At 37.8% G+C, this 72,089-nt stretch overlaps 4 protein-coding genes across 5 annotated transcripts in view; 3 read left to right on the top strand and 1 right to left on the bottom strand.

Moving 5' to 3' along the window:
- The window catches only part of LOC135157659 (histamine H3 receptor-like), a 4,658-nt gene extending 659 nt beyond the window's left edge, over positions 1 to 3,999 (top strand). The window contains exon 1 of the mRNA XM_064114054.1: positions 1 to 3,999. This exon is cut by the window's left edge and continues 659 nt beyond it. Coding sequence (XP_063970124.1) covers positions 1 to 640 — 640 coding nt within the window. The 3' untranslated portion in view covers positions 641 to 3,999.
- Positions 4,000 to 5,105: 1,106 nt separating this feature from the next.
- Positions 5,106 to 6,440, top strand: LOC129282647 (histamine H3 receptor-like). Its single transcript, XM_054918525.2, has one exon. It carries the CDS (start codon positions 5,106 to 5,108, stop codon positions 6,438 to 6,440), a length of 1,335 nt encoding a protein of 444 aa, XP_054774500.2.
- Positions 6,441 to 23,342: 16,902 nt separating this feature from the next.
- LOC129282580 (uncharacterized) lies at positions 23,343 to 49,070 on the top strand. 2 transcript variants are annotated; one of them, XM_064113856.1, is made up of 16 exons: positions 23,343 to 24,381; positions 26,041 to 27,376; positions 29,557 to 29,576; positions 31,225 to 31,278; positions 31,617 to 31,731; positions 33,044 to 33,251; positions 33,751 to 33,880; positions 37,246 to 37,301; positions 38,756 to 38,867; positions 39,612 to 39,715; positions 41,450 to 41,549; positions 42,663 to 42,816; positions 44,180 to 44,264; positions 44,845 to 45,003; positions 45,870 to 46,038; positions 46,763 to 49,070. In XM_064113856.1, exons 1-16 carry the CDS (start codon positions 24,343 to 24,345, stop codon positions 46,943 to 46,945), a joined length of 3,024 nt encoding a protein of 1,007 aa, XP_063969926.1. In that variant the 5' UTR covers positions 23,343 to 24,342; the 3' UTR covers positions 46,946 to 49,070. The 2 variants fall into 2 exon arrangements, with proteins under 2 accessions (XP_063969926.1, XP_054774439.2); XM_054918464.2 differs by having other exon boundaries at positions 23,379 to 24,381; positions 39,609 to 39,715.
- Positions 49,071 to 52,226: 3,156 nt separating this feature from the next.
- Positions 52,227 to 53,635, bottom strand: LOC129282525 (octopamine receptor-like). The gene has a single exon (XM_054918419.2). The coding sequence runs from the start codon at positions 53,548 to 53,550 to the stop codon at positions 52,327 to 52,329; it is 1,224 nt and encodes a 407-aa protein (XP_054774394.2). The 5' UTR covers positions 53,551 to 53,635; the 3' UTR covers positions 52,227 to 52,326.
- Between the last annotated feature and the right edge of the window lie 18,454 nt (positions 53,636 to 72,089).

Genomic DNA, 72,089 nt, shown 5'->3' with positions numbered 1-72,089 from the left:
ACGGCGCTCGAAAGGTTTCGTCGGAAATAGGATCAACCCAGATATGCTCTCGTATGGCGCCTCGACAACGCGATTTCAGAATACAAGAATAGAGCAAGAATCTACACAAAACCGACAACAAAGCGGACCAAGAAGCACATCATCCGAAGGAGCAACGGAGCAGCTTGAAGGAATTGAATCTTCATTGGACCCAGCTTTAGAGACCAAGCGTTCCAAATGCTGCTGGAAAGAAGATCCCAGTGTTGCCCAAGCTCGGCAGCAGGATCCCAATCCTGAATCAGAAAATAACAATTGGCCTAGTAAGAAGGATAACAAAACTTTAGTGAGGCATCGCAGAGCTGCCCTCGTTCTTACAGTACTTGTCGGTTGTTACACTATCTGCTACCTACCATATAACATAACCAGTGTCGTGTTTTCTATTTGTGGCTTTGAATGTGTGTCTGACCGTGTGTGGGAAACTGTCAGTAATTTTCTTTGGTGTAACTCCACCTTGAATCCTTTTATCTACGCTGCTACAAACGTCCATTTTAGGAGGAATTTTCGCCAATTCTTGGGACTGAATAGATGGAAATTCAATTTCAAACGATTCAAAATAAGTACTAGGAAAGCGGATAACAGTATTGGCAATGCCAATAAGTAGTGCTATGTAACTCGAGATTCAAAATGAGAGAAAGAGATTCAACTTTTACTTGTTTGATTTCCTTTTTTTTTTTTTTGAAGACTCATATCAGTCCGACTGATCAGCAAACCAACACCGAGAACTGGCCCACTTCTTACGCGTGCAAGAGACATGTTCTGTATTTAGTTGAAAGATCTTATGTAAAATCAATGTTGTCTGCCGGTTGCCAGTCGGTTTTATTGCGTGTGGGTGCGTTGTGGTCTCATGGTTCTGACTCTCGCCTTTCAAACAGAGGGTCTTGGGTTCGAATCCTAGCCATGACGTGTTTTCCTTCAGCAAGAAATGTATCCACACTGGGTTACACTCGATCCAGGTGAGGTGAATGGGTACCCGGCAGGATTAATTTCTTGAATGCAAGAGCGCTGAAAGGCACCTCGAGCTAAAACCGGTCGGTAGAGCGGGGGATTGGTATTCCGGTGACCCGGGTTCGATTCTCACTCGGTGCGCTAGTGCCCTTTGGTAAGGCATTAATCCTCAGTACCAGGTCCTTCGGAGAGGACCTTAAGCCGTCGGTCCTCTAGTTGCTTGCTTACAAGCATTCATGCTTTCTTAGCAATCAGGTAAAAAATCACCACCAAGAGAATCCACACAAAATTGAAAGTTGTTTAAATGATGTATATAGGTGACAGTTTGAGCAAAATTAATATGATAGTAATCAATTAGTAGATAGGGCAAAAAAGTTGTAAACTCTATAATAAATACATTGTAATTTCTTTTCTGAAAAAACACGTTTATTTAATGAAACTCCACTTTTCTAAAAAAAAAAAATCATGAAACAATTGTAACCGGGGTAACTTCTCTTTCTGAACTAAGTGACAAGTTTAAGAATGTTTGCCTTGCAATACTCACCGATAATTCAGATAGTGATCCAATCAATCCAGCTTATGCATGTTATTTATTATATGATATCCATCACGGAGAATCAGGCTTGTGTCCCCGTTTAAAATGAAGGGAATACGCTGATTATTCAAAATTAATGCCAACACAAATTGATATATTTCAAAATCATATATATATATTCAATATTCGTTTCGATTTTAATCAATAGCCTACGTTGGATCAACTAGTAACCTTGATAAGAGACTGAGCCGTATTACAAAGTGGGAATACTGTTTCGTGTTATTTTCTGCTATTTCCCTGTCAGGTATAAAATGGCAACAACAGCAATAACAAACTGCTGTGAAAGACGCTGACCCTAAAATCCTGCAAAATGATGCAAAACAGGTTTTAGTAAAGGTGCCTATGAATCACTTGGCCCCTGTAGAGCTTCTTAGACTCTAGGTCAGCTCAATCTCTCACAGTTAGATGTTGGATAAGAGTTGCTTCACCCCCTGCTAGTTATGATTTGAGTAATACATGTGTTTTAATATCTTGAGATGCATAGCCATAGAATGGTATAGCTCTGTCACTCACATACAACTTCGAACAGAAATAACAAATTATTCTTTTATTGCGATCAAAAATAGCAACACAGTCTGAAACATATTGTGTAAAAATCGCCATTATGTTTTATTCATGTTACATGAACTGCTCCAATTTAATACATAATTCACTAATAAAACCGAATCGTTGCTTGCATTCATACTCTACAGCATAAACATGGTAAAAGGCAAATGGGTTTTTACCGGGAAGGACATTTTTTTTTAAACAAAAAATGCGTTTCATCTTTCTGCCCATTTTCATGTCATGACTTTCGTGTGCAGATGTTTGAACACCGTGCATTTTTTAAAGCCGGTGCCCCGTTTTACTTCGTATAAAGGGCAATTAAATGTAAATTCTGATTGAATGTGCAACAAATCATGGCTACTCTTGACACATTGCTTTGATTTGATTGCAGTGGAAATTAATGTGGAAATCGGGCCTGACAAACAGCGAATACAATGGAAATCCAGGCATAACGACTAACCATTTTCCATGAGCAAAGCTGTATCCAAAAAATAGAAATTACATGCACTGCTTTGCTCTTGCTGGCAATGCAAGTGATGGCCCATCCTGCAACGGTAACACGACATTTGCTCGGGGCTTCACTTCGTCTACGATATATAGGATATACATGTAGTGTTAAATCCGGGGTTGAAGTAGATCATTCCATTGGTATGTGGAATTTACAGCGGAACAAAAACCTCCCTCAACGAGATAGTTACTAGAGATTACCTAGTCCTAGATTTTGCTTAAGTAGGCGCCGCGCTCTATAAAGTAAAACAAAGTAAATAAAATGCAGTCTCCAACTTCTGAGCATTTTTGCAGGTGAAATTCTATACTCGAAAGAGGCAAAGCCCCACCTTATAATAACACAAAGCCAGCTATGCTACACGAACTCTCTTCTGTCGGGTAAAGCAGCATTCCCGCGAAAGTACTGACCGCACAGGAACGTTAGCGCTAACAGAGGCCCTGTTAAAACCAGTGTGGCAGCGATGCCCAATGTTACAAATATGTGTTATTTGCACATTGAAATAATTGTTGGGACTTAACAGTCAGGACGATGTGACTAGGCTTACTGCTAACGCTCTGTTAGGCTCGCAACGTTTCTGTCGGACGGCACTGGTTGATTCAATGCCGCCATTGGTTTAGATAACTCATCAATTGCGTGCGCTTTTTTTCAACAACCAAAGCCGGCTGACCTCTTCCAGCTATGGAAAATACATGCAGGCAGATATTACTAGAATCTTATAAAACTTCTGAACTTGGAAGGCCTATTACCCAGTGGTACAATGTGGCCAATGGTAATCCAATTCTGGAGAGGCAAAACGCTATTAGTCGAAGTCACTGCATTTTGGATACCCAATGGGATAATGAACGCTTATGATAATGCATTCGGAGATCTGCAGGTTCCAAACAAATAACCTGTTTAAAAGTTGAATGGCAGGCAGTGTAATGCCCATCCATCCCCTGTTGATTTCTGATACTCCTTTCATATTGCGCCTTTCACCGGCGAACTTCACCGGCGAAGTTCGCCAGCGAAGGGGAAAGTGTCCAGTATGAAAGGTACACAGGAGAACTTCACCGGTGAACTTCGCCGGTGAACTTCTCCACCTCTAGAGGTGGAGAACTTCGCCGGCGAAACTGTTTCACCGGCGAAGTTCGCCGGTAAAAGGCCAGTATGAAAGCAAACCGGAGAACTTCTCCTCTTTAATGACGTCAGATGTCAATTTTTTTTCTCTCCCGAAGTCCCCTGCACCGAGATTCCGCGCGCGATAGTTGCAAGCTCAGCTGAATGCTATGGCCAAGTAGATACCCTCGAACATTTTTTTTTTTTTTTTTACTAACAATATTTATTAAAAAGCACTTTTTACATGTATAAAATGCGCTAAGATATAAAAACAAGGTGATATTGTTTGTTTTTATCGTAATACTTCAAAAATATGTTGTAATTATTTTTTTTTATACCTTTTTGTAATAGGTAAGAAGTAATGTTTACAATTTTCTTTCGTTTGTTCTGCAATCGCCCGTTGACTTTCGCCGGGGAAGAAATGTCAGTGCGAAAGGGTACATTTTTTTTCGTCGCCGGGGAAGTGAGGAATGCGAGGCAGAGAAGTTCGCCGGCGTTCGCCGGCGAAGTTCGCCGGTGAAAAATGAAGAGGGCAGTATGAAAGGGGTATGAAAGTCACAAAGACCTTTTACAGAGACCAACTGTATCCAGTATGCAGGGGGTAAGCGAACCAAACAGTGCAAACACCATGTAGTATATAGATGATTGTACTTTCGAACCGAAAAATTTGGTGACCGGGTTAAAAGATCAAGTGTGCGCCAAATCATTCTATAATGCATTTTGCTATTAAAACTGATACGTTTAACCCTGGAGCGTGTTTAACATATTTTAAAATTAAAGCAAACATCGTCCTGATTGACAAAAAGAATGTGGTATCATTTGCAAATTTTCAGTTGGTGTGTGTAATAAGAAACAAATTACAATATGGAATCTTTTGAAAGTTTAATTGCTTCTGTTAAGGAACTATGGGACAATATCAGAGCTGCCTATCGATAATGCACACAAAGTCTGATGAATAAAAGAGAATAGCGGAAACGAATGGAGGTATCGGGATTATTTATTGTTTGCCGTGCAATCAATAGTAGCGTGTTCAGCACTTACCAAACATGGGATTGAATTTCATCTGTCAATTTCAAAGATATGTAATTACATCCTCTAATTGGAAAGTCAGCAAATGTATGCTCATGAACCAGTGAATACAAAGCCAGCGTCTTGCTTCCCATTTTCACTGGGACATAGTAGGTGTACAACGGTACCTACTTAAATTAAAAAACTCTTTCAGTTGGGCAACCTGCAAAGAATGGATCTGGGAAGAAAATGATATTGCGTCTGAATGTAATTTTACGTCACCTCTGGTTATTGAGGAAAATCCCATCAAAACCATCGCACCATTTTTTATGTTTTGTGTAGTGTATATCTCGTTAATAAGCAGTCATGATGCTTTCTGCAGTGCCAATGATTCTCTTGACAATCATCGCCTTCACGGTTATCGGGAACATTTTTGTCGTCGCTGCATTTATCCGTGATGCCCGAATTCGATCCAGTATGGCTAACCTCTTTATCGTAAACCTAGCCATCACTGATCTAATTGTTGGAAGCATTGTTATGTCCTTTAACCTTGTTGACATCGTCAAAGGCCACTGGTCTTTCGGAGAGACATTCTGTAAACTTTGGTCCACATTGGAATTCACGTTGACACTGATGTCTACCCTCACCATGCTCATGATAAGCTGGGACCGTTACTGTCTCCTTACAATGGGCATTGGCTACAACACCTACCAGACAAAGAGACGCGTTGGAACAGTATTATCCGTCTCTTGGATAACATGCCTGATTTTCTACGGAACTTTAGCATTCGGCTGGAAAGGTCTTTTCGGAAGCGGCACCCTTGACTATTCTGTGAATTGTGAGATGGAATTTTTGACAAACGTCAATGCAACAGTTGTGGTAAATGTCATAGAATTTGTAATTCCTTTTACTATCCTCTTGATCTTCAATTTTCTTGTTTACATCAAAATAAGGAGACGATCTGTTGGGGTGATTGGGGATAGTCACAACATTAATAATTTACCGGATAAAGGACATCGAAGTCATGGCATTGGACACATCGATATACCCACTTGTCAACCTGAAACTGAAAGAAAAACGTCTGATAAGGACATTACAAAGAAATTTCGCCCTAGTCACACGCAAGTTATTTCACCAACGCACACTTCTTCGAAACTAGAAACGGAAGAGCTTGAAGATTTGCCACAATACCGATCTGATCAGCACACTTTGGGTGACCCATTGGACCGCCCTTTCAATGCCAGGATCCCCATGACTGACGTTGGAAATATTCGTGTCTTTACATCTTCAATTCCCCCGCAAGATATTGATACAGACCAACTGAATGGCAGATTGATTGCGAACAAGGCTCTTAAACGAACTATCTCTAAACATAGGAAGGCTGCGCTTGTACTCACCACTCTCAGTTGTTGTTATTTTCTCTGCTATTCGCCATACAACATCTGCAGCATTGTTTACGCCATTTGCAGATTTGAATGCACGAATGACCTCGTCTGGGAAATTACGTCTTATCTCCTCTGGTGCAATTCAGCGATCAACCCTATCATCTACGCCGCTACAAATGTTCACTTCAGAAGGAACTTCCGTAGGTTTTTGTTTTTAGATCGCTGGAGCTGCGATTTAAAGATCTGTAGGATGTCAAACCTTCGTAACAACTGTTGCGTGAATTCATTCGCTGAAAAAGACGATGAAACTCGACAGTGAACGTTTACCGGGGTACGAACTATCATCCTCTTAGAAATTCAAGTACACCCAAACAATTAATCAAACATATTTGACTGACTTAAAACGGATTAATTAAATACCATGTTATTCTCTTGAGCAGATTATTATCCAACTCAAGGCAGTGTGAGCCCAAAGAGTGACCCAATTTCTGGTTTATATAATGACCTGAATGTTTTTTTCATTCCTTTTCCATGTATTTCCTTCCCCTTGTTATATTCAATAGCCTTCTTTTTTTCTTCCCTTACTTCTCTCCTTTCCCCTTTTCCTCAATTTGATTTCTCCACCTTCTTTTGCTTTTTTGGAAGTTGGCAAATGAGCGGCTTCCGTGGAACCCAGGGATCCACTGGCTTCTGGCTTGACTTCACGCCGTCCAGGCTGTTCTATTGAAATTAGAGGATATGATAATAAAATTATGCATCTTTTAGACCCAGTGGCCAGTATTCTGAAGTCTGGTTTACATAAGGCCACGGTCATTCTTTGTGTTACAATTACTGGAAGCCCAAAATGTCCAAATTGCATTCGCTTTTTATGTTTCCAATCTTTGCTCGGCTCTTTTCTTATGTTTTAATGTTAAAGGACAGGTCCACCCCGAATAAAAGTTTATTTGAATAAAAAGTGAGAAATCGGATGTAAAATAAAAAAGTTATAACATTTAAAGTTGCGCTTATTTTTCACAAAACAGTTATATCCAAAACTGAGTGAAATTCAATTGAGAGATTCGATGATGTCCCTCACTCACTATTTCTTTTGTTTTTTTATTGTCAAAAAGAAGCTGCTGAAAACTGCTTATCCAATAAAAGAGAGCCAATGGAGTAAATTAGAAAGTCAAAAGGGGGCCTAAGCTTTCGATCCTAGCAGAATCTTCGTCGGAGGCAAAATGACAAACATATAAAGTGGAACAACCATAATATAGACCACAAACAAGCTACAGCAACACTAGAAACAAGGAGACAAAAGGGGCATTAGTGAGTAGAGAAGACCAATCAGGTTAGTGAAGGGGATGAAAGAAAAGGAGTAGGCAGACACAAAGGGAAGTTAGTGTAAGTAAGGCCAAGAGGGATTAAGATAATGAGGCAGGTAACATCAAACAGGATCTGGAACAAAACAGTGATAGAGGGGTGAATAACTAGAGAATTAGTGAGAGGTGGGTCAAACAGGTTACAAAGAAAGGCATAATAAACTGGTGCGTAAGAATGGGGGAAAAAAGGAAAAGAATGGGGAACAACTGATAATGTGCAAAAGACATATAAGTATATATGATAAAGCATTAAACAAACTAAGAGAAGAAGGTAAGTGTAAATATGTATCTATAAGTGATATGTATATAAATATATCCAAAAAAGAAATGTATATGAAAAAATTTAAATACTCATATGGTGTAACTGATATTGTAATCCGCTAGGTGTGACGGGAAAAAACATAGGACTATAAAGTAGGAAAAAAAAAACACCTGTATATGTGAAAAAGAGGAAGCAAATTGCCTAAAAAGGTAAAAGCAAATATAGAAGAGAGGGGGTGTATTATGAAGAAACCATAGTATACATGTATCATGAAATTGGAAACTGAAGCCTTGATTAAATTGTTTTGTTCTTTTATCCAAAACATAATTGCTATTAGGGGTGATTTCTAAGTACTAAATATATCAACCGGTAAACACTTTGAAGTAATATATTCGCAATATTTTTACACAATGAATTTACATGTAATGCCATTCTTCTCATTCTTCCTCTCTTTCCGGCTCTCTCCATTTTCGAACTTCTTCCCTCTTTATTTCCCTTTCCTCTCTCACTTTCTTTATGTTTTCTTTATCTTTTCTTGGATATCAGTCTCTATATCCATTGTCAAAATATCTATCCGAATGATTCCTATGTTTATTGTGTATATTTGTATATAATTTACAAGTTGTTTCTTTTTTCTTTTTTTTCTTTTTGACGAAATACTATTTTGTTTTTGTTTATTTGCTTATATTCCTTGCATTGTATATTTGTCTTGTATCATTTTGTACTTCTTGTTATGAACAAAATGCTGGCAATTGCCAGTGAAGTTCTAATAAATTCAATTCAATTCAATTCATGTAAATAAGCAAATATGGTAAATCTAAAAGAGGTGAGTGGAGAAAAAAAAAATATATATAATAATTATTATATCGCCTGAATAAGGAAGGAAAAATTGGAGCTGAGCTTGTATGAGATATGGGAGGAAAGTAGAGGAAGAAACTATAATGTAACTATTCAAAAGAGCTGAGGGGAAAATGATATGTATATATAAATTGAAAGTGGATAGGAAAGAAAAATCAGTCGTTCCCCTCTTGGATGTTCAGGCCATGAGGTTGGGTGGTGCGAAGTCGTCTCATCCAGAGCTTCTCTCTGCTAGTACGGACTGAGTCAGGACGGGTACCTAAAGATTCGATGCCCTGTAGCATCATGTCAGTGATGGAGTGGTTGGGGAGGTTAAAATGGCGGCCAACCGGAGTGTCCAGCTTTGCTGTGTTGACGGTGGATCTGTGCCCGTATAGAATCGTCTCTTGAGTGTGGTCTCGGTTTCCCCTATGTATTGTACCCTACAAACTCTGCAAGTGATGAGATATACAACATTAGTGGTAGTGCATGTTATGTTGCCCTTGATTTGGTGAGACAGGCTGGTAGAGTTGCTGGTGAAAGTGTCGCCCTCGTGAAAGTGTATTTCACATATGATGCACCTGTTGCTGGTGCATTTGAATGTGCCATGCTGTATGGGAGAAGAATGGTTAGTGAGGGAGGGCACTTCAGCACGAACAATGAGGTCCCTGAGATTCGGTGAGCGTCGGTATGCTAGAAGGGGAGTATCGGGAACGGCCTGTTGGAGACGATCAGAAGTGTGTAAAATGTGGTGGTTATCACACAGGATTTTGCGGAGAGGGGGTAGATTGGGATGGAAGGTGGTCACAAGCGGTATTCTGTCGGTAGTCTCCTTGTCACTTTTTGGTTTGAGAACTTCAGATCTGGGGAGAGAACGAACTTTGTTAATTGCCAGTTGGACTGCCCTGGCCCCGTGGCCCCTGGCACAGAGATGTTTCTGCAAATTTCTGGCATGGAAGGAAAAATCAGGGTCCTCGGAGCAGATACGGCGAAGTCTGAGGGCTTGACTGTAAGCGATGCCGGTTTTGCAGTGACGGGGGTGGCAGCTGGATGAGTGGAGGTACTGGTTGGTATCTGTGGGTTTAGAGTATAGGGTAGTGGTGATACCGTTAAACTTTTTCTGGACTGTGACATCAAGGAAGTGGGTTTCCTGTTGGGAGAAATCAGAAGTGAATTTGATGGTCCTGTGGAAGGAATTGATGTGGTCAATGAATGTATGGAGGCTATCTTCATCCCTGGTCCAGATGAAGAAAATGTCGTCTATGTAACGCCACCAAACCCATGGGCGACAGGGGGCTGAATCTAACATCTGTTGTTTTTTTATTGTGTGAATTGTACAATATTTCAATTTTTACAGCTTTGACAATAAGGACCATCTTGTTTTAACCACAAAACATTAAAACAATGATAATTACACACGTTCAGGAAGAAATCAAAATTCATTTCACATGACAATGATGAGTAAATTATAATATTTTATATTTCATGTAATGAAATACAAAAGAAATAGTGAGTGGATGATGTCCTCAGTCTCCTCATTTGCATACCGACCAGGGTGTGAAAATAATTATTTCTTGAAATTAAGTAAAACTTTAAAATATCATAACTTTCTTATCTTACATCTGATTTTGATGAAATTTTCACTGGTATGCTTGTTGGATTTTTCTTTATTTATTCAAGCCAACTTTTTGTTGGGGTGGACTTGTCCTTTAATGAAGAAGAAAACAAATTTAGTAATTATTCCAAGTCTGTGACAAATAATTTTATTGTCAAGTGAGATGACAACTACACTTGTACTGTTAGAGACACCTGTCACAATTTATTGGTACTTGAACCACAAACTTTAGACCAGAGTTTGAATTAGACGAAAATCCAGGTTCATAAGAACAACACTTGACAAAATATCGTTGTAGCAACTAGGCTTACTGCTATCACTTATGTGTGTAACGAATATGATATTTTGTTATGTTAGAAGGCAACTGGGCCGTCGCCAGTTGGTACCAGTTCGCGCCACCACGCGATAGTTGGGAGGCAGTTTGGACCACTGCACGCATGTAGACACCTATGTGGCGACACTAGGCGCCACAGCCGCTTTGCGTTGGCACGAACTGGCACAAACTAGCGACGGCCCAGTGGACTCCTAGCATAAGATATGCTTTAATTGTTTACACTTTGAGTGCTTTTCCTGAAAATTTCATTAAATTCATTACATTCAGTGGTTCTGATAATAGGTACATAACGTTTGAGTTCTTTCTTCATCATGGGGATGATTTTGAAAAAAAGTGGAGCGATTTCGAAAAGGCAATAGTGTAATTTTCCTAAATCAGGGACGGAGAGTTTATGATCATGACCGTTATGGCATTGAACAGTGGAGGAGGAGATAGGTAGATGAAGAGAGAAAGAATGGAATACTGTAAAGAGAGAGAGAGAGAGAATCATATTCAGTCAGACTGACAGCCTAATTGACTCTGTAAGCAAGAACATGACAGTGTCTGTCCCTCCTATCTTGGAAATTGATTTTGCGAGTTTGCTCAATTTCCACAGGCGCCCTCTGTATCAATAAATTTCGCACGAAATATTATCACTGCTACCGATGCGAAGATCATAAATTAATCTTTCGTCATATAAGAAGAATGAAAAAAATAAATTGAAGGGAGCGAAATGACCAACATTTTTATGGTATCTTACTGGATTTGTGTTATAAATAATAATGATAATCCGTTTTTATATAGCGCTTAATACATCGGAACGACGTGTCTAAGCGCTTTACAGATATATTATTACCCCGGTCATCGGATTTAATCAGTCATTCCCGCACACATTGTATGCACATCCTCCAGTCCCTAGGGAGTATTCCAGTCAGTCGCCTGTGAGGCGCACACAGTACTACCTATAAAGAAGAATTCTGATATATAAACATTTTGAGATAAATTTGAGACAAAAATACAAAGTATGAACAAGCCTAAAGTCTTATTCATACCGAGAAGCTGAAACGTTTACGAAAGGAAAGTACTTGTTGTTTTGCTAATTAGCGTGATGTGAAAGTACAGAGTAGTGAATTAGAATGCTATCATTGATTTGGGTCTATATTACAAGACTTCACAGCACAGAATGTTGCATTATGCTGGCCAGATGTGAGTAGATGAGGACTTGAGGTCGCTATTCAGGCTACTGGTTCGTTTGTGCTTACCATGCTAATATGATAGAACGACCTGTGGATAAATATAATCAATTCTTTAAAACAAAGAAACCCATAACACCCACACACTTTCGCACTCTCACCGGGCCCACACACACTTATAACCTCAGCCAAAAAAAAGTGAACAATGATCTTTGACCCTTTTCCTATTTTTGTCATCAAACTTTTGCCACCCCTCTCTGGGGTAATCTTCAATCTGCCCTTGGTTGTTATCATACAACCCCCTTGCTTCCAGAAAAAAATGATATAATTGTAAAAGGTTTTATTTCTAAGAAAAAGCCTGGGTTATCATCATCATGATTATGGAATATATTACCGCTTAGACATCTAAATTGGAGAAAAAAATTATTGTTAATTCACAATAAACAAGAAATGTGTTCACACCATTCACCACATATGCTTTGCCTAAACTGAATATGTATTCTAAAAGGCTATTTAAAAATCAGTCAAGTTAAAGCAATAATAATAACCTTTGAACTGTTAAAATTCGTATGGTAAGGTGCCCAAGGTCTGCGCAGTGCCCCTTGTCTGCGCACACACGTATCTGCTCGATTCCAATGAAAGAAGACACACAACGACCACACACTTTACATCTGCAATACATAGATAGATAATCATTTCAAAACCTGACTCAAAATGGTGGGAAAATATTGATATTCAGGCATTTCATGTGACGTCCTCAAAATGCAGACTTTCTCATCAAAACCCCCGAATTGATCGTGTGTAAAGTAAATGGGTGCAAAACAAGAGGCACAATTTTTGGTTCAATCTGAAAATGACTGGCCGAGGTTTTTACAATAAAATTTCACATTTTTATTTTTTTCAAAATTTTTCGTAGGTTTTTGGCACACTTATTCATAAAAATATTAAAAATAAGCATTATCAAGTGTTTTTGTGGAATAAAAATAAACTCACGTTTAAACTTAAGTTAAATTTTAGATGCGCAGACAAGCCCCCCCCCCCCCCTTCATACTTCTATAGTAGACCTATAGGTAGACATTTCATTGCAATGGTAGGATCAACCTTATATATTTGACCACAGTGTTATGGAATGTCATTTGCCACCTCATTCATCGAGAAAAATGCTTTCATGCGGATACAAGTTCATAAAAAGTCTACAATTATGAAATATAAAGAACTTGATGATACGAATATATCATATTTCCTTCTTATTTGGTACATTTTCTTTACCAAGAAATTTAAATGAAGGCAGATGGTAACTAACATTCTCTAACGATGCAAGGATTGATATTCCTGTTCAGTCTGGAGCTAAAAATCGGTTTGATTATTACATGGACCTATTTACAGATGGACATTCAACGCAATTCTTTCTTCCAATCAACGAGATCCGCCGCCAAATAAATATGAATATCTAAAGCTACAGTCACAAATCACTTACGTTGATTTACGTCCGCCGCGGATAGATTCGGATTTGTGGACGTGACATGGACGCATACATCCGCAGGGTCGCAAACAGACGTAACTCTTCGTAACTGATCCGTTGTGGGACGCAGGCTTACAGCGCCAAGCCTTCGAAATTTTGAAATGGACGTAGAGCACTGTGACTGAGGCAATATTGAGAACATACACGTATTTTGACAATGGCGACTATCAAAGTGTATCTGATCTTTTAAAAGCGACAGATTCCCTCTTGTTGGGTTTTGTTGGGTGATATCCTGTATCAAAATATGCCTTTCAATCAACATGCTTCAGATATGGAGCAGGAAAATTAAGAAGCAGACGATTTAATGATATGAAATATGTTTTAGCCACACAATGACCTTAATAGCATTCAATGAAAGATACACGATCTCTACATGATATCGGGCTATGTGTCATGTATCTCCGGATTAGGAGGAAACTTGGAAACAAAAGGGATTATGAACATACACAATCAATCACAATATTATCTCTATCTTCAGATATGCATTTATTTTCTCAGATAATACACATCGAACTAAGATATCCAAAGGTAAACCAGAATTGCACATCGATTTGCCAGGATTTAAGTGATATATCATCTTCTCCGCATACAGTTTGTGCAATATCAATAGTGGGTTTTCGCCCAGCGTCGTACGACGCTATCTACGACGTAGAACGATCTCTTTGTTCGTGCGTCCGTCGCGCTCAACTCTCGCTTGTAAGCAGTTTCGCAAATCGCTGAACGCGGCCGGATCGACCGGCTGGCATGGTTGGCATGTAATGTTGACACGCCAACATGTGCATTGTATATGTTCCTACTATGTGCACACAACTGGCAGTGCCATGTGTCTTGCAGTCGCGTCGTCGACCGAGCCATGCAACGGCTTTTCAATCATATTTCAATAATCATACTCGTTTAAACTTCTACTGTAACATTTTGAAATTATACTTAGCTTGATTTTAGTATAATTGAAATGGTACTCACCGAAAAACTCGCATTCGAGTCCATGTTTTGAAGCTTTCAGCTATCAGTGTAGTCAGAGTAGAGTACAACATGTGCATGCACGCGATGGGCGAATGTGTTTACATCGATCGGCTCAGCTTGCTCGCTCTACAAGCGATCTGATTGGCTGTTGACGGCTGTTGACAAATCCTACGTTCTAATGCGGACGCCCGCTAATTTGCGGAAGAACCGTCCGTGATTTGAGCTCAAGAACGCTCGGGCCTCTGTTTCCATGAAAGTTGGCGATTTTTGCACACGTACGTTCTACGTCGTACGACGCTGGGCGAAAACCCACTAATGTCTTATCACGAACTGCTTCTTTCAACTCATGGCCTTAATGACGGCGGAACACAGTAGGATCAAAGTAGACAAATATGAAGAGAATGTTATTCAGAGCATAATGACATCCACATGTTAGTGAATTCATTAATTCAGCGATGAGTGCTCATCTGTATTTAAATGGTCCATGATTTCATAAGACCACCCTGATCTCATTCTTTCTCTCTATATCGTATGCTTGTATTTGCACTGAGTGTGACCCCTCCCCAAAAAACATTATAGTGGTAATAATTGTATCGTTCGTCACCTCATAGAACATCTTTTTAGTGCCATTGTTGCCGCGTGGGGTAGTCACCCTCACCCTCCGTTAGCAACGCAATAACAATGATTTATATCCCGGCGGGTTAAGTTTCACTTGTAACGTCCAACTGGTATCAGCAAACCTGACTTCGAAAAATACGTGAAAGAATTCAACGCATTCATTCATTGCCCATGACCTTGATAAAGAGATGGCCCAGTCATGTTTTCTTATTCTTTAACCCCCCCCCCCCTCTTTATGGTACTTACTCGAGGTATATTATGCAGGGCAAATAGAACCGAATTTTGTCTTCAGGTTTACATTTTGATTCGAATTCAATCAATTTCTACTCAATTTGCGTAAATTATATGTAGAATAGTGACGGGAGAACATAAGGTTCTCATAATCAAAGAAGAAAGATTGCAAACAATTTGTCGAAAAGCAAGTTTATTCTTATTGACACTTTTCATGGACAATACGCGTTAACATAGTTGAATGAAAGAATATTTGGTTTTATGTTGAATTTATGACCGACACTTTATTAGTGGCGAAGGAAAGCCTTGATTCACCTCTATCAATTATCATAGTCAACCTTGAGGCAATAGGCAGCAGCCATCTTCCTTATTGTTGTAAAGAAGAAGGAAAAAATGGATAACATTCCTCCACTCTTTAGATTACGCTGGATTATATTATTTTAAAAATTTAACATTTCAATGTTGCCATTGAACAGTTATTCATCATAATTCTCTTTCTCAAATCACAATTCAAAACATGTCTATAATTATATTTGCAGGACTGTCGTGCGAGTTTATGTAAATATGTTCAAAATAGGACGTAGATGGCGTTTACATTTTGTAATAGTGAGGTACCATGGTAGAGTTGTCGAAGGCGCCTGACTGGGCTCGACCCTCGACCACGGCACCCATGTTTTGATGTAGTGATTTAATCAACTGAGCTCTTTTATCATACGTTAAAATCAATGAATATATATAACAATGTATGCTTGTGTTTATCTAAGGAAAAAAAATGAATGTATGTGCTAAATTTTAAACCATATACTATTGAGACTTCTATATTGACTTATGGGAATTCTTTTTTAATGTTGATTTATTTGATTTTATTGACGATGCTGTGCAGTGCTTTTTTTTCAAAAAACGATCGTAAAATTTCATTCATAAATAAAATAATGTCAATAAGCTCTCTGCTTGTTATTCTTGTCAACTACTAAAAAAAAATTATTTCTCGTTGTGACCGCATGTTGTTATGGATGTGCGTATGTATATATATATATATATATATATGTGTGTGTGTGTGAAGTTATACATGTACAACAGCTTTGGCAACTCTTTTATTAAATATTGTGTGAAAGAAATGAATGAAGAGAACAATGGTAGGCGTAGCTTAAAATTAAGGTTCTACAGAGCTATCTACCCTTTGGAAAAATTGGTAATGCCGAAAAAAGGTATCTGCCTGGGGCAGAGCTCAAGCTCTGGAGAACCTTGATTTAAGCTACGCTTACCATTGTTCTATTCATCCATTTCTTTCACTCTATATATATATATATATATATATATATATATATATATATATATATATATATATATATATATATTGTGTGAAAGAAATGGATGAAGAGAACAATGGTAGGCGTAGCTTAAATCAAGGTTCCCCAGAGCTATCTACCCTTTTGGAAAAATTGGTGATGCCGAAAAAATGTCTCTGCCGGGAATCGAACCCGGGCCCCCAGCTTTGAACGCCGGTGCCTTAACCACTAGACCACAGAGACGGGTTAGTGGCTAGGGCGACCCCGATCCGATTGACCGTCAGATTTTCGACACCATACCAATTATAATTTCCTTTGTCGGGTGAAGGTGGGTTTTGAACAATGACAAGCCGCCATGCCTCAGCTGGATCAAAGCTATTGCTTTGATACAGTACACGTATATATATATATATATATATATATATATATATATATATATATATATATATATACAGTATATATATATATATATATATATATGCATTATATTTTTAAAATAGTCGGGCAAAAAATGCCGAACTTTTCTTTAAGCCTATAGGCAACATAAAATCTGGTCATATTGGGTAATAAAACTAATAAACGGGTAATGAATTTGCTCAATTTGATAATAATCGCCCAGAATATATAAATACATTTTTTTACCAACATACATTACCCAACACAGTGGACAGTATACTGCCCAACATTTTAAAGTGTCCAGAGTCCCCGAGATAAAGAAGCCCTAGGACGAATCACACGATTATGAAGGGAAACAAGTATACACAATATATCAAAACATTCCGAACCAGTCATTATCACTCGAGTACGTGTCTGAACCCTCATAATGTCGAAACTATTTTTATACCTCGAACACTTTCTTCCGATAACATGAGTAGAAGTTATATCAAATGACATGATAATAGCCTTATTCTACGGTCTCTCATTTTCAAAAATACATAAACACCACAATTTCATGTTAGTAATTGGATATATTACGTGTTTACGTTTTGATAGTTTTTAAGCAAACAAGTCGTGAATTTAAATTTCCTTTCTTCGGTGAAAACACTAAGATTTGCTTATTTTACTCCAAACATCTAATAGGAAATAAATAAGCAACAACAATACAAACAAAATGTGAAACATAGGATTATAAATTTAGTCTCTTCTGTACGTGATATTTTTTATATTGTTCACATATACACATAATATTAATAATATACTGTATATATACATTTTATTTTAACGTGATAGATCAGTGAGAGAATGAAAAATTACGAATTGGGAATTGCGGTCGGCAGATAGATTTAGATAGAGAGACATAAATAGAGAGATATATAACAGAGAGAGAGTAAGTGTGCGAGTGTGTAAGTGGGGTGGGTTGACGATGACATACAGAGAAGGGGGAGAGAAGGATTTTACTTTCATAGAGCCTTCGCCTCGCGAGCACGAATGGAACAAAAAGAAATAAGCTAACAGAAAATAATTATATGTCATGTTAACATTTAAAATGACCATTAATTGCGACAATAATATAATAACAATAAAAACATTAAAGTTATTTACGATAATGATGATAAGAAAACTGATAATAGTAGTGATCAGAAAGAAAATATATATACCGTATGTATACATATATTACATTATATATATACATGTATATACATATACATATATATATTATATTAAATATATATATATATATATATATTTATTTATTTTTATGTATATATGCATGTATGTGAGGGTGTGTGGGTTCTGGGAAAAACTGTCCCCACCTTCTGTCCCCACCGTCTACCCCACGGTGTGTTCAGAAGGTGTTGCAAAGTGTGACAAAATTAGAAATTATCGTCGCGCTGTTAAGATATGAGTATATTTTTTACAGTTAATCGCTCTGTCTCATTGTTCACTATATACGACCCCACTGTGAGCACACCATCGTGAAGGAGTTCACAATGTAAAATCATCTATTCATTGTAAAGGTGCACACAATGAGAAATTACCTTCACGCTGTGAAATTGTAGGATTGTGACCGTGTTTAAGTTCCATCTTCACATAGTAGTCTCCTGTGTGAACAAACTGTTGGCTATCATATTAATTTTTACAGGTACCCACACTGTGAAATGGTTGTCAACAGTATGATATTATATTCACACTGGAGTATTGTAACTGAGTGTACATCCCATCTTCATATGGTCCACTTTGTGAACACACTTTCAACACTTACATGCAGAGACGTCGACCCGGGGGGGGGGGGTGATCGCCCCACCAATTAAAACATTGGGGGTAAACATAACGTTTTGCCCCCCCCCCCCCCAAAAAAAAAAAAATAATAATAAATAAATAAAATAAAAAATGATAATAATTTTGGATGTGCAAAAATAAAATAATATTGTAATGTCACACAGAAATCGGCAAGCGAGACTGAGATGCCCAACTCGTTCTTTATTTAAAATTGTGATCAAAATGTCAGCGTAGCGCTTGCATCATTTCTTTAGCAAAAACCCATATTTTTCATGATTAAATAGGTGAATCGAATGTCCATTTTTAGTTCTAAACCTCAAAAGAACTCCTGCTTTGATTTGCAATAATTGTTTATTGGATATATATTTTGTTCTTTATTAAAAACGTCCATTAAACTGTCAATATTTTCAAATCGAAATATCAAAAATTTCAGCTCGCGCGCTTCGCGCTCGAATCAATTGTTATCATAGATGCCCATCTTAATCATCGGTACCAAAAATGATTAGAGTATCAAGCTTTCAGGTCAGAATATACAGAAATTTCAGCTCGCTCTCTGCACTCGCATTATCTGTTTAGTGAGATATGTATCCTCATGAGTAACTACAAACAGTTCCAAACAGGTACATTTTTCATGTTTTCAGGTCAGTATACTAACAAATGTTTAGCTCGCGATTCGTGCTCGCATTTATTTGTTCGTGAGATATGTGTCTCTTTCCCATGAGTGTGTGTGTTGTGTGTGAGGGTGGGTGCGTGTGTGTGTTTGAGTGTGGGTCTTTGTGTGAGCGTGAGTTTGTTTATTTTGTGTGATCAAGCGCCTTTGGAACGTTGATTCATGAGTTTGCCGCCCAATCTGAAAAATGGATCGACGCCCCTGCTTACATGGTACAGATGTCCACACTTTGGAGTGGTGTCCACAGTATGGTATCATTTTTTAAATGATAAATGGGAACTTCACCCTGACGAAAACTGCTCGCTTATGACGTTTCATATCAAATAATTAATAGTTTTTCTCCTTTGATGAATTTTCCTCAAACGTTAGCCAATTATTTTTACAAAAAAGTATCCGTCAGAATGAACTTTCTCATTAATTTGAATCATTGCAATAGTGTGAATCCTATCATATACAACACTTTGTGTACACAATGTGTAACACTATGTTTTTTCCTACAGAGTTCGACTGAAAACAACTGGACCACTGGTTGACTAGAGATAGGCCATCTCTTTTAGATTAGATACTGATATTTTAATTCGCTAGAGGCAGGGCAGAGATTCCAGAACTTATACATCCGTCTCAGCATGATGCCACGTACGAGGCTAGAAAAAAATCAAAGTGTGACCCACTTGAAATACGTTTTATGCATGTATATTTAAACACAAAAGCCTTGAATTTTTAGGACATGAAATGGGCATTATCTGAAATATTATTTCAGTTTAACCAACTGATCTAAGCTAGCATTACCAGCTAAAACAGTTTTGTTAACTTAAGAAGGTTTTCATTGGTATTGATCTAATCCCAACAAATAGGCTGTAAAGGCCCTCTTCATCCAAAACTAGCGGTTTCTCTTAAAGGGTGTAGATTACGATTCACCTTTCCTATCTTAGGGGCCTATATGATTTTCGACATATAGAAAATGTTGCTGTCTGATTGGGAAAAGATGACTTAAGTTATCAATCGCAATTTTGCCCATCAAAGTCTTTGTGTACTTAGTTCTGTATTTCTGCTTATCTTAAAAGTTCACAATAATTACTATCTTGAAAATGAGCCAAATGAATGGGCGACACACAGGTAGGCGTACTATCTGCGTAAGGGTATGAATTATAATAGAACTAGTAAGATACATAGTAAATTTTTGAATGATGTAAAATGCGTTGCTCTATAATAACATCTTTTGAAAATTTATATCGCTGTACTTTGTTCTGACAAGCCAACGTGCACAGTAAGAACAAACACATGGATGAAAATATCATCTTCAAGTCATCTGGATCTCGTTCACCGTATTTGTTTTGGGCTTATTTAAAAAAGAAGTCATTATTAAATCAAATGTCATCCTCTGATCTTCTTTCGTGTGCACTCAAACCGATGACAGAACAGGTTCTAGAGCAACCGAGAGGCAAATTCCTTCCTCGAATCACGTAGCCCTTCACATTGGTATTTTCAAGCCCCTGGCTTCTCCCAGTAATGGTTACAGAGGGAGGTGGGTAGTTCCGATAGATGTAGATGACCAGCAGTTGAATGGAAATCATGAATGACACACTTTATTTCAACTCTACAAATCACCCCAACACTGCAAAAACTACGCAGTTGATTTAACACCAGTCCCGAATCTACATATGTCCACACCAGAAAGGTGTGAAACAACACCAGTTTGGTTTTGGTCTAACACCAGATAGGTGTTAATACAACACCAATTAGTATTAAAACAGCATCGGTTTGATTCAAAACTGGTGTTGTTTCAATACTTCTCTGGTGTTGACATATATAGAATCCGGGCTTGTGTTAAATCAACACCGGAGTTTTTGCAGTGTACATGAACTTCTTCGCTTTGGTCTTGACAATGTATGAGCAATCTTGACATGGAGTTGGATTGATGCATGGACAAACCCAAAAATATATTTTTCACCACCCACCATTATTATTTTTTTAATATAATTAGAAGGGTGCGTTCATTTCAGGAGGTAGTAGCGGCATTTACTCCCTTTTTTCGAAAGTCACCTCTTTGCTAGATTATCATCGTGAGTTATTCATTGGGAAAATGAAAGCTAGCATTCCGAATGGCAAAGTAGGATAAATTATTATTGTGGGAAAACACTCGCCTTAATGCCACTTCATTAGTTCATAAGCATTTATCTTCCCCTTATCCTAATAGATGTTTCTCAATAAGTGAAATCACTTTTATTGCACAGACATGTATATTTTTTAATTGTCTTTGATATAGCCCTTTTTCTCCTGGCTGCTATCAATTCAAGATTTGGTTACGACAGCCGGTTCCTTTATTCAAATTCATTTGTGCTTGATTATATGAATTATGTATTACTATTGTTACTATAATTTAAATGCCACGTTTGTAATTCGATCAGAAATTTTGTATTCAAGATTTTTTTCATTACTGTGAACTCATGATAATTCTTTATCAATAAATGCAGAATAACCTGCTAAAAAGTTCTATAATAAATTATGCACGTACTTAACACATTCTCTCAATATTCATCGTGTAGGAAATAATGAACAACGAAAAATATTACTACGTACAAAGGGTATTACCCTTTAATTCCATAAATAAAAAAAACAGTTGATTGAAGCGATGAAAACTAATCATGGTCAGATGGTTGTTTTTTGCCCCCATTTTACCTATTATTACTATTATCATGTTTGTTGTTACCAATATAATGCTATTGCAATTATGCGGCTAATGTAATGAAGCAATGGAAATGAGAATGGTAAAGACAGTAAAATTATAATAACATTGAAATATTACTACTACCACTTTTACTGCTACTGGTAATAATAATGATAGTAGTAACAATGATAAGTAGAAATGATATCATAATGATAATACTACACGAATACAATTTGTATACTACGGAAATTATACTGATGACGATAATATCACTACATGATAAAAGCATTTATGGCATACAAGCGTGATCTGAATGAGAAGAAGCAGAATAACAAGGTGAAAAAGAAGAAGAAGAAGAAGAATTAAGAATGACAAGATGAAGAAGAAGAAGAAGAAGGAGGAGGAGAAGAAAAGAAAGATGAAGAAGAAAAAGTAGGAGGAGGAGTAGAAGAAGAAGAAAACATACTGTAATTAATACATGCTCTTGAAAAATACCGCCTTTTCCACTAAAGCTTAAGGAAACAAATAAAAAAAAAAAAATATCGATTACAGTATATACGCTGAAATTTCATATGCTTTCCTAATTTGTTCTATATATTATGTAAACCTTCATGATGACGCCACCACTCATAATGGAACAATTTCAACGCTAATTCCCCTTTGGACCTTGGTTATACACATGTTCCCTCACTTGCAATATACACAATTAACTACACATTGTACAATTTATGTTGTATACTGTATCTACTTTATATACACACCACAAATGTGGCTTGATTTGATTCGGAACAAAACACTTCAAAAACATAACAAGTTAATTTAACATAATATGGAGGAATTTTGTTTGAATGGCACAATGTACAGTATATGGCTAATGAGGGCAGTAGCGTAATAAACCAAATATTGATAGGGGCAGACATAGCGTATTGGCCAATATTTATAAAAAGCAAACTCAAATTTCGTGACAGGTTTTTACATAATGATCTGAGAACGATTTAATATTTCACCCCTTTCCTTCTTTTTCATTATTTTATCCCTTTTTATGTGGCTTTGAAAAAAAAAACCAGGGAAGGTTTATGGCCCCAAAGCCCCCTGTCCGTGCCCCTATAGTGCGGGCATATTAGGCATGTTCCATTACATTTGCTCCAGCGACAATTACATCGCTCTTAATTCAAGACACTAAACGAATGACCAACTTCAACCCTGGGTTTGACATCATACCCTACACTAACCTAACCCTAAACCTAAACTAAAACCATATTGCAACCCGGCGTACATCTAAGACGAAATAAAGCCCGGGGCAATAGTCGCAGGATCAAATGCCGTGTCACCATTACACAGAAAACGGCTGTTATGCGAGTCTATAGTGTCCTGTAACCCAACCAATAGTAGTTCTCGAATGAACATGACAAACCTATGAGTTATAGCCTACAACGAAAGCTAGTAACTTGACGGTAAAGTTACGGGTAGTTACGATATTCAATTCCACTTATATTTCAAAGTGTGGATTTCTTGTCTCCAAAGCAAAGTTGATGTCCTAAATCTTTTCCACTAAAAGCAGACTTTACCTAAATGTCAATGCTGATGTACTGGTTTAGTACGCGTTTTCCGATTACAGGATACTGAACAAAACCTGGTTATTAAATGCAGACGTCATCCGGTGTGATACAGAACGACTGTAACCAATGCCATCTTTTCATTGTGAGCTCTACTATCCAATTGGCACTTGACGCCGAGTTTGATGGTCCTCATGGTGGGAGGAATATTGTTATTTATGTTTTGTTTATGATTAACGTCTCGAATAATTAGTTCTACGAAACTTGAAGTTGCAATCCCTCATTCTGCGATTGACATGGTGGTGGGTTTGGAGATATGTTTGTGAAGTGGCTGATGTTCGTCATGAAACCAACCGTTTTCATTGGACAACTCGAAAACAAGTGGTAGTACATCCAGTATTTACTCTTCCACCTCTCCCACCACCAGTTTCGGATTATAGTTCGCGTATTATGAATGACTTGACTGACACGGATTTTCAAAAGGAAATTGCGGTGTGCCTGTGTTTTGGTGTATCATAATCATCATGATCATAAGGTGGTGGAAATATTACTTGATCTTGAGTATGATTTAACAAAATGCGCCTAAATGAGAGTTGTAACACTACGGATAAGCTTGACTCCGCTACCAGTGACCAAGTGCACAAGTAAACGATGAACACCAACTTTTGTTGTGCTTTTGATGGGCCTATATTCACAAATTAACATTTTCTTTACCAATGTGCAATGATAGGCGATAGTATGGGATATTTCCTGATTTCCTGAAGTGATCTGTTTCCAAGCCAACAAGACTTTTCGCACAACAGTGCCACATGATTTAATGTGACCTCCTTCAATCTGGAGTTATACTGCTGTCCTTTTCCCGGAAACTTCCTACTGAACCCCAAAAAAGACTAGGAAGGTTTCACCATGGAAAAGCTTTTACATTTTGTCATTTCCCTCACACTGGTAAGGATATGCTATATTTTATTTCCATAATGCCGATCTGCTATCTTTGCTTGATCTTGATTTATCTGAATCAATCTAGGCTTCACACAGAGAACAAGAGAGAGTTACACTGTAAAAAAATGAAGTGCTAATTTAGCACTTACAGTGCTTGTATAGTGACTGCACTACGAGTGCTGATTTTCTAGTTTAAATTTGAACTAGAAAATCAGCAATCGTAGTGCAGTCACAATACAAGCACTGTAAGTGCTAAATTAGCACTTCGTTTTTTTACACTGCATAGAGAGAGAGAGAGGTGTTGAATGGTGTTCATAGAAGACCATACCAGTTATTTCACTCTGGTCCGTATTCTGAAGTCGCGTTTAATTTAAACCCTGGTCTAAAGTTGTGATTTAAAGGACAAGTCCACCCCAACAAAAAATTATTTGAATAAAAAGAGACAAATCCAAAAAGCATAACACTGAAAATTTCATCAAAATCGGATGTAAAATAAAAAAAGATATGACATTTTAAAGTTTTGCTTAATTTCACAAAACAGTTCGATTCACATCCTGGTAGGTATGCAAATGAGGAGACTGATGACGTCATCCACTCACTATTTATTTTGTATTTTATTACATAAAATACGAAATATTCTTATTGTCTCCTCATTGTCAGGTGCTACAATGATTAATTCCTCCCTGAACATGTGTAGATAGCATTGTTTTATACTATATGGTTCAGTCAAGTTGGTCCTTATTGTCAAATCTGTAAAAAATGAAAAATTGTATCATTCAAACAATAAAAAACAAAAGAAATAGTGAGTGATAGACATCATCGACTGACTCACCTAATTGTGCATATCACAGTTTTGTGAAAAATAAGCGAAACTTTAAAATTCCATAACTTTCTTATTTTTTTTGCAATTTTGATGAAATTTTCAGGGTTATGCTTGTTTGATTGTTCTCTTTTTATTCAAATCAACATTTTTCTGGGGTGGACTTGACCTTTAACAATGAATAGCCATTTGGGACATATAGCTCATTTGACTTTCAAATCATCCTTATCTGTCTGGGAATGATAAATAAGATAACTGTCTTCACCATTAAATAATTTGGGAAAGAGCTCAGTAAACAAAAGAAACATACCATGACTGTGAACAATTTTGACATGTTTGGCTTCCAGAAAACAGGAATGTTCATTACGTTTATATTTGACACTGACAGTTATATTTCATCTCTAGGACTGGAGTCAGTTTTAACCCCCCAGAAATTACAGTGCAGGCTTCGTTCAGATTTGTCCGTCCAGCGTGTCCAGGGTGGCTATTTCATATAAAGGCGTTGTAAAATATAATGTATTGTTTCTGCTGCTCACAATCATGACAACGGTGTGTATAGAGGAGAAGAATACAGAATATAGAGCAACCTTACTAGCTCATCTCAGTATGCGTTACTTCCGTTTTTTTCAAGTAGTTAGTTGAGTTCTTAATTATACAGAATATCATCATCGTAAATGCACAATTTTGACAGTAAGAACAAATACACGGGACAGACGCAAAGGGTATGACACAATACTACTTGAAACAGTATAATCTTCATAATTAAATGACTAGTTTTGTTAAGAAAGTCTTCGCTGTAATACAATGCTCAATTGTGTCTGTGTCTTGTCCGAATTGCCCTACAGGTCCTTTGTGTATGCCTACTCTGTTTAGTTGGAGCTGAAAAGGGACCAAATTACGGGGGTAAGCTCTTCGCCTTCAGCTTCTTGGCGGACCGCAAATCAAGGCAAAAGGAGAACAAACCCTGTGTGATTGATATAATCTCCGGGGATCTCAAGAATTCATCGATTCATGTAGCCATTCCCAGGACAAATTTCGAGAGAACGTTTATTCTCCAACCAGGGCATGTAGAAAGGGTGAATCTGAGCCTTGGGACCCATCAACTTCCCGACTACAAAAACGCCACCGTTATTGTCAATTCTACACGAAGGATCGGTGTCGTAGCGTACTTGGAGTTCCTTCGGCCAGTTGCTGCCTTCCATGTTATACCATCAGAATCCACCGGAACCCGCCATATCATAGCGCATAACAAAAACAAACTCACTCTGTTTACTATAACATCCTTGGCAGATAACAACTTTATTCATATCTACAACCCATGGGGGAATCAATTTAATTGTGATCCACTGGAAAGTGCTAGCACAGACAATGCTACTGTTGTATTGTGGAGGTTTGAATCAATGTTCTGTAAAGGCAAGAAGGTGGACCTGACAGGAACATTTGTGAAATCTGAGAAGAATGTTTCCGTCGTTGCAGGTGGGATGACTAGCTTTTTCGAGAAGGGGACGGGGGGATATATCTTGGAGCAAATGGTGCCACAAAGGTTTTGGGGAAACCACTTTGCCGTTGCGCCTTTCGCCAGAATCGACAGGTTCAACTACCTACTCAAGATTTTTGCACCGGAAGGAACAGTCGCAAACGTTACAGTCAGTGGTCTTGACTGGGAAAATTGGTTTACCGTTCATGGTCAACATTTTTCATTTGATGACCAAAGGGCGTTCGATCAGGTTATTGAGATCACTGCAAATGAGTCAATTTCAATCGTTAAATATATGATTGGTTCCAATGAGAGTAATGCTAATGGCATCCGGAGCGATCCAAGTATGTTTAACGTTCCTCCTCTAAACGAATCTAAGCGAAATCTCCTCGTTGATGTGCTTCCCTTCGAGAACGAAAACATCATGGACGTCATCATAAATTGCAGGGATATCCAAGGGTTCCTGGTAAATGGAAGTGAACTGAAAGTTAGCCGTGTAATATCAATGGTAAACGGAACGACCTATTGCGCCCTCTCTTACGAACTTGAGCCGGGTCTGCACTGCGTGTCACACAAGAACCCAGAGGCCTCTTTTCAAGTTGCACTATATTCTTGGAAAATGGGTAGAAATGGTTCGAATGCGTATGCCATGGAAGCTGCCTTGGATGTTCCTGCAAAATACCCAACATGCTTGCCCGTCGAAGGTAGGTTTTCAAACTTCATATCAATATTGCACGTTTTAGGATACAGCAGTTTTATAATTGGGATATCCTAGAATTCAACAAGTATTTTAGCTCTTCATATTCTTCCTCTGAAAATATAATCCCAAGTTGACAAAGGTGCTGGCAGTATAATTGGCTCAAATCTGATGCAGTTTACAAAAAAAAGTATTTCCGGCCTCTTCTTGAATGTAAAGTAAGGTGTGCTTAAAGATGTTAAACAATTATTTTAGTCCAGGCTAAAAATCATGACCTTGTATTTACACGAACTGATTAAAGGGAGGCAAATACAAACAATTTAAAGTCAGAATATCAATGTTTAAATTCAAGCAGTACTATCTCCATCGAAATAATTCGTCTCTCATCTTATGCAAAAGATCCTCGTCCAGCTCAATGTGGATTACAAACATTGTTTTACTTTCGAGACAAAAGTATACCGTGGCAACCTAAACATGTGTCGAATATAGTAATATTGAAACTATCTCATCAACTTCGTTTACCTCAATAAAAGTTTATAATATGATAATGGTAATAATATTAAGTAGGGTTACAATAATGATATGATGATAGAAGTAATAGAAGTGATAATGATAATAATAGTAATGATATTAATGATAATAATAATAATGATATTCATGGCAATAATAATAATAATAATAATATGGTAATAGTAGACATTACTGTAATTTAAGTGTCAATTTCGCCATTTTTTTATTAAGCATCTATCTCCAAATCTTTGAACACTTGCATAATGCGAATAAAAGCATGGTTACACATGGAGCGACATTTAAATGTTTCGATCACAAAATATGTTTTAATAACATTATCAAACATTATTCAAAATACAATAAAAACAGAAAAACTAAACTTAAAGTAATAACAAAAAATCATAATACCAATAGTATCCTTGGAAAATGAATAGACGAGTTGAATACACACACTCACACACACACCCGACCACAACTCACACTTCTATTAATTTAGGTACCTTGAATATCAATCTATATTCCAGTATAACGGACTTGACCTTGTCACGTATATTGACATACACACTTATAGGCCTTCTGTTAATTACATCTAATGGCTTGCGTAGAACGGCAGTATTAATTTGAATCCGGAAATACCTTAAAAGCCTTTCATCCAAATCGATTATAGTGCTATAAACGTATTGCATATCATATAGGCCTATATATGCGAGTCTTTAATAGCCCATATACGCATCAACTAATAGATAAAGTGGGATTATATACGATAATAATTTGTACTATTGCATTATACATGTTATAAGTTGATTGAAGTTCCCAGAGCTCTCTTCCCTTAAAAAATGGTGAGACCACATTTACAGCATAAGTAAATAGGCCTAGAATAACTTGTCAAAATTGCTGTACATGTAATTTTTCACAATAGTAATGTACATGTATATATATTCCTATGATGGTTTGCTTTATAAAAAAAAAATCACAACATTGTAATAACTGTAATAATTTTACGATTATAATGGCTGTCGGCGAAATAACAAAGTGGATATTCTCGTAATGATCATGCCAATGTTGCGTTGCTATGTCGACTGACAATATAAGCAAAATATACCGAGGTCGGGCAAATCATATTTAATAGTCGAACGAAACTCATTCAAGCATGTTTTGTATATAGCCTCAAGAAAAAACCCAAGCTTCTAGGATCCTTTAAAATGCCATAAATTTGTAATGATATGATACACGGGGGTATAGTTGAACTTGGATTGAAGTCTCCTGCGTAGCCTCAAAGACCAACCCGAAGAATAAGGGTTATCAAAATGTAATGCTAAGATACGTCACAAATCAATCGATTTGGATTTCATATTTATACTTTAACTCTTTACATCTGAAACATTCTAATAACCTATAATTATTTCCATCTACATGCTGAGGATTTTAAAAATTTGATAAAAATGCTCCCCTACGCCTTTTCGTTAACACTCCTCATACATTTGCTGAAATTAGCTGGGATTATGATGATTATTGTCACAATTTTTTTCACAGTCGATGATGTTGTTTTGACTTTTTGACGATATTGCAGTTAACATTTTATTTGTTATTTTGATGGTAGATATCTAATTGTTTTTATCTGCTTTCCGTTGCCATGGATTTTGTATTAATATTTTATACCTCCCTCTTTCCTCACAGAAAATTCCCCAGAATACCAGGTAAAGTATTTTCATTTCCTATTCTTTGAATTCCATGTATTGAATACACCGGCAATAAAAAAATCCATTAATAAACAATAGTTTTTTCAATAGGCATATCACTGAGATCAGGGCATTGCTATCTAACAATTATTTCGACACAGATGTATCACCTCTAAGCATTTATTAGGTCACATAAATGTTTTTTTGTTGGTAAAAAATAAAAATTTATTGATTTTTTTTCAGTTTTGACCCTCTTTGATTCAGTCGCTTTCATTAAAGGAATGATTTTCAACACAATCATACTAATTCACCTTTCGGATACAGACTGTTTGATTCGTTTTACTGAATGCTTGTTTCTTTTCGTGGAATTATTAAAAGGATAGATCTAAACAGGATGCAGGATTAAAATATGATACGGTATTTTACGTATAAGGGAAAATGGAAAACAAACTGCTTGTTGTGTTTGTTCTTATCCGTCAGAGTTCGTCTCCTAAAAGCAAAGTACTCTTTTTATTTTCATGTTTCTTCTGTGACCTTTCTTTCAATATTATCGAGAGATCATGTTTCGTTTACCGTGTTTCATTATGATAAAGCACTGAAGGTTATGCAGGGATTTGTCGAATGACATTGAAGACATTGAAATGAACATGAAATCGAAACGATTTGGAAGAAATGAGGGTCGGTATCAACTTCAACGCTAAACAAATTTGAAAATATCGTTGCCAAACGCTGTTATTCGTTGAATACTTCATGCCGGATGTATAGTCCTACAGTGTAGACTTTGATACACCATGATATACTGGGAAATGTATTTTTTCATAGAATGTAGCTAAATGAATTTAACATGGTCGGAGAGAGATTTATATATATATATATATATTTATTCACACAATTTATTCAATATTTATTCACACAATATTTAAATATAAAAGAGTTGCCAAAGCTGTAGTACATGTATAACTTCACACATTTATATATATATATATATATAAATATATATATATATATATATTTATGTATATATATGGTGTGTTGTGTTACATGGATTTTTCGAAATGGTGTCCCATTTTCAATACAGAAAAAAATAATACATAACAACCAGCTAAGCAACAATTACAAAATTATATTAACAGTTGCAAACAAAATACGTTTATTTTTCTTGCGCTGAAGGAATTTATGACAGTATGACCTACCTGATCTTCTTTTTATTATTTTCTAATTTCTCTTGATAATTTTTTTCAGTCATATGCTTATAGTCTCTGGATAAAGTTCCTAAATACTTAATTCAACATCTATTTAATTGGTGTGTGACAGAATACCTGCATCCCTTCAAAATCAAGTCAGACATGTAGTCTTCCTTGTTTTTTTTAACAAGTGCACACCTAGTTACCAATAACAGCATTTCCATTTATTTGAAAGCAGGATAAAAGATCAATGTAGATTAAATGCCTTGCTCATTGGCATGTATAGCCAGGTGCCTGACACCACTCGGCCACGGCACCTCTTGTTTCTTTGTCGATTGCCTTTCCAAGAAGAAATGTAATTAAGCTGTGCAATGATTTATTAAATCATTTATTCTTACGCAAAAAATAAGAAATGTTAGTAGTTCACATAGTTAAAAAAAAACAAATGTTAGTAATTCAAATGGTTTGTTTTTGTTAAACAGTTTCAGGAAAGATTGGCTGGATTACAAGACGAAAATTACTGTGGGAATAATACCGTAAGTTCTGCTTTCATTATTTAAATCTTAAATATCGTTTAAATATCGTACCATGCACAACAATATATCCTTCATTCCTTTGTCTCTTTTTATTTTGCCAATTCAGAGTTAAATAGAGGTTTGAAGCTTGGACCGTTCGATCTCTGAACTGATTGTTTATGCTATCAACTTAATAAAATGATTTCTAAATGATCACAATAGTGATCCAAACAAGAAAATAAAATCATTTTTGGCGAACGCTCAATGACATTGTGATGAAATTTCGTTTTAGAATGTGTAATCACGTATGAATGCAGTGCATCATCTATTTATATAATATACAAATATATCTTGTTTAGACTCTTAATCGACCGACCAACATTGCCATGGAAATTGAACATCTTGCAGTAGAACTTGCCGCCAAAATGATAGCCCAAGGAGCACCAGACGTGCATATAGATCTTGGAGTTGCAGGTGAGAGAAATTTGCTAACATGATAAATATATATTTCTATATAAAACGTTTCTTTCATTTTATGTTGTGAAAAGTTAGTTTTATACCCCAAAATATTACATTTTCTCATAAGAATAAAAGGACTTTCAATTAGTTATAGGACAAGGACATCTTTTTGGACAGTCTTCTTGCTTGAATTTTTTTATTCTTCCCTGCCTGTTCCCATTTCGTCTCTTCCCTTTTTCACAATTCGATTTACCTTCTGTTGGGGGGGGGGGGGGGGTCTCCCCGTGATACACCGGCCCTACATTAATGTATAGTTTTTCTAGTTATTACATTGTTCTCAAAAGCTAACTACTAAAAATCATAATCATACTCTCATTATCAATCGAAAAGGCAATTGTGTTATAGAATAATTCGCATAATGGGACATAATAATGAAAAGAGGAATGTATTTGTATTTTTCTTTTTTTAATGTACTCAATGTCAACTCATTTACAAAAAAATGCAATTACGGAAAAGAGGGTGGACTGATAAGTGAAAAAAAATTCTAAAATGAGAAAAGCAATTTTTGTTCAAAAATTTTTCTAAAAAACTAATAACTTTTACAAGAATTCACCCAAGCATTTTAGTAAGATAATAATGATTTATTCTTGTCATATTAACATTTAATCTATCTTAGTTTTAAATTACATTAATCATTCATTCTCTTTCAGATATTTTTCCTCGAAAATAGTGAATTGATTAAAAAAAGTTCAAAATTTCCCCATGGGTGCAATAGATCATGTTACATTCTTGATTGTTTTATACCTACCGGCTCTTCTTGACTTTCTGTTTTTCTGATTCTGTATGATTAAAGATACGTATAGTTCACAGGGTCATTACAACATTATTTATCATAATAGTTCATGTAGTTGGTGTGTATAAATAGATTTCTTAGGGAAAGTGTACTTTTGGCTAAAAATAAATAAAATTCCAATGGCCATAAAGTAACAACATTTTTTAAATATGTGAATAACTTGGATTGAATAAATCAAACAGTTGATATATAAAAAAAGAATTACTAACCTTAGAATAGTGCAAGATGTTGATGTTTGGTTTGGTGGATTCGACGTCATATTGGGACAGGGATTTTCGCTGCTTTAAATAAAATACTTTGTTAATACCGTCCTTAGCATGCGTAGCATGCCTTGAGCCCGGAACGTTTATATATACATGTATATATATACATATTTATATATATATATATGTTAATTAAGTAAACACGTTTCAGAATATCATTAATAAGGGACCTCAGTGATAGCGATGTTTTTTTGTATCCTTTGTGCAACAGTGATAGAAATAAAAAGGATCAACTCGTCCGGTGTCGATCCATCTACAGTAATTTCGATACCAAGCAACGCCAACTCGACCCAGCCGAAGACGAGGGGTCTAATAAGCATGGAGATTCTTCAAGAACTGGAAACCCAGGCGATAATATCGATTGTTTTTCGGAATCTCGGGGAAAGAATCGATAATTGTTCAACTTCTAATGATTCCGAGTAAGTTTTACAATCTCTCTTTACCCTTTAGTGGCACATATAATGTTTTTCTATACTTTCTTGCTTGATTCTTATGGACGAACTGAAGTTTTGTTTTATTGATCGAGATCGCCGATCTGTTTTTTTAAATCGGTTCCTCATTTCATTCTGAATGAAATAATGAGACCATTTTCAAAATAATATGTTATTCTCGCAAATTCAAAACCACAGGAAGGAGGGGGCGAGGTGGGATGGATAAAAAAAGTAGGCCGACTGATTTGCCATTTCCAAATTTTCCATATCTTCTCTCTTGTTTTGGTATAAGCTCTTAATTGTTAAAGAATTTATGAAATGATTCATATATTGGTCACGAAAGTTTAAACGAGTTTTCCACAAGGATTTTGTCTTCTTTTCAGGAATACACGAAAGAGTTATAAGCAAAGCCATCAAGTCTTTATCGGGTCGATCGCCAATCTAGTAGCTCTTTCGAGTTCATGATTATTTTTTTCCTCATATCAAGGGCCTTGGACCCATCTGGTGACCGGGAGATGGTCGGCAGCCAGGTTCTTAGCCTGAGCCTATACCCCTCAGTGGCCTCAGAACTAAAACTTCCCTCCCCTGTCGGCATGGTGTTTCCTATGCAAAAATTGGTGAGTATGTATATAGTAATAAACCATGCGTGCTAAATGAGTAGTCATGGTCATGCTATCATGCTACACGCTAAATGCAAATAAGCTAATCTGGCCCCTATCACACTATTCTCAGACTGAGACGAGAGACCAGTCGTTCTGGAATGGAAGAGTGCATTACAGCTCCTTCTGGATTGAAAATGTCTAAAAACATACACTGTTCACTCCAGAAAGAGCTATAATGCACTCTCAAAAGATGTAAAACCCACTCCAAAATGACTGGTCCCTCGTCTCACTCAGAGAGGAGTGTGATTTGGGATCTGCTGGGCTCCGTAACACAAAGGTTTGCGATGGATTGCAAATATGAAAGAACCGCACTGATTTGTCCCTGGTCAGTATTTTAAACCAAATGCACGTGTAACATTCGTATTGATTGGTCAGTTCATTTAGCGATTGATCGCTATTCTTGGTGTTACGGAGCCCAGATTAGTTCTTTCCATTTAGAGAGTATTATTTCACCTATCAAAATAAGAAAGAAATAAAACGGGATCGAGCTACACACACAAAATGTTCCCTTTGCCTCTGCAAAACTAAGTAGAGATTGTTATTATAATTCCTGCACAATTTAAGTTGTTTATAATTGTGATTTTCTTGTTTTGCTATCGAATAACATTTCAATGTGACTCTTGAAATATTTCTAAAAACAAAACATAAGCATATCTGAGAAACACACTCATGGGATACACTTTTTTTTCCCACATCGATGTTTACGCATCTAATTCAGAAACACTTTCCAGTTCCCCCCTTTTAAGCATCGAACTCATTACTCGCTCCCTCCCCTGGTTTTTGTCCCGAGCTTATCACAGTTTAGAACAATCCTTTCTAGAAAGAACAATATGGTACACATGTTTTTCATCAGTGTGAAACATATAACGAAATCATCTTCACAAGGTTCAATTTGAGCATTTCAAAAGTGTGCATCACAGCTTTAAATGGTGCTCTACGTGAAATTCCTGTGGACACACTGTACTCCCCCCTCCCCGTTTGCAGTAAGATGGGTAAAAAATGACACTTCTTTGTTCTCCCTTTTCCTCTTCAACCATCACCTCGTCAAACAACTCGTTGCTTGTCACCATGATCATGTTGATGTAATAATAATAAAAAAAATGTATGCATTGCTCTCATTTTTATCATGGTAACGAGAAGATGTTTGTCCACGAATGTTGTTGGCTTCTGTTAGTTTGTAGAGTAACAAGTTTTGACAAGGCATTAACCGAGCAGGTCCTGGTTTCGGATTATTGTCGGCAGGAAGCAACTTGTACTATAGTCAAGACTTATTGGGCGGAATACCATTCGCATGTTACGATGGCTAAATTCAATTGTCAGAGACAAAATATTTGCAGACGATGTTTAGAAAGCAGAGTATACCTTACATCGTGGTCAGACAGGTCACATACACATTATTTATAGGTCACGTGCAAAGTCCCAGTTGGACAGTGTAAACAGGAATATCTCCTTGTCACATGCCATTGACACACGATTTTGACGTGTCCACGCTAAATTTAGCAAACCAAAATCGGCCATCAATGTTTTATATAAAGACTTAGATAGCAGAACTTTGATAATTGGTGTCCTCGTCATATTCCCAACTTTCAAAGTTGTATTTTCCAATTTTAAGTTTAAAAACTCGTCTTCTTTCAGTCAGAATACATCTATTGGACATGACCAATTAAAACATAGAAGCTTGAGTAGAAACATGTTAAATGGAAAATCTTAAACAAACTAAACATAAAACAAAGCAAACAACCCCCTAAGAGCAAAATAAATAAAAAAAATGCCTCTATACTCATGGAAAGTGCTACCTCTCATAGCGATTGTATTTCCGTTTGCATCACCTACATTACCTGAAAATATTATTGATCCCTTATCACTAAAAACACTAAGGAAATGAATTCTACGTATCAAAAGTGTGATTTAATCAATTTCGAATACGCTGTACTAATATATTCATGTCCATCGATTTTATAAGGTGCTTAAAATCATAAACTTTAAAGGGTGTATGGGGCAAGAGCAAATGGTTATTATGACATCCCCATCTCCCATCCCGCAGAAGAGGACCAAACACGTACACTGACCAATTGTTTATATATTACATATATACACGTATACATATATGTATATATATATATATACACACACACACATCCTCACACATATACATAATAGTTAAAATAAAATGACCTAAATCAAGTTTGCAAATAAGCGCGAGAAACATAGGATTGAAATTTTAATCATCCAGGTTAAGAAAAAAACAAAAGCAAGCTCTTTCCCAATATGCAAACTGAAATATATTCCCTTTTCATGTTACCTGGTAAATTTTAATGATGACTGGTTTATTCATCATATGAATGTGTAAGGGATACTGTATTTCAATACCACAAAGGAAACATTTTGAATATTTCGTCATCTCGTTGCCAAAATAAATCCTTACTTTGGATTATTTGGGAACCATTGTGATTTAAGTGTTTGGCTCATTGATAATAATTGTTTACATGCTTACAGTTTATTGATAATTGTCACTGGCCTCGATTTCTTTTTTTTTTTGCTAAATGTCTTACATAAACATGGTTTCTATTGGTGCAGCTATCCTTTAAAACTTAACTTGCTATTTTAGGAGTCGAGTCACGAATCGAAAGTTAGTGTACTTTGCTGACGACACCCAATAAGTACATGCCTTTCGAAACACAACGGTTTGATTGCATTGTAAAATTGACAGTATGGAATTATGAAGTCTTCCCTGTCGTATGTGAAACTTCAATTCTGGTGATGATATATGAAAGTCTAGCATTTTTGTTGATCTGTTTGTTTGTCTTCCAGTAGAGCTATAATATACAACTTCGGACTTTATTCATGTAAAACTTTCAGAAAACAACAAAAAAAAAAAAACAAGGACAGGCGGCCTAAAAATCGATTCTCATGATTAATGTATATGTGTTGGGCCTACAAAATAATTTCACAAATCGTGGTTTTAGAAAATATATCACAATTTGTCTTGAATTGTCGTCTCACTCTATTTCACCCCATAAGCCTATTTTCGTCTTTGATATATTTTTCAGGCATGCGTACTCACCGGCAAACATACATGCACACACTCCGACACATATAACACGCAATACACTCGCGAGTGCACCCTCACCCACACACACTCGCAGTGGCCGCACTCACCTCACAAATTTTAGGCCTAAAATTTTCAACATAATATTTATCATCATGTTCTCAACTGTCTGATATTCCACTCGTGGTTTCATTCTAATTGTCTCACATCTGCTATTTACCACTTTCACTCTTTCCTCTTCGGTAATACGATCATGTCACCATGGCAACAGCCACCACGCTTTGCCGACGGTCTTGCCCTCTGTTCGTTCTGGAATCACACCCTACGGTAAGTGTGATATTCTTCATAATAATAAATTCGTTGGGAGAAGGTGAGAACCCCGCTGACTTGTTCTTGAAATTTTATTTGACATTGTCACATCGGCTTACGAACTCTAGTACTCTGATCATTCTTAGACCCCTATGTTTATTGACATCTGTTTTCGACGAGGAACGCATCGAGTCCTAGACTTTCATAGGAGATTGATTATTCCGTCATGCGGTGCTTGCCGTGAAGTGTGAAAAGTGTTACCCGATACATGATCATGTTCTTTTTTTTTTAACGAATATTGCTATGATTTTGTGAATTGATACCCAGCAATTGTTTCAGTGAATTGCCATGTGTCAGCAGACCCCTTTTCATAAAAACTTCATTAAAAAACGCGGGGCTGAATATAGTCACGTACATGTATATATAAATAATGGGAGTGAAATTCGCCGAGTAAAACGCTGGTAATTTTATCAAGTTGATAACATGTAACAAAGTTTAATTATAAATTAAAGTTTAGCAATATTTTTGTGAAAACAGTTGCATATACCGTATATGCACGACGTATATTCATTAGGTTGGCTGTTTATGTCATGTCCCTATACTTTAATTTTTCTCAAGAAATCACAATTTTGTATTTGATATTTTCATGCATGTGTGTATTAAATGCTTCATTTTCAACGTCCCTATACTTTAATATTTTCAAGAAATCACAATTTTGTATTTGATATTTTCATGCATGTATGTATTAAATGTTTCATGTTAACGAAATAAGTTGCAGTAATGAATATCTCGTACAATATTTCATTTCACTCTAATCGGACAATGATTAAATATATAATGTATCATTTAATAATATACAACCGAATTAGGATATGCCATAATCAGCTTGCTCATTGCATATTCATGAGGGGATGCATATAACTATTCAAGCAAATACAAAGGATTAAATACCCTTTTTTTGTCACACCATGGTCACTGGCGAAGAATGTGACCTTACCTTTCCTTTTTGAGAGCTACACTCCTGTTAACATTTTTATATTTTACGTATTTACTCACGGTATTTGACCGAACCAATTGTGATATATATATCTTGTCATTGTGAGTTTTGTATCCATGACGAAGACGCGAGGTTTGCGTCGAAAATTGGGAAATTACTTGGAAATAAACTTTTGTTGGAAATGAATGCATTAACACTCAAAGATTTACTCTTTGTCTGTGTTTTCTATCCATCTGTATCCAACACACGGTATGTAATCTATAATTTATATTTCGACTCATTTTTTCAGGTTTTACGTCAATCATTGTTTGCTCGGTGCACGCCATAATTGTTTTTAAATTATCAAATATTCACGATCACGTGTATCATTTTACTAGTGTGGAAATTAGATACTATTTAAAGGCCAATAAAAAAGTGAAAAATATAAAACATCATATCATCGGTACGATTAATGATTTTTATTCATTTATTTCAGCGGTTGGTCTCAGGAAGGATGCTGGCCTGAATTCGTCAACTCGTCGGTAGTCGAGTGCGCCTGCGATCATCTTACTAACTTTGCTGTCCTGATGCAAATAAATGAATATCACGTTAGTCTTTTCGGGTTTTTTTTTTCATCTGGTTTAATCAGCCCTTTTCCAAGATACGTACAGGTGAAACGTCCTATCCAGTGACTGCTGCAAAAAGTATGAAATCACCGCCTGGGCTGAGGTGTTGAATTATGTTTTAGTGATAAGTGATTAGTGAGTGTGTGTATGGGAGTTTTGAGGGTTTATTATGCCACAACCACTTTCGTCAGCCTCTGATTGAATCTAGTATTGTGTTTTAAAAAACTTTTTTAAGATTCCTTATAAAGAATGAATTTAATTATGGGGATTTGTATGTTCCTCTTGAATAATAGTCAACAATGTAAACCATCGGCTACTCTGTAGAACTTACACACGTTCAATCTATTCGTTCAAGAATAAATAACGAATTCCAACATTGCAATGGAGTAAGTTTAAATCGGGATCTTCATACTCCCATGTATGCTAGGATTATCTAAAGGTATGACCTTTAATTCAAGTATTTAGTTGTCACAAATGTAATCTTCCATGGTCTTCAAATGAGAATGGTGATCATTGATGCATGATAAATACATGACGTCAATCAGGTGGCCAACCAGAGCATTGGAATGTAAAACTATAATTTAGCCATTATCTGTAATTTAATGATAATCATAATCGATGTTTTGTTAAGTGTTGTTTACATGACATACAAAGTATCGATTACCTTTAAACCTATTTTACCAACTAAGATAATTACTATCCCCTCACCTGTTATACCGTCAGCAGCTTTCTCCCGCCGATACACTCGCAGCAAACGTGATTACGTCAATTGGATGCGGATTATCTATAGCGGGCGCCTTCTTCACAATCTTCTCATTCATCATCCTTAGGTAAGTGAAGGGCTTCATTCAAGTGCTCAACTCATTTTTTTAGCAACTAATTAAATTTTAGAGAAAAATTGTTTACACTCTATCATTTTTTATTAATATTTTGTTGATATTTTTAAAAGATTTGTTCTTTAGCGCATTTTAATTAGGCTTATGATAGTGAGAATAACGATTATTCTGATAATGATGATTCTATTATATACTATTTTAACCCTAATTCTCCCGGGGGGGCCATTATGCCCCCCCCCCCCCCTCGACAATTTTCGCGATATATCTGCTGCGCAAATTTTTTTGACCTCGCCGCTAACTGACTTTTTACTTTCAAGTCTCGCGCAAATTTTGAGCCCAAATTTGTGACGCCCGGGTACACGGTTACGACATTACGCAACATTATGTAAGTACATGTCAGACCCAAAATTGCTCATAAACTTGATTTCATGTACAAATCCAATGCAAATTGTGTATTTAGCCAAAATTCATAAATGTATCATTATTTCTACTTTTACTGATTAAACTTAATTAATTTTGCCTTGTTTATGATCAGAATTAAGTCTGGAACAATTTCCATTGAAAAAACAATAAAAAACACAAAGTAAAAAAACAAAGAAATACATATAAAATTCATAAAACAATAAAATACATAATAAATTGATTTCCAAACTGAAGTTTTTTTTTTAATGCGATTGTTAAGAATGCTACAAAGAATATTTTTACAAAAAAATAGCACTTTAGGAGCTTTATTTAGTGAATTAGAGCAAAAAGTATGATTTATGCATAAATTAGCATAATTAATTCATATAAAATAAAATCTCATTATTTTGGAAAATTTTACCATACAGCCTTGTAGATTACATCGCACACTACCAGCGTGCAAATTTTTGCGTCGCTCGCGCGATCGGCGGCCGAGATCTTAAGGGGGGGCCATAATGGCCCCCCCCCCCCCGGGAAGGACAAGAATCAAAATACCCCGGGAGAGTTAGGGTTAAGTATTGCTATTACAATGATCAACGTCTCATTGCTATTATAAATAGTCAGAATTTGTCTAAACTTATTTGCATTCTTCTTGTCAATTCAACTCAGACGATTACCATTATGTTGAGTGGATTTCAACAGCTTGATTAAAAAATAAAGGTAACACCTGCCAGAAGGCCTATAAGAAAGATTTATTGCTTAAAAGCCCTTGCTTCAGAATGTCGGCTATGAACAAGAAACAACCATCGTCTGCTTTAATCTGACATCTTCCTCATATAATAATTATACAGTTACAAATTTAGTTTAAAAATGTGAAATATAAAACTACTTCCTTGTAAATTGTGTGGATACGGCTCTAAACGAACCCATGATTGTGCTCATGAAGTCTCTGGTAAAAACAAGACAAAAGGCATCTGTTTCTGTATTTTCAAGAGGAAGACGACTACGATTAAGAATAACAATACGGGGGGGAAATGCGACCCCCTCAGGACTGCGAATATTGGTTAAATTCTACTCCCGAAAATAGGTATTTTGGCAGCTATGAGAAAAACATAAAATGGACGCAATAAATACATATTTCGATACGTTAATACAAAAATGAAAACAATACAAGCCCTCAAAAATACATATTTCGATAGGTTCCAAGGCATGAGTGTTTTCAATATTCTCTTTAAAGTTTAGCGAGCTTGAATTTAGAATACATGGGGCTGTTTAACATTTTCTTTACTCTAACCTGATAGCTCTTTTCTATATTTCCTTTATTAGTCTCAAATCAGACCGGGTAATGATCCATATCAACTTGGCTCTCGCCGTGGGACTGGGCCAGATCATGATCCTGTTTTTAGACACTCCCACCAAGTATCAGGTCTGGTTGATCCTATTTTACCGGAATCAATTTGAGGACTAATTATGCTGCATTACCGTAGAGCGCCTAGGGGAAGGCTTAAAGGGGAATTTCACACCGACCAAAAGTTTATTGTGAAAACAGAAAAAAAAAAAAAATTAGAAAATATTGGTGAAGGTTTGAGGGAAATCTATCCAAGAAAAAAAAATATATTAAAATTTTTTTGTGACGTCATATGCGAGCAGCTTTCCCACATATCAAATGGTAAAAAGTCAATGAATTGTCGCTTTTCAGGAAATTGAAAATAGTTGTTATTGTACATTTAGTACATCAAAAGACAAATCATTTCACACCCGCTCGTGAAGGAAATTTTAAAAAAGTCATCACAAACCATTGGAAATTTGAAATTCATGCATTCTATATTACCTAACATATGGGGTAGCTGCTCGTCTATGATGTAACAAAACAAAAACTTTGATTTCTAATAACTTTTTTCAATCTTTGATGGATTTTCCTCAAACCGACACCAATATTTTTAATAATTTTTTCTGCTATTCGTACAATAAACATTTTGTTAGGGCGAACTTCCCCTATAAGCGCTATATAAGCAAGTGTAATTATCTTTATCCTCATTTTATAATCATCATTATAATTATCGCTATTATTGTTTTCATTGTAATTTTTATCATTATTGCTCTTGTTTTTATTATTATCTTTATTATAATTATCAAAATTATAATATTGGCCTATTAAAGGAATTCATGTCTGTATTTTGTTTATATTGAAAAATCAGTGCATTGTTAACCCATTGCCTGTTGGTCAAAGTGTACTGGAACTGCGTATTGTTATTATTATTGTTATCATTATCATCATCATTTCCATTATTATTATTATTATTATGAAACTTAATAATTTATAACATTTATAAAGCGCTTTATACGAAAGACATAAAGCGCTAAGAAAAAAGAAAAAAAAAAGAATATGAGTACAAGATATTATTACTATTATTATCAGTATCATTATTATATACGTATTACCATTAGTATTATTACAATTGTTATTAGTATCATTATAATTATTATTTTTATCATTACCTATTTATTGCTTATTTTTTATTTTGATATATGAATATAGGTCCAGTGCACGGTCAAAGCTTCTCTACTCTACTATTTCTTCATGTCTGCATTTTGTTGGATGTTGATAGAGGGCGTCAATCTTTTTCTACAGGCCGTTGTGGTCTTCAGTAAACCAGGAAGCAGAATTAAGATATATCTTGTGATTGGCTGGCGTAAGTCACGTGGAACGTCATCGTCCTTTCTCGTATCAGTACTTTCCTTTATTTATTTATTTATTTATTCATTCATTTTATTTATTTATCTATTTGTTTATTTCTTTATTTTTATCTATTTCTTTATTTATTTATTCAATCATTTACGTTAGGAAAATTGTGTGCGCTTTTGCATTGCACGTGTTTGTTACTCCCATTAATCCCCGGGCATAGACACTGCTTACCGGGTTGGAAGATAGTAAACTAGCTTGCCACTCAAATCTACGAGTTGCCCCACATAATTGCCGTTTTCCATAGGCACTAGGTTGTTTGAAGTGCTGACGAGTCTTTGATTCATGATTATAAAAGACTGCCATAACAATTGGACAAGATTGCTTTCTCTCCAAAACTGAATGGAGCACTTAATATTGTAGGTTCATCTTCAGTGTGTCTGATCATGGAGCGATCATGATCTGGGGAGCGTTTCATGAAAGGACTTGTCGGACGTTTTATCCGACAAGTCCTATTTTATCCGACAGTTACTATAGTAATAGTGCTTCTCAACCGATCAGAATCCAGGAAAATTGTCAGATCTGACAACTTGTGGGACGACAATATTGATGAAACGCCCCCCTAATGTGGATGCAGCCTAGCTTTGCACACGGGGTTGACGAGTTATAGTCTTGATTTCAGACCATGTTCTGACCCGACTGAAATGAATGCCGTGCTCGCATAATAAGTTGTTTTCTGGTGAAAGCATCCGTTTATAATATCATTTATGTACTAATGTGTTTCGGTTTTTTTTAAGGTCTGAAGAGTAATACACTGGGTCACAGAATAGGGGAAAAACGTAAATGTATCCTGAAAAGGAAATTCACCCTGACAAAAAGTTTATTATAAAAATAGGAAAAACAAGTGATATGAAACATTGATGAAGGTTTGAGAAAAAACCATCAAAGAATGAAAACGTAATTAGAATCGTAATTATTTGATCTGTGACGTCACGAGGGAGCAGCTTCCCCACATAATGTTCATGATGGTATAACAATCAATGAAATGTCTTTTTCTAATAAGATTGAACATGTTTTTTATTGTGCCTTCAGTATATTAATAGACAAATCATTTCACACCTGCTCCTGAAATAACAAAGATATGAGTCACCACGAAAAATTAAAAATTAAGTATTTATTGATATTATATTTTATAACATATGGGGCAGCTGCCCGTAACGTCACAAATCAAGAAGTTTGAAATCTAATGACTTTCTTTATCTCTGATGGATTTTCCTCGAACCTTCATCGATATTTTGCTATTTTGACACCGAACTTTCCGTCAGGGTGATCTTCACCTTTAACATAATATACCTTTTTTATTTTCATCCTAGTATGCCCGATCATTCCTTTGTCAGCAACCCTTGCGTTTTATAAATGCAAGCTTGGTGATGACGTAACAACACATGACAATCCTGTGTAAGTATGAACACAAATATTGGATTATTGGAATGTATTTACAATGAGAGATACATCAGTTCTCATTCCAACGGCGATGGCGAAAATGGGAATGTAATGGTTATGATGTTTTACAGATCGATTGCTTACCACGAGATGGCGGTAGACTAAGAACCTAAATAGACTACGCAGAGTATAGCAGCCTTTCTAATCGGCCTACATTTGACCATTATCCAAACTCTATCCATTTTCTTTTTTCAAAAAGAAAACAAATTATTTAAAAAATCATAGTCAGCTATGAGCCAGTGACGTTGAAAAAATACTTTTTCTTTACGTGACTACAGTTTTACAAAATATATGGAGAACATTTTCAAATAGCGTTTCGAAATAGTATACATGTATATAGACATTTCAAAAATTTGAAAAAAATGATATGCCTGATGTAATTTCGTGTTTATTTTTGTGCCGGGAAAGTTAGGTTCTCGATCAGAAAACAGAAGTATGAAAAATATACTTTTTTAACGAGCTGGGTCTCGACTAAACGGACCATTTTCTTATCTCTTTTCGTTTGCCAAAAAAATGTTATCCTCTATTCTTTCAGATGCTTTTTAAGAAGAGAAGACGACTCGATTTGGTTCTTCGTCGTCCCGATTCTGACCATCATTGCTCTCAACGTCTACTTCGTTTCAAGAGTCGTGTTCGAGATCATTAAGCTTGCTGGCGGACCTACGGTTGTCAATAACCGGATCACCCGGGCAAAGTGAGTAAACGTGTCTTTGTTTCAGGTTTACCCACTTGTTGGTGAGTATGCCTTTGAACATAATTTGTCCATTGCATACCAGCAGTAGGGGCTCAGTGGTAGAGTGCCTGCAACCCTGCTTCGATCCTCGGAAGAAAATAATAAGAATAAATGATACTAATACTAATCATCATCATAAGGATAATAGTAATGATAATAATATCAATATTATTAATGATAATAATAATATTAACAATGAAATAGCAATAATAACAGCAACAATAATAATGATAATAATAACCTCCTACATTCTCGCTTACATTTCAAACAGAGCGTCATGGGCAGGTGTATGAGTCTTCCTCACTATTTTTCCTCCTGCTCTCTCAAAGTCCAAATAATGATTCAGGAGTTTATTTTTTACCCAGTTGAACAAATGATTAACCGCATAATTATGTTTGGAATGCTTTATGCGATATCAATATTTTTATAAATGAGTAAAATATATTATCATTCAATATTTCATTGAGTATATTGGCTGAATTATGATCATCTGTTTCTATGTACTATCGAATTGAAATGAATTAAAAATGTTTTATTATTACTGCACTTCGCAGCCAAAAGACTGAATTGTGTATATACAATATATTGGTTTACATTCATAGCAGTACAACTGGTAAAAAAAAATCAGATATGAAATAAAAACAGTGGTATATATTGCAATTCAATAATTATAAGAGTGAACGTGCATACCAAAAGGAAAATATAAAGTAAAAACTAAAAAGTGTAAGGTGGTGGTAGGATGCATTTTCTAATAATTATCATCATCTATTAACAATTGTAACTGCTGCTTAATCATCCTTGATTGTTTCATATTTGCCTTTTTAAAGACACGGCGTGAAGGCCTGCGTGATTCTCCTACCGGTAATGGGTTTGACGTGGATATTTGGCATAATGTGGCAGGACCAATCAACGCTCGTCTTCATGTACCTCTTTCTCATCTGCAATTCTCTCCAAGGATTTTTCATTTTCGTATTTCATTGTCTCTTAAATTCAGAGGTATGTTCCATTTGGATTCCCCCTTGTCGATCTTTCACGTTCATCCCTTTTTTTCTTCTTTGCCCCTATTCCCATCTAGTCTCCAGGCACAGACCCTGATTGAAACTTTGTTCAAGAAGTGGGTCTTCACACAAGACTAGCACTTATTAAACTTGCTGTTTTCATTTCAGCGAGAAGAATTTCAGTTCACATGTCCTTTTAAACTAAACATTCGAATCCTTCATTCGAGTGAAGGGTTTGCACAGCAGACTAAATATGCTCCTTTTTCTTCTTTTCCCTTTGTGTGTGTGGGGGGGGGAGGTGGGGGTAGCTAAGATGCAAATTATTCAAATCGACTACGTCATTATTGTCTACTGTATACAAATATTTGCTTATTGTTAATACCTTCATTGTCATCAATGATACGGAGAGCACACTGCAGCTGTTGCAAAATAACCCCGTTTAACATGAACAATATGAATCGTTACTAAATAATTGTTGTACTGCATTATGTTTGTGATCACTATCGATAAAGTAACCATTTTGATAGTGATCAGATTTTTTCCTAATTTTTTTCTCAAAAAGTGTCAAATACAAGAAAAAAAAAGAAAAAAGTGTGTATAGACTTATAATTCCCTATCCTCCATGTCCCCGCCCTTCTCTATCTCTGTCGCTATTTAAGTCTCACAACCACTGTCTTCCTCTTAACTTTGCTTTTTCCTTGTTTCTGTTTTGCTCTTAATAGGTACGCAATACCTTTAAGCGTAGGAAAGTCGAATGGCGGAATTCGTTTTCTCGACGGAGTTCGTTCAATCTCAAAGCGTTTCGGAGCGACGACTCGAAGAGGAAACAAAACACCGTCGATACCAACAGACTATCCGCCATTGCCACGCCCACTGGTTCCCATAACAACGAAAATAATAACTAAAGTTATTGTGACTCAAACTTTAGCCAGCCCCTTTTCGCATATTCTCAGTTACTTCCATGTGATTCTATTCTGATCTCGTATTCGCTTTAAAAGAGTTGTGACGTAATATTACTAATGTATACTACACCTTACTTATCGTTTATTTTAAATTATAATAGGCCACGCCCATTGGTTCCCATAGCTACAAAAATAATGACCAATGATGGCGTGACTTTTTAATTCGGAAGTGTGGTATAGCAACCCGCAAGTCCATTCCTGCAGTTTATATATGTTTGTGTGCTTTGGTGGATGTGTGTACGCTTATTTGATTTGTAATTATAATTAATTAAGACGAAGCTATATTATACCTACAAATGGGGTTTTGGTAAAAATTGTTGCAAATAACGTCTTTTTGCGCTCGCAAGGCTGAATTTCTTATTTAGAGCTACATTGTAGGACTTTTTTTAATTAGAGGCTAACAAAACCCACCATTACATTTTAATGATTTTTTTCCGTCTTTAGGATTTGCATCTATTCTACTTTCGATGTAGTCATGGCCACGTTCGCAGACTTCATTCTAGAATGTGATAAATTTAAAGACACTCAAGACGACATTAAAGGAATAACTAAACATGTATTTTTTTCTTTTTAAAAAGGCTTCCCAATTCTTCTTGAATAATAATGATTATTTGATTTTATCAATTTGAAAAAAAAAATCAAATATTAATTTCAGGAGTATACTTTATGATGCTTTGACTGCGCATCTTATTCACTGTCTATTCGATGGTAAAGCTGCATTTATCTTAAATGTATGAACATGATTAATATTTGTTTCCTCAAAAGCGAGATAAAAGAAAAAACGTGACTAATTTTAGTCTTAATTTCAAAAGCATTGTGTGTGTGTGTAAACTAAGGACATGTCCTTATCTTTTCACGTACATTCAAAATGAAGTTGAGTGCGATATACTTGTAAAATCATATAAACAGTGTTAGCTTTGATATTAACTATGGCTGCGTCTGTATAAAGCAATAGCATGTATCAACCAAATCTATAACGGCCCTTTTATTGCAATATTCTTTGGGACATCAGTCGTACGAATCATTTCTTGTTTGTAAATAGCTGGCCTATTTATAGTAATGCAATATTGTTATATTTACGAAATGTTTAAAAACGAAAAACGTTTGCCTGAGGTGTGTGTGTGTGATGGTGTGTGTGCATGTGTGTGTATCATAATACGCTGTTGATTGTCTACGTACATCTACATCATATTGATTTCATAATTACAGCCCTTGTGTTATCCTTGTGTTATGTTTTTTGTAAATCTGTCAAACATTTGTAGCTTTTAATGTATTGACATATTAAGGATATTCGGTAGGTACTATCTTCTAAACGTTTTCTCAGATGAGCTTACGATGATAAAATTAAAGCACTTTAATAGCCGGGTTATCCTGGATTTTACTTGATTTTCCCTTTTCATACTTGAATATAAACTGGAATGTCAAATGTGCAGATTTGTTTGATAATGGCGTCGACTGTATCGCATCAGATAATTATGATACAATTTACCCCCCCCCCCCGAAGAAAGAAAGAAAACACACAAATATTGTTGCAAAGCACCTTGTGGGTAGAAATAACATTTTCGATTATCCAACTTTCCTTCACATATATTTATTTATACATATTTTTATGTGTTAATACAATTATGTAGATATAAAAAAATGCTGATAATCATATTGCATGTTCACTTTTCTGAAGAAATAAAGGATGAAAGTTTCCATTGCTAATGTGATTTTTGTTTCTGATTACCGTTTATATTAACTATTAAGTTATTATGCCACATATTTTTGTATTTTTTCTATTTTTTGTTTGCTATATACTATTAATTTGTATTTGTTAATTTAACTTATGTTTTAATTTCTTCTCTTCCTGTAATATTCTTATCCACAGCGCTTCGTCATCCTTTTACTATGTCACAGAGCACTGAAAAAGCGAGTTCTATGAGTAATCTCATTATAATTAAAAAAAAGTATCATCTTAAAACAACAATGTAATAACATTTAAGCATTTGGTTGGACCGAAATCAAAAATAATATTCAATTGATGAATGAGTTGACAACTGGTACTCCATTAAAACGTGGTCTAAGTAAACCCAGGTTTAACTCAACCATGCCTACAACCCACAGTGGTGTCTGACATCTGCTTTATCAACTCGCTCTATTTGATATTTCAAGATTTCTACAGGGAGTTGGGAGTACAGGGCCCTTTCTTACAAAGAATTACGATTGATCCAATCAATCTAAATTGTATGGAAATCCATCCATACCATTTTTTTTCTACAAGAAATTCCCTAGTAAACAAAGAGAATCACACTGAATCTTAAAATGATCGATAAATGTATGAATATACACTATATCTAGAAAATATTTTGAACAAACTTGAGTTTTAGATGTTGACGTTACTGGCCATCCATAGTTATGGTTGATCGGATCAATCGCAACTCTTTGTAAGACGGGGCCCTGATTTCTATATCTCAAGCACACTTCAATCATGCATGTCATGTGAAATGACAGTGTATCGGTGATCATCTAAGATTTGTTGAAGAATGTTCAAGTTCAGTAAATGTAAATCAAGTCACCATCATGCCCAAAAATTGTAACTCACCTGTTCAACAATAAGGTAAGGAAAAAGTGTTACTTTGTACACCAAAATTCTAACAAAATATTTAATTTTTCACATTTTTACTCGTACTTCCTTTTGGTAAAAGATCCGTCTTTCAATGATGCACTAGAGAGTGTTAAGTCCTTGAAAAAATATATCTCTCACGAAAAGCAAGTCTCGTTCGACGAGCATTATCATGATAATATAACCTCCGTCACCCCATCAAGGCGAAAAATCCCTTATTTGCGAAGGCTAATCATCGATATGTCTACCAGCATTTTGTAAGAGCTATCAACATATGAAGAGTTTAGTTGCAAAAGGGGTTAGGTCCACTTTGGACCATTCCGAGAAAAACACTGTTTTTTATTCTCACTTATTGCAATATTCTTATGATGAACTAAGTTGTCATGATGTACTACCTTATCATGTGAACATAAAATTGAGTATAAAAGATATCTACCTCTTTTCAATTTTTTTCTATATATTTTTTAAAAAATTATCATTGTGGACCTAACCCCTTTTGCAAGTAAACTGAAATGAATCCAATCTCTTTTGATTAAAAAAGTGATTTTTCTTTGCCACTTTCATTTACGTTTTCGTTTGAATTTCATATTTTCTTTCGTATCATCAGAGTGACTAAAAATTTAGAGGTTTAGAGACAGAAAACAATCAAACTTATGAAAAATGGACCTAACCCCTTTAGACAAATGAGTTTCAGAATAGTTTTTTTGCAAAAGGGGTTAGGTCCACTCCAAGAAAATATTTTTTTTTAATTCTCCCATATTGCAATATTCTTATGCGAAACTGAATTTCATGATACCCTTCCATGAGAACATGAAATTGGGTATAAAAGAAATCTACCTGTCTTCATATTTTTTATGATATTCTTTTCCAAAAAAAATCTGTGTGGACCTAACCCCTTTTGCAACTAAACTGAAATGGACCTAACCCCTTTTGAAAAAAAGCGTTTTTTCTTTGCCATTTTTTTCACTTTTTAATAGGAATTTCAATTTTTCTTTGGTATCATTTTATAGAGCTACTAAAAATCTACACATCGAGACATAAAAATTAAATTTGATGAAAAATGGACCTAGGCCCCTTTTGCAAGTGAGCTATTCATATACGCCTTTCAGCTTTTAACAATACTTCTATACAGTAAAAAAAAATAAGTTACCAAATAAGCTCGATGTGTCATATCCTGGTTTTGTTAGTACTAATATTTTAATGATATATATATATATAAGAACAATTGGACGTATTAAGTTTGCTTAATGCTTTATGTTGTAGTGCAGCATTGAATAATGTATTTTGATCTCTCAACACGAGTTTTTTGCAGTACATTCACAGAGTACATTGATATATTTCCATTCCTATACTGAACCTTATGGCACACCTCAATGTCTTCAAATGAATTTTAGACATAGTAAATGCCAATAAATTTCAATATAAAATAATATCATTTTAATTCATAATAAGATTGAAAACGCAATCTCGTATATGCTCATTTCAAAACTAGTATACCTAAACAATGGGGTTTTGGTAAGGAATTCTTGCAAATAACTGAAGTAAACGATAGACTTATAAACTAGCTTACTACTCTGTGTCGCTTATTGCTAGGAATTACTATTGTGTTCAATGGTGAGATGCGTATCACCAACATCTTAGTGGCCTATGTATGCGTGCGTCGAATAGTTTGTGTGCGTGAATTTAAGATCTAATTACAATTATGCAAATTATCTAACATTTCACAAATAAAATTCTATGTTTGAAAATAAAGACTTAAAGGGGTACTCCAGGCTGTAAATAATTCTATATAGATAAATAGAGTAAAATTCACTGAGCATAATGCAGAAAATTTCATCAAAATCGGATAACAAATAACGAAGTTATTGAATTTTGGCAACATTTTGTAAAAACAGTTATATGCAAAAAAAATTGAAGTAACATAATTTCATGTAATGAAATACAAAAGAACAAGTGGGATATGATGTCATCAGCTTGGTCATTGAATATTCATGGAATATGCATAGAACTGTTTTACCGAAACAATGCAAATGCTTAAAATGTCATAACTTTGTTATTCCTTGTCCGAATTTGATCAAATTTTTAGTGCCTTGTTTACATGTATTTTTCTTTATCTGTTCAAATCATATTACTTTCAGCCTGGAGTACCCCTTGAACATTTTCAATAGGAAGCAATCCTTCTGAACTGATAAGTGGAGTTTCTACATATATAAAGCCCCATCCTTCTACACTACCAAATCGTGATTTTTGAATAATTTAATAGATGCGCTGTTTGCTAATTCATTCTTTCTTTGTGCGATTTACGTCAAGAACCAAACAAAAAAGTACAACGTGCTCTTTATCAAACAGAAAACGCACGATCTTCTCTTCGTCAACTTGCGTTTATCTCAACAAAGTATGAAAAATCTCAATAATAATGATAGTGATAATAATAATAACAATAATAATCAAATAAAATGTAGTAGAATACTCTTCAACGATATGGTTTCACATTTATAGAAGAAGGGAAGAGAGAGAAAAAACGAAAAATCCAGAAATCATTATTTCGGTTGGGACCCTGCCATCTTACCACAACAATAAATATTTAAAAAAATGTAAAATTACAAAATACAGCTCGTGTCCCACATACCTCAAAAGTGTATTCCAATGTAGTAATTAACTAGAACAATGATATACCCATTTGGGGATCAAAACTTATATTTGGCTTTAAACTTAGATACTAGCTACCCTCGCTGTCAGGCCGATTGGGTTCTAGTGTGCGCTTCCAAGGACAACATAGTTTATTATATTTATAATATAAATATAGAAAATTCCGTCTGAATCTGAGGTTCGTAAGTGCATATAAAAACGGGTTAATCGTAGAGTTACACCATAGCAGATAATTTGTGAGATCCCATGTTATCTCCAGAACACATTCGCCGCAGAATGCCATCCGGATGCTGGTGAACTGGTACGGCAGCCAGCAAAACATGAACACCCCAACGAAAACGGCAAGGAAGAACGCGGCTTTCCGATGCTGCGCGTGCATTTTCAGCTGTTTTCTGTACTCGGCGTTAAATCTACCTCTCTTACTGCGCGTGCGCAGTGTGACGGAGGCATCGGGGGCATTGAATTCTTCAGTCGCGCTGGCCGAAGTCATTGGGGTTGTGCCAATGCAATGGGGATGCCTGACAGAATCGTTTGGTAACTTGACCGAACAAATCGCGATGTACTGGATCGTTTGCCCGTTCGTGCTTGACAGTCTCCGTCTCTCGATCCCCTGGGGCCCCTTCCGTATGTTGAAGTACAGGACCACATTAAGGGTAACTATTATGGCAAAAGGAATAACGAACTCTACAGCATTCACAGAAAGTGTTGTCGGAACACTATAACTAAATTGCAGTTCGCAGTCTTTGGCGTAATCAACAAGTGCAACGTCCTTAGCAATTTCGGTCCAACCGAATACTAGGAATGCGTACAAAGTTGAGCAAGCAATCCACACGCATACTAGCGATCCGACCACGCGTCGACGGGTTTGGAAACTCGCGTATTTCAGCTGTTTCTTCACCAACCAGTATCTATCCATGCTTATTAACACCACTGTCCATACCGAAACAATGCAAAGGGTGTAGTCCAAGAACAAAAACACTTTGCAAACGATTTCACCAAAGGGCCATACATCCAAGGTTGAATATATCATATTAACTGGCAGAATAATTAATCCGATCAGTATATCCGTGAATGAGAGATTCAGGATGAGAATATTCGATGGCTTATCCCTTATTCTCTTATCTGTGAAGAACGCTGCAATGACGAAGGCGTTTCCGATGATTGTTATAAGTGATATTATGGTAAGCAACAACGGAACTGTCGCGTACCACAGCACAGCATGCGGCATTCCATATAAATCGCTTTTGCTAACACCGGTAAAGTTTTCAAACGTTGAAAAGTTGTAGTCCGTCATGACTCATCTATGCGACGATTGTCTTAGGATACATTATTCAGAATAAACACTTAATGTCACAAGCATGCGAGTGCCGACCTTGGGACCTTCCTTTAACACTGGACTGATAAAGTACACATCCATTAAACGGCTATTTTAAGACTAGAATTTTGAGATGAAATTTAATAATAATAATTGCTTACTTTGAAATAAGTGAAAATCCATATTCTTGTAAAAAGTTCTCTTGGTTCTTCGTCGCCGATGGAATGCCTGATATCCGCCTCTAACATGTCTATGAAAAATCTTATTTGTGTGACGACAAACTTATATAAGAAACGTGAGTGACATTTTTCCTCGCTAGGGCGCGGACATGATTATCGATATCTATTCACATTACACGTAAGATATCGACCAAATATGACTTCTATAAGTAACTGGCGACTTTAATATCGGGCTCTGTTTGTTAAGATTGTTGGTAACATCAACCCCAGAAGTAGCACGGAACTTGATAAGAGTGACAGCTTACGAAAAGGACTCCTATTAAATAATCATCCGAAATTGGTGCTTGTATCGTCTCGGGTTTCATTAATGCTGGTCACCGTCACCATTTGCGTTGAGCTCGGATGCAATTGGTAATTAGCTCTTAAAAGGTATGGCAGGTCTGTTGCAGTGTTTACTTATTAGATCACACCTGAGTGTTTACGTCATGATTTATATTAAAGAGGCCCAGTGATAGAGGTGCGTTGTGCCCGCTGTTTTAATTCCCCCTTATCACGAGATGCATTGAACGTCTAAATATTCTGTATAATTAATCCCGAATGTCTCTGGTTATTTCAGCATGAGGGTGTATCTTCAAATGTCTGTAAATTGAAAATGAATAAAAAGAGAAAATCACATCAAACAGACGTGTTATTCCTGCTTACTTCTATCAGAAACCTGTCTTGTAATATTTGTATCAAGGAGTCATTTGTTTATTAACGGTTGAATGGCGCATAAAACAGTTCTATGCTTATGATAATCATAAGAAAATAATGACAACCACAATAATAATAATAATAATTCAAATAATAATGATAACAATGGTACAATATTTATCCGAATTTGTTTTAAAATAATCCTGTAAAAGTACCAGTCCGTTCTAACAGACCCTGGCTTCCATAGGGTTTTGTACATCGTCTTATTGAAATGCCTGTATGTAACGTTTTAAGAAAAACTTCGTATTTTTTTTTAATGTGACCATTTCTCTTTTTTTTCCAAATGATCTATATAATCAAAGGTGGTCCACATACCCATGTTGAAAATAGAAAGACTACAATTTAGAAGTATAATATTACATATGACACTAAATTGTCTTAATCATGCTCCATTATTCCTATCGAATGACATATGATCTTCATCTTTAGATTTTTTTTTTCAATGAAATCACAGTTGTAAAATCGATATCAAATCGGATTTTACATCAAACGAAGACCTTTTACTGTATCGCAAAACGGTTCAATACAATTTCGGTTTGCCATTTGCAGAATGTAAATTAGGGATTAGTGCGGCGGCATTCTTCTAATGCAAACATAAAGACTGTTACAAGTTAATGACAGGAAAAAGTGTAAATAGGTGAAGAGAGAGATAAATATTTAACGAATGAGTTTCACGGATAAAAGTAAACATGGAATAGGCTTGGGAAATTTACTGTTTCTGATCAGACCGAGCACAGACTGTGGCGACTTATCACTAATTGAAAACACACTGTATCAAAATATTTTATAGTTTTAGACATACATTTATAACTGATTGTCGTCACTCGATTTTCTATAATGCCATAATTATTTCATTATTATCATTTCAGTGCTTTTTTATCAGTGAATAAATTATACAATTAGTAATTTTATCATTTATGCTGATCTTTTGTACCTGAATAAATATGTTCTAATAAATAAATAAATAAATGAATAAATCTCCGATAAAGTGTGTTCACGGTGTGATCATATTGTGGAACATGCACATTTCTGACATTATCTTCACTCCTTTACATTTGACCATGTTAGCAATGCTTTAATCCTGTCATCACATAGACTACTACGCGAATTTAAGTTAACAGTGACCTCAGCATCCTCGCTGAATGATTTCTCCCCACCAGTAATGAAGCTATGTTTTGTGAATTTAACCTCGTTTGGATAAAGATTTGCTTCCGATAATATTTTGAGTAGCATGTTAAAAAAACCCAGAAAGGCCTAATTTCAAAACCATAGGGTTAGCATGAAATGCAAGGAGTGTTTCAAACAAAATCGATGAAATAAGAAAAATTATTGAACATGTTAGACCTACCGTTTTTTGTATCACTGAAACTTATTTATGCCCGGAAATTTCATCCTCTGAGATATTTCCCCAAAATTTTAAGGTGATACGAAAAGATAGAAATATACATGGTGGAGGGATTCTCATCGCGTACCAAGATAGTTTGTCAATAATCCATAGAGAAGACCTCGAGACTAATTGTGAAATTATCTGGTGCGAATTATTATTTAAAGATACAAAATTTATTTTTTTCGGAGTTTATTATAGACCCCGCAACAGTAAAATAGAAATTGTATATGAACTTGATAAATCTGTGTCTTTAATAACACATAATGGTAAGAAAATATACAGAATACAGAAAAAACATGCCTTTGTCATCAGGTGAATTGCCAGATGATTGGCAAAGGGCTAATATATACCCATTGTATAAAAAGGGTAACAAACGGGACCCTGGTAATTATCGCCCGATATCCCTTACATCAGTTACATGCAAAGTCTTAGAACGTATTATTTGTAAACATCTTATTGAACACTTTAACGACAATAACATACTATGTGACACTCAACATGGTTTCCGTCTAAAGAGAAGCTGTGAAACACAACTTATAGAAGCAATTAATGATTGGAGTTATAATATGGAGTCTGGTTCAAGCGTCCATATTGCTTTTCTTGATTTTGCAAAGGCATTTGACAGTGTGCCTCACGATCTTTTAAGAACAAAACTTAAAATGTACGGTGCTACTTCTCACAATTTAGAATGGATCATGAATTTTTTAGAGAATCGATATCAAAGAGTAGTTATAAATGGCGAATGTTCTTCATGGTACAAAATTAAATCAGGTGTTCCCCAAGGAACAATCTTAGGTCCGGTATTGTTTTTATGCTTTATAAATGATATGCCTAATCATATTTCATCAACTATTCGATTATATGCGGACGATTGTATATTATACCCATAGGTGTCGATCGGTATTCTTGGTTGGGGGGATGATTGACACAAATGTTCTTGTGGATGGGGATCTTTCAACATTACCCCCACTAAAATCACAAGTTATGACATTTGGGAGTGGTTGATATGCATGCATCAAATATTATGTTTGCAATGGTTTCGCTGCAGGTATCAGGGATTTTGTACAAACCCACAAAACTCTCATGAACATCAAAGTTTGTGTCAATGTGTCTGAAGCAAATTGCTTCCTGCTCCATTCCTGAAACATCCTGTGTGCCATCAACCATGATTCCATATATGCCATGCTCTCCAATGTTCTTAACAACTTCTCGGCCTACTTTGTATGCAATGATTTGAATGATCTCTTCCTGGGATGTTGGAGAAGTAAATTTCGTTGTGTGTAAGTATGAGTTTAACTGAGGATCACCATCAGACAAAACCTTAAGCAATTGCTCCACTTGCCTTCATCGGCATTCCTCCGTCTAAAGGGCATTCCTTGTCGTAGAAGATACCTCATTGAAGAAAATATCCTGACAAGAGAGTGGCGAGCAGTATCTTGCTGTTCTTTGATCTGCTTGTTGAGTTGACTGTCAATTGATGGATTTTTCTGGGCCTTAAGCTGAGCCACCGAAAACCTGTGGGTTTCTGACATCTGGTGCCCATCGAAACGTTCAGTAGCCTTTTTCCAATTGTTGAATCCATCAGAAATAAAGGCTGGATCTTGTTTCTTTGATAATGTCAAGATTCCAATAGCTTCAGCCCGCTTGCACTCGAAACAAGTCACTCCTTGGATCTCCGGTTGGTAATGGAGCCATGGATATCTCGTCAACCACTTCTTCTGAAAGTATATCTTTTGTGATTTTGTCTCAATTGGGGGAATGATCTTGGGGGTGATTTGGTTCATCATCATGGAAGATTTCTTCACCTTTCCTTTCCACTGTGGTGCTAGTTGATGCCGATTCTAATTCACTTATACTAGCTGTTTCTTTTTCTTGCAGCGGACTTTCATATTCCTTTCTCATTTCTTTTTCTGCTTTCTTGCTTGGGGTTGCTTGAAAGAAGTTTGTTATTTTTGAATACTTTTTGCGCTTAGCATCCATTTTTAGCCTCAGATATGTCTGCGATATAATCAAGATAATTTGCTCAAGAGCTTTTACATGTTTCATGACCAGCGCGTTTTGTTAGTAATGCGCAAAGAGAAATTCTTGGTAGCTTGTTAATTTTGCGCATTGGAATTTGGTTACAATAACTTTTTATGACAGCGATGCCTGGCGATTTACTTATTTTACATAATAAAAATGAAGTGATATTCAAAAGGGTTGTAGATTAAATGGGACAAACATCATGCACTTGGATGTGGGGAGGGGTAAATCTGAGAAAAGGTATTTGTAATTTTTCAAGATCTACCCCTCTGGAATTTACGTCCATGGGGTTTTCCCCGTTTATCTTGCCACCATTTTACTCCCGTTTATTTTTCCACCCTTTTGAATTAATTGATCTATTAGAATTAATTTATTCACCACTGGTGGGATGGAAACCCTATCAACAAAAGTTGTTTTTCGTCGGGGTCCTTTGTACATAAACATTTCATTCTTTTTCATTTTGAACCTCCACTCATCTGCTTAAAAGTCCTGGAAAAGAATGTTTGTATTTAATAACAATATACACAAATTGCGAGGGAAACGAACTGATTGATGGCATACTATAATCATCACTATAATCATCATGATCAAACTTTTCATTTTTTCATCATCATTATTATAATTTTTCTACCCTAAATTATTGGGGGGATGATAATACAGGCCACCCCCCCCCCCCCAATTTGAAATATTTGGGGGAGGTATATACCCCATCCCCCCGTGATCTACACCCATGATTATACCGCCCAATCTTTAACATAAATGATTGTAAGATGTTACAACACGATTTAGAAGTCTTAAGCAAATGGTCTGAAGCGTGGATGCTCGATTTTAATGTATCTAAGTGTAAAATTATGAATATGTCACGAAAACATCACGATATAACATATATGTATTCTATTAATGGACATGAATTATCAAATGTAAAATGTGAAAAAATATTTAGGTCTTGTAATAAACGATTCGTTGAACTGGAACGACCATTGCATGGATTTATATACAAAATGTAACAGGATTATGGGAATCATCAGAAGGAATTGTGTTAATTGCCAAAAATCTATTTTGAAATGTCTTTTTGAAACACTAATTCGCTCACGTTTAGAGTATTATTGTACGGCATGGGATCATTATCGAGCCGCACACAAAGACATGGTTGAACGTATTCAAAACGCTACGTAAGGATGATGTGCAAATATTTGTTTACGAGCTACAACGTATTGTTAAAAAAAAGTTAAACTGAATTCATTAGAAAAAAAGACGAAAATACCATAGACTTGTTTTAAAATACTATAAAATTGTAAATAAGATTGTTAATGTAGGAGAAATAAATAGGTGCACACAAGCGAATAGAATAGGAAGAAATGATAATACTTTTAAGATGAATGTTCCATATGCCAGAACAGACTATTATATGAAATCATATTATCCTCAAACAATCAATGAGTGGACTCAACTCCCTGAAATAGTAGTTAATAGCCCATCTCTCAATGCATTTAAATCGTGCCTGTTGAAACATATCCATTTAGACATTTGAGTTATTATTTCAAGCAATCTTAGTATTTTAAAGAAATATTTTTTGTATCCCTGATGTTGTACTTAAACTATAATCTTTTATCTGCCATTATATTATGTATTACTTGGTTAATGTCATCGATATGTTTTGTATTTCGTTTTACATATCTGGGATGTCAACTTGTATGGGTTTTCCTAAACCTTGTTTTGCAACCCGAGACATGTAAATACTTTATTTTTCTGTCTGAATAAATCAAATCAAATCAAATCAATCACATTGCCACGCATATCGGATATCCGACGCCGTGCAATGTCTTGAATAAAACCGATCAAATGGCCTTGAAGGCTCCATCCTTATTATACACTTTATCCAATAGAGGGCCGAGGGGGCCTTTGCGCCCCCCCCCCCCCCCTCCTCCGCTTAAAAAAAAACAGGAAGACGGGGAAGAAAGAGAAGAAAAAGGAAGAGGGCGGAGAAGAAAGAGAGAGAGAGAGAGGAAAAGGGGGAAAGGAAGAGAAGAAAAGAGAGAGAGACAGGAAGAGGGGGTAAAGTCAGAGGATAAAAAAAGAGAGGTAGAGTGAGGTCATAAGAGAGGAAAGAAAACAGATGAGAAGGGGTAAGAGGAACAGATAAAGAGAAAGAAAAAGGGGAGAAAGAGAAAAAGAGAGGGGAAGAAAGAGAAGGGGGAATAACTAATAAATGAGCGGAAGCGCCCATTTCATGTTGATGTTCGAACTAGGGGGCACAAAATTGATAATCGAACTTAGGGGCGCCGAATTGATGTTCCGAATAGGGGCGAACATTGATGTTTAAAATAGGGGGGCGAAAAATTAATTTTACAGCTAGGGGGACGCCGAATGGATGTTCGAACTAGGGGCGCCAAATTCATGTCCAAACTAGGAGGGGGGCGCCGAATTGATGTTGGAACTAGGGAGCACCGAATTGAGGTTCGAACCAGATGGCACCGAACTGATGTTCGATCTAGGGGGCGCCGAATTGATGTTGGAACTAGGGAGCAACGAAATGATGTTCAAACTAGGGGGCACAAAATTGATAAACGAACTTAGAGGCGCCAAATTGATTTTCGAACTAGGGGCGAAAATTGATGTTCAAAATAGGGGCGCAAAATTAATGTTAGAACTAGGGAGCACCGAATTAATATTGGAACCAGGGGGAGCCGAACTGATTTTAGAACTAGGGGGACGCCGAATTGATGTTCGAACCGAGGGGCGCCAAAATGATGTCCAAACTAGGGGGAGGGCGCCGAATTGATGTTCTAACTAGGGAACACCGAATTGATGATGTTCGAACTAGGGGGACGCCGAATTGATGTTCGAACTAGGGGCGTCAAAATAATGTCCAAGGGGGAGGGCGCCGAATCGAAGTTGAATTCGGAAGTCGGAATTGATGTTCGAACAAAAGGGCACAATATTGATGACCGAACTTAGGGGCGCCAAATTGATGTTCAAACTGGGGGCGCTGAATAGATGCTGGATTTAGGGGGCACCTAGGGCATGCCAAATTTATTTTTGAATTAAGTGGCGCCAAATTGATGTTTGAACTAGGGGGGGGGGGCGCCAAATTGATGATCGAACATGTGTGCGCCAATTTGATGTTCGAACTAGGAGGTCCAGAGTTGATGTTCGAACTAGGGGCGCGAAATTGATGTTGGAACTAGGGGGCGCTAAATTGATATTGGTACTTGGGGGCGCCAAATTGATGTTCAAATTAAGGGGCGCCCATTTGTTGTTGGAACTATGGGCGCAAAATTGATGTTGGACCTAGGCGGAGCTGAATTGATGATGAAACTAGGGAAGAGCAGAATTGATGTTGAAACTAGGGGGAGGGGAGAGCCCAAATACTCCTTGTAACAAGGAAGACCCTAAATTGATGTTGAAACTAGGTGGCGTCAAATTAATATCCGAACTAGATGGGCGCCAAATTGATGTTCGAACTAGGGGGCAATAAATAGATGCTGGAACTAGGGGGCACCTAGGGGGGCGCCCAAATGCTGTTTGAACTAGGGGCGCCGAAATGATGTTCGAGCTAGAAGGTCCAGGGTTGATGTTAGAACTAGGGGCGCCAAATTGTCGATCGAACTATGCAGTGCCAATTCGATAACTAGAGGGGCGCCAAATTACTGTTCGAACTAGGGGGCGCTGAAGGAAGATCGACCTAGCCGGCGCCAAATTGATGTTTGAATTTAGGGACGCCAAATTGTTGTTCTAACTATAGGGACGCCAATTGATGTTCAAACTTGGGGGCGCGAAATTGATGTTCGACCTAGGGGGCGCCAACTGATGATCAAACTTAGGCGCGCCGAATCGATGTTCGAACTAGGTGGTCCCGAATTGATGTTTGAAGCACGGGCGAAAATTGATGTTCAAACTCGGAACATAAATTTGATGTTGGCACTAGGGGGCGCAAACTAATATAGGAAATAGGGGGCGCCGAATTGATGCTGGAACGAGGGGGCGTCAAATTGATATTGGAACTTGGGGCGCCAAAGTGATGTTCAAACTATCTAGTCAAACTAGGGGGGCACCGGATTGAAGTTCGAACTAAGGGGCGCCAAATCGCTGATCGAACTTAGGGGCGCCCAATTGCTGTTTGAACTAGGGGGAGCTGAATTGATTTTGGAACTGGGGGTGTGGCGCCGAATTGATGTTGGTACTAGGGGAACTTAGGGCCGCCAAATCGCTGATCGAACTTAGGGGCGCCCAATTGCTGTTCGAACTAGGGGAGTCGAATTGATGTTCGGACTGGGGGTGCCGAATTGATGTTCAGACTTCGGGGCGCCGAATTGTTGCTGGAACTAGGGGGCGTCAAATTGATATTGGAACTTGGGGCGCCAAAGTGATGTTCAAACTATCTAGTCAAACTAGGGGGGCACCGGATTGAAGTTCGAACTAAGGGGCACCAAATCGCTGATCGAACTTAGGGGTGCCCAATTGCTGTTTAAACTAGGGGGAGCTAAATTGACACTCGAACTAGGGGGTGCGAATTTGATAACTAGGGGGCACCTAACTAATTTTCAAACAAGGGGGCACGATTTGATGTTTAAACTAGGAGGCACCGAAGAGATGATCGAACTAGGGGTGCCAAATTGATAACTTGGGTAGCCCCAAACTAATTTTCAACCTAGGGGGAGCCATATTAATGTTCCAACCAGGGGGCATCGAATTGCTTTTCAAACTGGTGGGTGCCGAATCGATATTCGGACTTCGGGGGTGCCCAATGATTATGGCACTTAGGGGCGCCAAATTGATGTTAGAACTAGAGGCTCCCGAATTGATACATGGAGTAGGGGCGCAAATTCATGTGCGAACTAGGGGGCTCCGACTTGATGTTAGAACTAGGGGAGCGCCAAATTGATGTTCAAACTTGGCGGTGCCAAATCAATATCACAACTAGGGGGCGCCCAATTAGTCTTCGAACTATGGGGCGCCAAATGATGATCGAACTTAGGCGCCCCAAAGAGATGTTCGATCTAGGAGGCGCCGAATAGATATCTGAACAAGAGGGGCACGATTTGATGTTGAACTAGGGTGCCCCCCTAGTTTGATTAGATAGTTTGAACATCACTTTTGCGCCCCAAGTTCCAATATCAATTTGACGCCCCCTAGTTCCAGCATCAATTCGGCGCCCCGAAGTCCGAACATCAATTCTGCGCCAAATTGATGTTCAAACTTGGCGGTGCCAAATCAATATCACAACTAGGGGGCGCCCAATTAATCTTCGAACTATGGGGCGCAAAATGATGATCGAACTTAGGCGCCCCAAAGAGATGTTCGATCTAGGAGGCGCCGAATAGATATCTCAACAAGAGGGGCACGATTTGATGTTTAAACTAGGGGGCACCGAATTGGCTCTTGAACTAAAAGCGCAAAGGGATGTTTAAACTAGGGGGCGCCAAATTGACACTCGAACTAGGGGGTGCGAATTTGATAACTAGGGGGCACCATACTAATTTTCAAACAAGGGGGCACGATTTGATATTTAAACTTGGAGGCATCGAAGTCATATACAAAATAGGAGGGCGCCGAAATGATGTTCGAACTATGAGGCACCGAAGGGATGGTCGAACTAGGGGGTGCGAATTTGATAATAGGGGGCACCAAAATAATTTTCAAACAAGGGGGGGGCACGATTTGATGTTTAAACTAGGAGGCACCGAAGAGATGATCGAACTAGGGGGTGCCAAATTGATAATTTGGGTAGCACTAAACTAATGTTCAACCTAGAGGGAGCCAAATTAATGTTCGCTAGGGGCGTCGAATCGATGTTCGAATTGGGGGACGAAAATTGATGTTCAAACTAAGGGGCGCCAAATTCACACTCGAACTAGGGGGTGCGAATTTGATAACTAGGGGGCACCAAACTAAATTTCAAACAAGGGGGGCGCGATTTAATGTTTAAACTAGGAGACATCGAATTCATATTCAAAATAGGAGGGCGCCGAAATGATGTTCGAACTAGGAGGCACCGAAGGGATGATCGGACTAGGGGTGGCAAATTGATAACTTGGGTAGCCCCAAACTAATGTTCAACCTAGGGGAGCCATATTAATGTTCGAACTAGGGGTGTCGAATCGAATCTTCGGGGGCGCCCAATGATGGAACTTAAGGGCGCCAATTTGATGTTAGAACTAGAAACTTACGATTCGATGCATGAAGTAGCATCGAGTAACAAATTGATGTTCAAACTAGGAGAGGGCCCAAAATGATGTTTGAACTAGGGGTTGCCATATCGATGTTAAAACAAGGGGGCGCAAATTGATGTTCAAACTAGGGGGCGCCAAATTGACACTCGAACTAGGGGGTGCGAATTTGATAACTAGGGGGCACCAAACTAATTTTCAAACAAGGGGGGCACAATTTGATGTTTATTACTAGGAGGCACCGAAGGGATGATCGAACTAGGGGGTGCCAACTTGATAATTTGGGTAGCACTAAACTAATGTTCAACCTAGGGGGCCCATATTAATGTTCGAACTAGGGGTGTCGAATCGATGTTCAAATTGGGGGGGGGGGGGTGCCGAATTGATGTTCGGGATTCGGGGGCACCCAATGATTATGGCACTTAGGGGAGCCAAATTGATGTTAGAACTAGAGGCTCCCGAATCGATACATGGAGTAGGGGCGCAAATTCATGTGCGAACTAGGAGGCTCCGACTTGATGTAAGAACTAGGGGAGCGCCAAATTGATGTTCAAACTTGGCGGTGCCAAATCAATATCACAACTAGGGGGCGCCCAATTAATCTTCGAACTATGGGGCGCCAAATGATGATCGAACTTAGGCGCCCCAAAGAGATGTTCGATCTAGGAGGCGCCGAATAGATATCTGAACAAGAGGGGCACGATTTGATGTTTGAACTAGGGGGCACCGAATTGGTTTTTTAACTAGGGGCGCAAAGGAATGTTAAAACTAGGGGGCGCCAAAATGACACTCGAACTAGGGGGTGCGAATTTGATAGCTAGGGGGCACCAATCTAATTTTCAATCAAGGGGGGCACAATTTGATGTTTAGACTAGGAAGCATCGAATTCATATACAAAATAGGAGGGCGCCGAAATTATGTTCGAACTAGGAGGCACCGAAGGGATGATCGAACTAGGGGGTGCCAAATTGATAACTTGGGTAGCCCCAAACTAATGTTCAACCTAGGGGGAGCCATATTAATGTTCGAACTAGGGGTGTCGAATCGATGTTCAAATTGGGGATGCCGAATTGATGTTCGGTCTTCGGGGGCGCCCAATGATTATGGCACTTAGGGGCGCCAATTTGATGTTAGAACTAAAGGCTCACGATTTGATGCATGAAGTAGGGGCGCAAATTGATGTTCAATCGAGGATGGGGCCCAAAAATGATGTTTGAACTTAGGGGTGCCAAATTGATGTTGGGAAAAGGGGGCGAAAATTGATGTTCAAACTAGGGGGCGCGAAATTGACACTCGAACTAGGGGGTCCGAATTTGAAAACTAGGGGGCACCATACTAATTTTCAAACAAGGGGGGCACGATTTGATGTTTAAACTAGGAGGCATCAAATTCATATACAAAATAGGAGGTCGCTAAAATGATGTTCGAACTAGGAGGCACCGAAGGGATGATCGAACTGGGGGTGCCGAATTGGTGTTCGGACTTCGGGTGCGCCCGATGATGATGGTACTTAGCGGCGCCAATTTGATGTTAGAACTAAAGGCTCGCGATTCGATGCATGAAGTAGGGGCGCAAATTGATGTTCAAACTAGGAGGGGGCCCAAAATGATGTTTGAACTAGGGAGAGCCATATTAATGTTCGAACTAGGACTTCGGGGCGCCGAATCGATGCTGGAACTAGGGGGCGTCAAATTGATATTGGAACTTGGAGCGCCAAAGTGATGTTTAAACTATCTAGTCAAACTAGGGAGGCACCGAATTGAAGTTCGAGCTAAGAGGCGCCAATTCGCTGATCGAACTTAGGGGCGCCCAATTACTGTTTAAACTAGGGGGAGCTGAATTGACACTCGAACTAGGGGGTTCGAATTTGATAACTACGGGGCACCAAACTAATTTTCAAACAAGGGGGCACGATTTGATGTTTAAAATAGGAGGCACCGAAGAGATGATCGAACTAGGGGTGCCAAATTGATAACTTGGGTAGCCCCAAACTAATGTTCAACCTAGGGGGAGCCATATTAATGTTCCAACCAGGGGGCATCGAATTGATTTTTAAACTGGTGGGTGCCGAATTGATATTCGGACTTCGGGGGTGCCCAATGATTATAGCACTTAGGGGCGCCAAATTGATGTTAGAACTAAAGGCTCCCGAATCGATACATGGAGTAGGGGCGCAAATTGATGTTCAAATTAGGAGAGGGCCAAAAACGATGTTTGAACTAAGGGGTGCCTAATTGGTTTTCGAACTATTGGCGCAAAGGGTTGTTGAAACAAGGGGGAAGTCAATTCATGTGCGAACTAGGGGGCTCTGACTTGATGTTAGAACTAGGGGAGCGCCAAATTGATGTTCAAACTTGGCGGTGCCAAATCAATATCACAACTAGGGGGCGCCCAATTAATCTTCGAACTATGGGGCGCCAAATGATGATCGAACTTAGGCGCCCCAAAGAGATGTTCGATCTAGGAGGCGCCGAATAGATATCTCAACAAGAGGGGCACGATTTGTTGTTCAAACTAGGGGGCACCGAATTGATGTTAGAACTAAAGGCTCACGATTCGATGCATGAAATAGGGGCGCAAATTGTTCAATTGTTCAATCGAGGATGGGGCCAAACAATGATGTTTGAACTTAGGGGTGCCAAATTGACACTCAAACTAGGGGGTGCAAATTTGAAACTAGGGGGCACCATACTAATTTTCAAACAAGGGGGGAAAGATTTGATATTTAAACTTGGAGGCATCGAAGTCATATACAAAATAGGAGAGCGCCGAACTGATGTTCGAACTACGAGGCACCGAAGGGATGGTCGAACTAGGGGGTGCCAAATTGATAACTTGGGTAGCCCCAAACTAATGTTCAACCTAGGGGGAGCCATATTAATGTTCGCTAGGGGCGTCGAATCGATGTTCGAATTGGGGGGCGAAAATTGATGTTCAATCGAGGATGGGGCCAAAAAATGATGTTTGAACTTAGGGGTGCCAAATTGATGTTGGAAAAAGGGGGCGAAAATTTATGTTCAAACTAGGGGGCGCCAAATTGACACTCGAACTAGGGGGTGCAAATTTGATAATAGGGGGCACCAAACTAATTTTCAAACAAGGGGGGCATGATTTGATGTTTAAACTAGGAGGCACCGAAGAGATGATCGAACTAGGGGGTGCCAAATTGATAATTTGGGTAGCACTAAACTAATGTTCAACCTCGGGGGAGCCATATTAATGTTCGCTAGGGGCGTAGAATCAATTTTCGAATTGGGGGGCGAAAATTGATGTTCAAACTGAGGGGCGCCAAATTGACACTCGAACTAGGGGGTGCGAATTTGATAACTAAGGGGTACCAAACTAATTTTCACACAAGGGTGGCACGATTTGATGTTTAAACTAGGAGGCATCGAATTCATTTACAAAATAGGAGGGCGCCGAAATGATGTTCGAACTAGGAGGCACCGAAGGGATGATCGAACTAGGGGGTGCCAAATTGATAACTTGGGTAGCCCCAAACTAATGTTCAACCTAGGGGGAGCCATATTAATGTTCGAATTAGGGGTGTCGAATTGATGTTTGGACTGGGGGTGCCGAATTGATGTTCGGACTTCAGGGTGCCAAATTGATGTTCGGACTTCGGGGGCGCCCAATGATGATCGAATTTAGGGGCGCCAATTTGATGTTAGAACTAGAGGCTCACGATTCAAAACATGAAGTAGGGGCACAAATTGATGTTCAAACGAGGATGGGGCCCCAAAATGATGTTTGAACTTAGGGGTGCCAAATTGATGTTGGAAAAAGGGGGCGAAACTTGTTGTTCAAACTAGGGGGCGCCAAATTGACACTCGAACTAGGGGGTGCGAATTTGATAACTAGTGGGCACCAAACTAATTTTCAAATAAGGGGGGGGCACGATTTGATGTTTAAACGAGGAGGCACCGAAGAGATGATCGAACTAGGGGGTGCCAAATTTATAATTTGGGTAGCACTAAACTAATGTTTAACCTAGGGGGAGCCATATTAATTTTCGAACTAGGGGCGTCGAATCGATGTTCGAATTGGGGGTTGCCGAATTGATGTTCGGACTTCGGGGGCGCCCAATGATGGAACTTAAGGCCGCCAATTTGATGTTAGAACTAGAGGTTCACGATTCGATGCATGAAGTAGGGGCGCAAATTGATGTTCAAACGAGGATTGGGCCCTAAGATAATGTTTGAACTAAGGGGTGCCAAATTGATGTTGGAAAAAAGGGGGCGAAAATTGATGTTCAAACAAGGGGGAGCCAAATTGATGTTCGGACTTCGGGGGCACCCAATGATGATGGAACTTAGGGGCGCCAATTTAATGTTAGAACTAGAGGCTCACGATTCGATGCATTAAGTAGAGGCTCAAATTGATGTTCAAACGAGGATGGGGCCCCGAAATGATGCTTGAACTAAGGGGTGCCAAATCGATGTTGGAAAAAGGGGGCGAAATTTGATGTTCAAACAAGGGAGAGCCAAATTGACACTCGAACTAGGGGGTGCGAATTTGATAACTAGGGGGCACCAATCTAATTTTCAATCAAGGGGGGCACGATTTGATGTTTAAACTAGGAGGCATCGAATTCATATACAAAATAGGAGGGCGCCGAAATGATGTTCGAACTAGGAGGCACCGAAGGGATGATCGAACTAGGGGGTGCCAAATTGATAACTTGGGTAGCCCCAAACTAATGTTCAACCTAGGGGGAGCCATATTAATGTTCGAACTAGGGGTGTCGCATCGATGTTCGAACTAGGGGGTGCCGAATTAATGTTCGGACTTCGGGGGCGCCCAATGATGATGGAACTTAGGGGCGCCATTTTGATGTTAGAACTAGAGGCTCCCAAATTGATGCATGAAGTAGGGGCGCAAATTGATGTTCAAACTAGGAGGGGGCCCAAAATGATGTTTGAACTAGGGGGTGCGAATTTGATGGCTAGACGGCACCATACTTATGTTCAAACTAGGGGGCGCCAAATTAATGTTTGAAGGGGCGCCGAATTGATGTTGGAACTAGGGGGCGCCAAATTGATAACTTGGGTAGCCCCAAACTAATGTTCAACCTAGGGGGAGCCATATTAATGTTCGAACTAGGGGTGTCGCATCGATGTTCGAACTAGGGGGTGCCGAATTAATGTTCGGACTTCGGGGGCGCCCAATGATGATGGAACTTAGGGGCGCCATTTTGATGTTAGAACTAGAGGCTCCCAAATTGATGCATGAAGTAGGGGCGCAAATTGATGTTCAAACTAGGAGGGGGCCCAAAATGATGTTTGAACTAGGGGGTGCGAATTTGATGGCTAGACGGCACCATACTTATGTTCAAACTAGGGGGCGCCAAATTAATGTTTGAAGGGGCGCCGAATTGATGTTGGAACTAGGGGGCGCCAAATTGACGATCGAACTAGGAGGTGCAGAATTGATGTTGGAACTAGGAGCTCCAAATTGATGTTCAAACTAAGGGGCGCCAAATTGACGCTCGAACTAGGGGGTGCGAATTCGATAACTTGGGGGCACTATACTAATGTTCAAACAAGGGGGAACGATTTGACGTTTGAACTAGGGGGCATTGAATTGGTTTTCGAACTAGGGGTGCAAAGGAATGTTGAAACAATGGGGAATTAATGTCATGTGGGAACTAGGGGCGCCAAATTAACGTTGGAACTAGTGGGGCGCCGAATTGATGTTGGAACTAGGAGGCGCCGAACTTATGTTCGAACAAGAGGGGCACGATTTGATGTTTAAATTATGGGGCACCGAATTGGTAAACAAACTAGGGGCGCAAAGGGCTGTTAAAACAAGGGGAAATGTTATTCATGTTAGAACTAGGGTAGCGCCAAATTGATGTTCAAACTTGGCGGTGCCAAATCAATACCAGAACTAGGGGGCGCCCAATTAATGTTCGAACTATGGGGTACCAAATGATGATCGAACCTAGGTGCCCCAAAGAGATGTTCGATCTAGGAGATGCCGAATAGATATCCGAACTAGGGGGCGCCAAATTGACGCTCGAACTAGGGGGCACCATACTAATGTTCAAACAAGGGGGGCAAGATTTAATGTTTAAAGTAGAGGGCATCGAATCGGTTTCGAACTCGAGGCGCAAAAACATGTTGAAACAAGGGGGTATTAATTTCATGTTGGAACTAGGGGGCGCTTAAATAATGCTGGAACTAGTTGGGCGCCGAACTGATGTTCGAACAAGAGGGGCACAATTTAATATTTGTACTAGGGGGCACCGAATTGGTTTTCGAACTAGAGGCGCAACGGGTTATTGAAACAAGGGGGAAGTCAATTCAAGTGGGAACTCGGGGGTGCCGAATTGATGGTAGAACTAGGGAAACGCCAAGTTGATGTTCAAACCTGACGGTGCCAAATCAATATCAGAACTAGGGGGCGCCCAATTGATGTTAGAACTATGGGGCGCCACATAATGATCGAACTAGGACGTGCCAAATTGATAACTTGCGTAGCGCCAAACTAATGTTCAACCTAGGGGGAGCCATATTAATGTTCGAACTAGGGGGCGTCGAATTGATGTTCGAACTGGGGGGTACCGAATTGATGTTCGGACTTCGGGGGCGCCCAATGATGATGAAACTTAGGGGCTCCATTTTGATGTTAGAACTAGAGGCTCCCGAATTGATGCATGAAGTAGGGGCGCAAATAGACGTTCAAACTAGGAGGGGGCCCAAAATGATGTTTGAACGAGGGGAAGCCAAATTCATGTTAGAACAAGGAAGCGCAAATTGATGTTCAAACTTGGGGGCGCAAAATTGACGCTCGAACTAGGGGGTGCGAATTCGATGGCTAGGGGGCACCAGACTGATGTTCAAACTAGGGGGGGGGCGCAAAATTGATGTTTGAACAAGGGAACGCCGAATTGATGTTGGAACTAGGGGGCACCAAATTGAAGCTCGAACTTAGGCGCCCAAACTTGGCGCCCAATATTGATATTCGATCTAGGGGGCGCCGAATTGCTGTTTGAAGTAGCGGATCCCGAATCGATGTTTGAAGGGGAGCAAATTGATGTTCAAATAAGGGGCACAAAAATGCTGTTGGAACTAGGGGGCGCCAAATTAATGTTCGAACAAGGGGGAAGTAAATTCATGTGGGAACTAGGGGGCGCCGAATCGATGTTAAAACAAGAGGGCGCCGAATCGATGTTAGAACTAGGGGGTGCCAAATCGATATTCAAACTAAGCGGCGCCAAATCAATACCCAAACTAGACGGCGCCAGATTGATGTTCGAAACAGAGGGTGGGACACCAGTTTGATGTTCGTACTAGGGGTGCGAATTTGATAACTAGGGGGCGTCGAATTGATGTTCGAACGGGGGGTGCCAAATTGATGTTCGGACTTCGGGGGCGCCCAATGGTGATGGAACTTAGGGGCCCAAAATTGATGTTAGAACTAGAGGCTCCCGAATTGATGCATGAAGTAGGGGCGCAAATTGATGTTCAAACTAGGAGGGGCCCCAAAAATGATGTTTGAACTAGGGGGTGCCAAATTGATGTTGGAACAAGGGTGCAGAAACTGATGTTTAAACTAGGGGGCGCCAAATTGACGCTCGAACTAGGGGTGCGAATTTGATAGCTAGGGGGCACCATACTAATGTTCAAACTAGGGAAGCGCCAACTTAATGTTTGAAGTAAGGGGCGCCGAATTGATGTTGGAACTAGGGGGCGCCAAATTGATGATCAACTAGGAGGTGCAGAATTGATGTTCGAACAAGGGGGAAGGGCGCCGATTGATGTTCAAACTAGGGGGACGCAAAATTGATGTTTAAACAAGGGAACGACAAATTGATGTTTGAACTAGGGGGCACCCATTTGGTTTTCGAACTAGGGGCGCAAAGGGTCCTTCAAACAAGGGGGAAGCAAGTTTATGTGAGAAGTAGGGGACGCTGAATTGATGTTGCTACTCGGGAGGCGCCAAATCGATGTTCAAACTAGGCGCCACCTAATGGATATCCGATCTAGGGGGCGCCAAATTGAT

Source organism: Lytechinus pictus, chromosome 19 (genome assembly GCF_037042905.1).
Source record: "Lytechinus pictus isolate F3 Inbred chromosome 19, Lp3.0, whole genome shotgun sequence".
In the NCBI taxonomy this organism is placed as follows: domain Eukaryota; kingdom Metazoa; phylum Echinodermata; class Echinoidea; order Temnopleuroida; family Toxopneustidae; genus Lytechinus; species Lytechinus pictus.
This window is presented reverse-complemented; position numbering and strand designations above follow the sequence as displayed.

Bases quoted from the DNA above. Each gene is read 5' to 3' on its own strand.
- LOC129282525 (XM_054918419.2), bottom strand. From the start codon at position 53,550: ATGACGGACTACAACTTTTCAACGTTTGAAAACTTTACCGGTGTTAGC.
- LOC129282580 (XM_054918464.2), top strand. From the start codon at position 24,343: ATGGAAAAGCTTTTACATTTTGTCATTTCCCTCACACTG. The intron at 33,252-33,750 runs GTAAGTTTTACA...CCTCATATCAAG, and splicing joins TCAACTTCTAATGATTCCGA to GGCCTTGGACCCATCTGGTG. The intron at 33,881-37,245 runs GTGAGTATGTAT...CCATGGCAACAG, and splicing joins TGTTTCCTATGCAAAAATTG to CCACCACGCTTTGCCGACGG.
- LOC129282647 (XM_054918525.2), top strand. From the start codon at position 5,106: ATGCTTTCTGCAGTGCCAATGATTCTCTTGACAATCATCGCCTTCACG.